General features: G+C 40.3%; 1 long non-coding RNA gene across 1 annotated transcript; it reads left to right on the forward strand.

Moving 5' to 3' along the window:
* The first annotated feature begins 2809 nt into the window (after window positions 1–2809).
* LOC146895101 (uncharacterized) lies at window positions 2810–19272 on the forward strand. Its single transcript, XR_015000855.2, has 3 exons — window positions 2810–3092; window positions 10300–10439; window positions 18616–19272. It is a non-coding gene; the product is annotated as an uncharacterized LOC146895101 (long non-coding RNA).
* The last annotated feature ends 52817 nt before the right edge of the window (window positions 19273–72089 follow it).

Genomic DNA, 72089 nt, shown 5'->3' on the forward strand with positions numbered 1-72089 from the left:
GACGTAAGAGAAATCTTTACGCTCTTGTCGTGGTCTACTGTTTCACCCCCCGTCTCGAGTCCATTTCATAATATGGGCTCATCTGGAGCACTCAGACTCTCTGTCACAAGAAGAAAGAATCCATTCTTGTCTGGAGGCAAAGGGATCCCAGAGTGGCCTTGGGAATCCTGTTAGATTAACTCATTCACTTGTTTTGAGTTACCTCTCTATTCGATCTGAGTGCTTGCGCTTCTGAGCCAAACTCAGAGAGAGGGACTGCGTAAGGGCTACCAGCATCTGCACATCTTGCCTTCTCCCTCGTAGCCTTCCATTATTTACACGATTTCACAGAGCTAACCTGGAATGGTCGTCTTTAGATGAACTGCCTACTTTACAAGTTTCCATTTGGGTCAGGGCTATACCACTTGAAAATGTCCACTTATGACTCCCAGCTGCAGATTCTGTTCTCGTCATAATCACAAGTGCCCATAGGAACACTCACAGACACGTGTGACTGTGGGCATGCACAAGGGCTGCCATACACCCCTCAAGATATGTACGCCAGCATCCAGAAAGAACAATGCATTGTCGAAACTGTCCTGTTGAGTTTGCAATCGAGAGTGAGTTACTGAGTGCTGATAAGTAAAGGAAGTGCAACCAGACAGCTTAATCCTCCAATTTCCTGTCTTCTAATCAGCCCCTGATTCTCTTGGTTTTAAATTAGAAACACTCCTGACAATATTCAGGACAGGTGAAGGAAAATCAACTAGAAAATAAGGAAGGACAAAGCGTTTACTTCACTGTCTAAAGTTCACAGGAGAAATATGACCGTAACAACCGGAAATCAAGATTTTTAAGAAAGATAGCAGAAGAGCCCAGGCTAGCTTACACAGCCAATCACATTTCCGAATGAAGCAGATTTGGACCATAATTAGATTTAAGGAGGAAAAAAAGAGGAACTAGCCTAATGTATTTGCTTCTCTCTAAGAATAGTGAATTGTGTTTGAAAAGCAGTTGTACAGGGCTGACCTCAAAGAAAACGATAAGAATAAATTCTTAATGTATGTGGAAGAAATAAAGTCAACCCTACCGCATTCAGATTTTTTCTTAGAACCTATTACTTCCCGTGCTGAGAGAAAAAGGAATGTTTTGAGGACATAGAAACATCCGAGGGCGGTAGATATTCTTAGACATAATATGGTTACACAATGGTGGCCTCTGTTTAAAGTTGCTTAATTAATAATTAGCTCAGATCATAAAAATATTTTTTAAAAGGCATGCAAATCTGTTAAATTCAAAGCATATAAATATGTTTAGCATGGGCTCTTCTAAAAATAGACCAGATACTGAGACGATGTTATGCTTTATTTTTTCCTGGTTCTTCTCCTTTTGAGTCTTTTCATGTATTACCGTTTTAGCAGTTTCCAAGTTATTTCAATCCTTATCTTGAAAGGGCTGGTGCCAATTCCTAGGAAAACCTTCCTTAGGCATTATCTTCAAAGGCATGCAGAAAGTGGTCATTCGGAAAAGTTGTTCAGTTGACAACATTTAAAATGGGAAATGTGCTCATGACGTGAACTCAGGCAACCAGCAGTAAGAGGTTTCCACGCCAGTCATTGCGGAAGTAGACTCCAGGTGATGGCTTTTAATTGGCAGACAGAGTAAGACAGTATTTCACAGAAACATGATTTTTACATGCGTATTTTTTTAAAAAGACAGGTATTTATACCACAAGGTATGGCAGATCCTTCTTGCCCAAACATCTTCCTGGTATACCAAGTTTGAGTTGCAAACAATTAGACTATAACAATTATCGATTGGCAATTAATGTGTCAATTTTTAAAGAAATTGTCAAAAATAATTGGTTCAGAGTTTGGCCCGGGTATCAACAGCTAATTGCACAATCATCCAGTAGTTTTTGCTTCAATCATCATAAATTTTAAATTTGAGTGATAGAAGAGAGACAAGTGTATTTTGGAATTCACAGACAAATTTTCCCATAACAACCCTTCTCGCTGAGTTAGTCTGACGGGGAGAAGGATTAGCCTGCCCATTTTAAAGAGCTGTGGGGAGAATGGAGGTGTTCTGGTGGGTGAAAGCCTCTCTTGTAGCAGACATGTGCATTCCGGGCATTTCCAATTTGTTTAGAGCTGGGAAAAATTTTGTGAGCACTTTCTTTAGCTTTCTGTCGGAAAGTTTCAACTAGAGATGTCACAACACAGTGAGATGAAGTTGATACGCAATATCTATTTCTTGATTTACATGATTAAAGCATCAGAGAAGTGGCTCGGATATCAAAAGATTCCCCCTAAGAGGCCGTGCCAAAGGTAATTACTGTTAAAATGTGCATGCTTGAACCCGGGTGCCTCTCAGCCTCCCAGTTGTTTACAACTTAGTGGCTTTGGATAAAGTTTTCATTAGACTTTGGAATATCCCACATACTTTTTTGATCCATTTTGATATACAAATACATTTTAATTTATTATATGCAATGCCCCCAAGAAAGCATTAACTTTTAACCTAAAGAAGATGTAGCCAGAGATGTTCCTTCTCAGCAATTTACACCTCAAAATAACTGTCTTTTAAGTGGAAGTCGTCTTTTAAAGATGAAGCTAAAACTTATATTAAAAAAGAACAGTAATTCCTTCATCCAGCCGATTTCCAGTTTGTTATCAGAAAGAGCAGTACACTCCACTGTAAGCCAGAGCAGTTATGGGGGGCAGGGAGGAAAGGAGAGGGGAGAGGGGGAGTTCTTCTCAATCTTTCATTGATCGGTTTCTTTCATCCTAGTCTGTCTTTATTATTTAAGGAAAAAAAAAACAATTCAAAAGTGATGCAAGCTCCACCCATTTGCACCTAAATCCTGGAAGAGGTGATGATCCCCCATAACCTGGCCCAGGACATGCCCCCAAACTAAAACAAACAAACTCATTTGCCATACAAATTGTTTACGATTCATTAAAAAGCAAAATTGCATATCCCGGTGCTGGCAGCTGAGGCCGAGTCTCCACGGGCGGAGGGGGCATTCACTGACTTGCCTTTGTATGCTGGAAGGACCAAGCCGGAGGTTCCCACTAGGAGCCCGGAGTCTGAGCAGCCAGATGACACAGGAGGTAATTTTAAAGTTTTATTTGCCTTTAATGTGAAATTCAGATCTTGAACTGTCCTTTGCTTGAAGTACCTTGTAAACCAGGAGAAGTTTATTTACTTATTTATTTTTTCAGTTTGGAAAAATTGTTTGGGTTAGTAAGGTGGTGATAATGAGGGAGAAGGACTGAGGGCTATTCAAAGAAGAAGTTCTAAAAAATACATGAATTTTTTTATTCTTTTAATTAGTTATTTCCCCCTTCATCAAAGCTTTTCTTTAGTTGACTACCAATAATGGAAATTTACATCAGAATAATTTGTAACTCGTAGGTCTCAAATGCTATGGTGTGCAATATTCCTAAGGGAACTAGAATTTCGATTTATTCCCTACGGTAATTCCTACAACTTCCCTAAAGAGCCTGTAGATTTCTCACCCCTTATTCAAAGCAAAAATCAAGAAGCACTGAAGATACTTCTTTGCAGTGTGCAGCCTAAACAGCAGCGTGCAAGCTTCCAGCTTTGTTTATCTTCAGTCAAACGCATTGCTAAATGTTCCCACCACTTTTATACATTATATTCCCTGCGGTAAAACATCTGTAAAATAATTTTAAATGAAAAGCAACTTCCAAGTAAACTTCACAGCAAAGAATTTACAGTTTTCCAAATTTTAAAAAAAAAGAAAAAGAAAGAAAAGAAGAGCATTTGGTGATCTTTGCAAGAAGTAATCATAATAATAAAGACACAATTTGCCATAAAAAGTAACAGTCTATAAAATTTAGGACCTCTTGAAATACAGTAAGGAAAAGAAGTGTTTTACCCAGAACATGGCATCAGCACAATTTTTTTTTCAAGCTTACAACTTAGCCTAGAAAATAATTACCAGACTAATCAGTAAATTCATTTGTAGTGCTTAACAAGCTGTGTGAATTGAAGCAATATCACCATCTCATGCAAGCAAACCTTGCTCTTGCTGGCAGAAAGTCTAATGGGAAAATAAATGCCTTGAACAAAAGTTCAGGGTCGTAATAGATAGGCGGTTGCAAGTCTCATTAGCCAAAAGCCGTCTGTAATATTGTCCTGCAGCCACTGGTAAAGTTTCTGATGTCTAGTTAAGAAATCGCCAGAGAAAACAGACATGTACGCACATACCCACAACTACTTTTGCTCAAGTCCTTGGAATGGACATACTGAATCCCAGGCAGCAGCCGAACAGAATCCTGCAGTAGTTCACTTTAATAGTCTCAGTCTTCCGATTTCCTACATCTCGCCACAATGATAGCACCATTTGTCCAGCAAGGGAGAGTACTTTTTCTGTAGATCGCACAGTGAACCATGCCCTGTTTTGTAATTCCATTCGCCAGGCTCCCCCTTCTACATCACACACTCTCCTTTTCTTAAACTGATATCTATGTGAAATGAGCTGAAGTTCACGGTCCAGTTAGGAACGGATAATACATTCATTGTCCTGGGAGCAAACTTTTTTTTTTCACTCCCTGGAAGAATTCACGCTTGCTGCAAGAATAATAATTACGGAAAACTCGGAATGCGGTGCTAACGAATTAATCCTTAACGGACACCACCCTAACGAGGACAGCAATGATTCTGGGACTCTCTTCCTCACAGGACGAGCGTCTCCTGTGACAATGAGCTATTGTACATCCTCCCCCTCCACTCTAGCTCTTATAGATCCCAGAAGTCAAAGGTTGTCTGGCCTGGTTGACCATGACATGGGAGTTAACTCATTCCGCAGCTACAAGTAGAAGTTCCTGAAACTTTCTTTTGCCCAAGGTAAGAGAAAGAAAGCGTGTGTGTGGACGTGTTCCACGCAGAGTTGGCAGTTCTAAGGGATGGAAGATCTGCTCCTCTGACATAATAAACAAACTTGGAAAAGTTAGATGTGAGAGCTATGGTCCCCTGATGAAGGATGAGGAACAGAGCAGTCTCACAGGTGACTTGAGGCATTCCAATTACTGGGGCATGGAAGGATTCACACGGGGCTTGTTTTTCTCCCATGCTCAATATGCACCCCAAGAAGATTTCACAGCCAAGGAGAACCCTGCACCCCATAGTTCTCAAAAACAAAAGTAAAGAGGATGTGAAGCTAGGGAGAGGGCACAAAACCCAAGGGGCAGTACAAACTTCTCCTTTGCTATCTGCAGACGTCTGTGGCTAGAACACAGAATTCTATCTTAAAACTTTCGATACTCTTAAAATATTTGTTAGTAATAACAACCATAATATGAAAACCCCCAAACACCAAATACTGTCCCATAGAAAACAAGGGCAAGCAATCCTGGGAACTCAAGTTTGCAGAGTGGCAGGGAGAGGGAGGGTGGCAAGAGGAAGCAGTGTGAGGCAGCCCCACTGAAGAGTGTGAAAAAAATCAAATGTGAGTTTGATGAATGTGAGGTCTGGGACATTTTGTCAAAGAGGGAGGGAAAGTAGAAAAGGGGGGGAAAAGGAAAAAAAAAAAAGGCAGTCCCGGCTGCCAACTCACCATCCACCAAGTTCTGGCCGAGATGTCGTAGCAAAGCTGCCATTTGATGGAGCCGTCGGAAGCTTTCCCTGCCATTACGCTGTCAGCAAGCTTCATCTGATGCTAACTCACGGGAGATAAGACACCTAATTGAGAAAACATTTGCAGTGGCATGTGGGGCAACATGTAGTCCGGTCCATACCATATGGAATCATGGGTAAAAAAAAAAAATCTCCTTGACAATGAACCAATCTCTCCCAGACCCAGTGGCAAGGTGAAGTGGAGATGAGGATTCTGCTGCGCGTACTGTCTTGCCTTCTCCCTCTTTAAAACAAGAGCCCACTGCTACACATCAAAGGGAGGTGGTTAAAATTAGGGCTTCATCACTCGGATGATTTTGGTCTGCAAGGTTTTTCCTTTCCTTCCAACAACCAATCTCCCCCCCCCCCTCTTTTTTTTTTTTAAGGAGAATAAAGAGATTTAATAGGACAAAGGCAGGTAGTGGGCTGCAGAGGGAGATCGCCACAGGCTATTAGCCTAAAATTTCTGCCTGACAGATGGAACTGCTTAGAGACTATCATGCAATGTTTGGGGCGTTTTTTTCCCCTCTTCCCCCCCCCCCAACTCAGACTTTAAGTCTGATTCAGTATCTGTTTTTCACAGTCACTCTCCTCAAGAACGTGAGCTGTGCGTTTTAGAAAGTGTTTGGTTTGGTTTTGCTGTGCTGCACAGCTCCATTGGAAGCAAAGCAAAGAGTCAAAAGCTAAATCTGGGAATAACTGAACAGGTTTTCCAAGAAAGAAAAAAATTCCAGGGGCAAAATATTGCTCTTTCTATACTTTGTTTGGGTTTTTTTTTGATTTTTAATTAATTCATTAGTTAATTTGGTTATGAAAGAACCTAAGTACAAGATGCCAGTGCCGGAGTCTCTTGCTTTCTGGTTCAGTTGGCATTGTGTTTGGTTGTGTTTGTACGTGAGCAAATGACTGTATTCCTGATGTGGTGTTCATTCTGGCCAGCACTAGGCTGTATGTCTATATTTTTGATGTTGTTAAAATGAATTCTGGACATCTTCGTTCTTTAAAAAATAAAGCAAGTACTTGTCAATTCATTTTTACACAATTCAGGCTAAATTTGATATGAGAGGGCTCTTAGTCTGGAAGAATTCACTCTGATTTTCTTACTATGACTTAGCTATCATTTTTTGGTAGGAATTTCAAGTTAAGCCTTTTTTTTTATCTCATAAAAAAACCCAAGAACATGCACCTAGCAATAAGAAGTCCTGAAAAATGACCAGTTTTAAGGGGGAAAACTTCTAGACAGCTGCTGAATTCAAACCACTTATTCAGGACTAATAGGGAAAAGGAAGAGATCAGTCTTGTATTTGGTCACTTGCATTTGATAGCTGTCGTTCCTGTGAGCTGAGCTGTGCTGGGGCTGCAGACAGCACCTGTGCAACAGCAGCACTGCGCATGCATCCTGAGTGCTGTTTGGAAGATGAGCAACCCTGGGCTCCCCAGATTTCCACCAGTGATGGCCTATAGTTCCATGCCTAGAGGCCTTCTGTGTGGGCACATCAGAGCCCGGGAGAATTGAATGCTACTTCTCAAAATGATCCAACAGTGGTCCTTGAAGAGTTGTGTTTTTCAGTCCACCTATCTAATGGATTTTTTTATAGCCATATTTTCAACCTAATTATGTTTTGGTAGCTTCGTTCAGGTCTTTAAGTTGCTAAGAGGTCAGATTATTTTTTTATTTATGGCCTACTCCTTAATAGTTGTAGGGGGTATTATTATTATTATTATTAACTATTTAGCCTTATTATAGCACAGTAGATATCTCTTTTTGACCAAAATCATTTCAGTAAAGTCATTTTTAGTCTTTAGAAATAGAGGCGTTTTCTCATTTCGGGCATGGCTCACGGGCTGCATTTAGGGACAAACAGCACATACAGTAAATTGGGCATTTATTCTCTTTCTCGTATCCCACTGTACTCTTCTAATAACACGGGGCTAGGAGAATTATTCTCACTGCTTGGAAGGTTCTTTGTGTTTGCATGTCCCCGGTCTCAGATCTCTTTGAAGAATCTGTGATAGCCCAGCAAATGTTAGATTGGTCTGCCGAAGGACACATGCTCCTTCCAGAAATGCACCCCATCATTCCTGGTCAGAACCCCCACAGTTTTGTGCAATTTCCATCTGGAGAAAGACAAGGAAAGGGTTTGTAAATTCTATGTAAAATGTAAAACAGTAACTGGGCCCTCCCATACCCCACCCAAGGAATAGAAAAATGAAGCTGTACTCTGTCTTTGAATCTCCCTCCCTCCTACCCGTTCACTTCTCTCAGGCTCTCTTTCCCACTCTGTCTTCTCCAGCTTCCTGTCCTGCATAAAGGTGCACGGCCATGTCTCCTTATGAGGCTGCTGCGTTTCCATGTCTATGTGTGTCTGTCAGAAGCCTCAGAAGTTGGAGGTGTTTGTCCTCGGAGACACAGCTTTTCCAGGATTCAGAACAGTTTGTGCTTGCCCATTATTTATGAATGAATGGGTACTGCCTAAACTGGCATCCAGATTTCATTTTGTGAATGACGGAATTACCTGAGAGGACGCTGCAGCAGATAACACAGGAGTCTTGAACAAAGAAACGTTAGATATTTTTTTGGATAATAGTTTTAAATCCACAACAATTAGATACAGTTAGCGTGATCATTTCCAACGTAAAGCCGGATGGAAGCTGCCCTTCCTTGTACAGCAGCCTTTTCACAGTGTGGCACGTTGTTAATAGCCTTAAAACAAGATTAAATAAAACATGCTAAATATTGCAATTATTGTGGGAAATAAAATTATTTGGTGAGCATAATGGGGAGCAATTCAAGCATTTAACATGATCCAGGAAATGCTACTCCAAACAATTGCATTGCTTTATGCATTTTCCCCTCTTTGATTGCTGACAGATGCCTTTTCTGGAAACAAACATCTAAATGGTTTGCCTTCAGTCAGGAAAAAAAAATATAACAGAAAGCAGCTACATGGTTTGAATTTAGCTCTTGTCATTTGAACACTCCATGCATGTGAGTGGATCTAAGGTGACGGCAGCATTCCCATCAGGAAAGAAGTCCACAGAGTCTTATTGTTTTTATTTTTTTTAACTTTCCTAGAGTATGTATTATAAGGAGTGGGATCCCCTAGTTGTACAATCAGGAGACAGAATAAGGTCCAGGTGATAAGGGGAAGTCCCAGTAATAACATGGACCATCACGAGAAGTCTTAGGCCAAGTGTCAATGACTTTCTAACCTTGCTCTGGCCGTCACAAAGTCCCCCAACTGAAACATCCACTTTATAGAATGATAAAGCAGAACAAAGCAAAACGACAACAACAACAAACACTGATTCCAGAGCATAAGATTTCTCGTTGGGTCTTTCCTCCAGTGCGGTGGGGTAGAGAACTCCAAGACTGCTCTCAACAGGTGGACAATACCGACAAACAGTTCAGACTCCACTTCTGGGTTGCTAAAGGGCCATGTGTAATGGGATAGTCATGTTTTGGGGGACCTTGGGGAGTAGCGTGCTTGAGAGAACTGTTTGTGAAGTCTCATACCCTGCTCTGGAGGTTACTGATGGTGTGGCCTCTCCCATTTTAATTAACCTCTCTGATTTTCTGTGTCCTATACTAACCAGGAAATCAAAGAAAATAACATGTATTTTGTAGGCATGTGTGTATGTGTAGTTATAAGTTAAAATAGGCATCAAGTGCATATTTCTTAATATGTAACAAATGTTGCGCTGTGACCACTGCTCTGTTTATGCTGTTCCCCTCTTGATAAATGCCCTGTGTGTCTCTCTTCTGGTCCTGTGCTGTGAGGCTGAATCATCTCTGTTTTGTTCTCCCCTAACAACCTGTGCCTGGTTCCAGCACAGCTTGGATACTCGCACTCATGCCCAAAGTCATGTCTTCCAGCCTGTGTGCCCACCTACCCCTGAGATGCCAACCAGCCTGCCTTCCCACCTACCCCTCAGATTCCCAACCAGCATGCCTGCCCACTTACACCTAAGACTCCTAACCAGCCTGCCTTCCCATCTACACCTGCGAGTCCCAAGCAGCCTGCCTGCCCTTGCCCACCTACCCCTGCGATTCCCAACCAGCCTACCTGTCCCTACCCACCTACCCCTGTGATTCCCAACCAGCCTGCCTGCCCACCTACCCCTCAGTTTCCCAACCAGCCTGCCTGCCCCTACCCACCTACCCCTGCGATTCCCAACCAGCCTGCCTGCCCACCTACCCCTCAGATTCCCAACCAGCCTTCCCATCTACACCTGCGATTCCCAACCAGCCTGCCTGCCCCTGCCCACCTACACCGGGGTCTCCCGAGGCAGGGCTGTGTTTCCCTTTGTTACAAGGGCTATGAGAATGGCAGGAGGTTCCCCAGCGGCTAGGTCAGGATGAGAAGACGACCCAGCAGCCTGCCCACCAGGAGAGCCAGTGGCAGGCTCACAGCCCTGTGGCCTCTTTCCTTTCTGTTCATGCTGTTTCCCCTTTGAGTACGTAGCCTGGGTCAGAGTCCTGCTCCTCAGGGATCTGCGGCTCTTTGGCTTCCCGTTGCCTCCCTTATCGGTGTCACCCTTCTGTGTCTACTTCAGATAGACTGGCTGTATTACTACCTGTCTTTGATGAACATATGTCTTTTATCCATCCATCCATCCATTAAATAGCATTTCTGTAGTGCCAGCAATTAAATGCATTTTCCCTCTCCTTTTAAGCTTTGTTTCCAGAACCCTTGGAAATGTGAAACTCTACAAGAGCACGTGATCTGAACACAGCATGTAATGACAGCTAACGTTTATCCAGCATTTCCTCTCAGCCAGGCAATGTTCCAAGAGCCTTAAGTATTTTTTTCCAGGTAGGTTCCTGTGAGGTAGAATTTTTATTAACCATACTTTACAATCAGAAAAAGATGCCCTATTTAGGGTTACTAAGTTAGAAACAGAATGAGGATGAAGCCCAGGAGTCGTCCAGCCCTTTCATCCCCGGTATTACCTCTGAAGTCACTGATAGGATTTAGCACCTGCTGAATGGCCAGGCATCTCTGAAGATGCTTTTCGGTGATGCACGTGAAACATGGACAACAGTCCTAGTAGGTCCGAGTCCAAAAGGTAAGAGTCTTACCAAAAGATTCATGGTAAGGAAGATCAAAGACCATCCTGGTGTGTTGATGTGCGCCTGCAATCCTAGGAGGGTAGGCTAGAGAAATGCACATAAAAGGCCAGTCTGAACTACAAACAATTTTGTTTTAAAAATAAAAAACGGGACTGATTTAGCCTCATCTGCTTGACTGAAAAATATCCCACCCCGTGCTTTTTCTGTTCTAAGAAAGTAGACACATTGTATTTGTTTTGGAGAATTAGGTGTTGGACTTAACAAACACTGGCTTGAATCGCCAGTGTTTCTGAAATCCTTGAAATTAGAAAGTTACCCTATTGCTGAGTCTGCAGAGCACAGTTTATGGCAAGTGGGCATGTAAGATTAAAAAGGAAAGAAAAGAGAAACCTAGGTCTTTCCCCCAACTGTTGTCAGGTGGAAAAATCCGTAACCGGGGCTCAGTACACTGCGGTGCAGTGCTTCAAGGGAGTGTGCTCTCGGTCACTGTCAGCTTTGACATAGGCGGAAGAGCCAGCGGAGAAAGGTAGGAAGTTCTGTTCTTCCACAGTCAGAAAAATGCCCACCCCACCCTTTATGGAGGGGCTTTCTTCCTTCCTTCCTTCCTTCCTTCCTTCCTTCCTTCCTTCCTTCCTTCCTTCAATCAAAGTGACAAAGCTCTCTGTACAGGTCCATATCATTTCCAGGTATAAGTGTCCTAACTTAAATACACTGGGTGTCCCAAGTCACCTTGCAGTGTAGCAAAACCAAATTCTTCAAACAAAAATAAGGCATTATTGAAAATGCAGGGGGTCCAGACAGGCCATTCCATTTGAATGATATGCCGTGGGACTGGTCATGTTTTTGCCTGTCTGTGTGCATGCAAACATGTAGATTTTGTCCCGATGCTTTTTCCAGCAGGAGCTCACCCACCACGTCCTGCAAAGAATTAATTTCCCCCTTAGTGGCAGCTCTCGCGCCTCGCTTCTATTTAGAAGTTCCTTGACTTTTAATCTCTCTCTGCATTCCCTGTTAGCCAGCTGCCACCCAAGACTGGGCTAAACCCTCTGCCCCTTGTTAAAAAGGGAAAAAAAGAAAAGGAAAAAAAAAAAAAGAAACAGAGAACGCACACAACAGGAGCTTCTAATAAGTATATTCACAACTTCCACACAAGGCGCTTAAGAAAACTAAAAGGTTAATATATTCTAACTAGATGTTAGGTATAGAATGTCAGATCTGTCAAATTTCATTATAACTCGCTGCTCATTGGGAACGATTTGATTTCGTTTGCCACGTCCTACTATGTTCAAGTCACAGACTGCCAGCAGCAGCCCACTGAAGACCACAGGCTGGCAGTGAGCGGGCTCGAGCGGGAAAGCAGCCGCAAGGACCATCTGTTTCCGATTTCTAGCCGAGCCAAGATGTGCAGTGAAGTGCATTCCATTCACCAGGCCAGCTTCTCCCCTGCTCAAGTTATTAGTGTTACAAGTGAGATGATCTTTTCCAAACAGCGGGGGAGCCATAATCCTTATGGAGCAGGATTCTAACACACACACACATACAGTCACTAAACATACGCACACACCACCACTTAGACATCTTTTGTTAAAGTTGTGAGAAAGGCTGCTTATAAATTTAATCACAGCCTACACGGGGCTTATAAAGCATATTTTATTAAAGCAGTGATCTCCTCAGAGGCAGTAGTACGTACATTGGCCTCACTGAATCTCATTGAATGACCCAGTATCTTTAGGATGGTTTTTTATAGGTATACTAAGATATATGTTAAAGCGTCTTTCCAAAGTACCTTGGGTTTAGGGCTAACCAGTGGGACCCTAGCTTATTGGGACAGGTGGAGTAATCTTGCAAATAGCACAGGACTGAACTCACTATGAAGGGGAGATCAGCTGGTTTTCTTGTATTTTGTTCTTCCTTTTGAAGACTGAGTATTTTAAAGTTTGGAGGGGATGTAAGAAGGCTGATTGTATGATAATGCGACGGAAAGGCCACTCTGAGAATTTGAGATCTTAAGTAATAAATGTCATAAATGTGTGTTTAGTAACAGGTGATTGACACCATGCCAGGTGCTCAGGATTCCAAGGGGAAAGCCACACGGCTTGGCCTCCAGGTGCTCGCTAGCTCTCACTGAGGATGCAGGCACTGGAGTAGGCATGTACTTTGCAGTTCAGTCAAGCCAGAGAGAGTAGCCTTGGCTCCTATGCATACATGATGGTATTCTGTGACTTCATGTATAAAATGGGGATGGTGCTGGCCAATTACAGGGAGTGCTGTGAGGGCTAAATGGACTATTTACCTACGTAAAAGAACAAGAATACTGGGTACACATTTAGCAGTCATTCTGCCTGGTTGGTTTCTGTTTCTCCTACATATTCTTAGAATCCCAGAGCCCCTAATTGATTTCTTTTGTGAATGAGAGGTTGCCTTGTGACTTCTTCTGGTCTGGAGGGTTCTGTGACATACTCTCCACTCAGGTACTTTCCTGAGAGCATCCTAGGCAGTATCTTCCAGTTGAGCTTTCCTCTTCTGGGAGGGCGAGGTTGTCTGTGCTTGCTGTCCAGTCTGAAGGATCTTCTCAGGGGCAGGCTCTGGATTACACCTCAGAACAAGGTCTGTTGAGTCATATCCAGTCGTTAATAACCAAGACCCTCACGAACGCTTCCCTGGTCAATGATTTTTACAAAAATGATTTCTGTTGTTGGAACCAGAGATCACATAAAATCCACTTAAAGTGAGAAGCTGTGTAGATAAACCAGGTTCTTCCTTTGCATGTTGTGAAAATGAGGCCCAGAACTGATGACTGCTTAGAGTCATGGACCAAATTAATGGCAGGGGTGGAGCTCCTTCCCAAGAAAGAAACAGAGAGAACAAGACTTTGGACACACCTAGGCAAGTTTATTGTAGCTGTTAGGATCAACACCTGTAGAGAGGTGAAGGGAGAGGGGTTGGGCAAGCAAGGCTTAGAAATTACTTGGCCATAGTAAAGGGCCAACAAAAGCCAGAAGCTGGGATGCTCTTACAGAGTTATTCCAAACGAAAGCAAAGGCATCGGGATATTGTACTTATTGAGAGTGTGTCTCTAGGTCCTAGGAGAAAGGAGAACCTTCAGACTAGACAATAAGCCAAGAATCCAGGAGGGAGGGGCTGGGAGGGAGCTGCCATCTGGGGGAATGTCTGGATGTTTAGACCTCAGGACCTCCCAGAACTGGAGATTTCTATTGGCTTACCCATTCCTTCAATAGAGGATCCCAGTAGACTCATTTCCCAAGAGTCAGGAGCAGTCTTCCTCCTCGACTTTTAACACAGTCAACCCAGTGAGCTCAGAAGGATCCCCTCTCCTAGAAACCACAGGGGGCAGGGAAGTATAGACAGAGCAAGGAGAGCACTGTTGAACAACATTTCCTACCTTTCTAGTTGTCCAAAACAGAGGCTTTCACATTCAATATAAAAATACCTGAAGCTTATTGTTTCTGGCCGGCTAGTGAGTCCCTGAGATCTGCCTAATTTCTGTTCCTGTAGTTGCAGGTGCCAGCTGCCATTCTCGGCTTTGAGGTGGGCCCTGGGGATTTGAACTCTGATCTTCATACTGTATGAAAATCACTTTACTCACCGAGTGGTCTTCCCAGCCCCGGAAGTATCATTTTTGACATAGGACTATGCTCACAAATGATTAGATTAAGAACTATAAATTGTTATAGACCTACATACAATGGTCTTAAATTAGTAATTATATATAAGTGAGTATATATAATGTATGTATTTTCAAATGATGGTGAAAGAATGTAAAGGCACACTTTATGTATGAAACACTGACTATAATATCAGCCTCCAGACAGAAGGGTAATAATGGTGACTACCTTTACCTCTATTTTTAGAATTTTAAAGCATTTATGTAATTGCATATAAGTGAAATATGAAAGTATTTGACAAGATTGTGAAAATGCTTAGAACTCATTGACTTCACATTTTCTCCTCAGATGTATCATTAAGAAGGTGGTTGTTGGGGAATATTATTTAAGGTGTGTGACTTTTGTTTAGGCTGCATTTAGTTAACTCTGTGAAGCTGATTTCTTGCTAGTCTAAAATACCTGGTGGTCCTAATAAAGAGCTGAATGGCCAATAATGAGGCGGGAGCAGGGATAGGTGGGGCTGGCAGACAGAGTATAAATAGAAGGAGAACAGAGAAAGAAGAAGAGCAAGAAACAAGAGGGGGAGGATATCAGGGACCTGCCACCCAGCCACCCAGCCACCCAGCCACCCAGCCACCCAGCCACCCAGCCACCCAGCCACCCAGCCACCCAGCCACCCAGTCACCCAGCCAGCCATGGAGGAAGAGTGAAAGCAAGATATACAGAAGTGAGAAAAGGAAAAAGCCCAGAGGCAAAAGGTAGTTGGGATAATTTAAGAACTGCCGGCAAGAAACAAGCCAAGCTAAGGTCAGGCTTAATAACTAAGAATAAGCCTTCCTCTGTGATTTATTTGGGAACTGGGTGTCAGGTCAATCCCCCCAAGAGTAAAACAAACAATAGGTGGGTGGTTCCACTGCTGAATATACATGCCCATTGGAACATTATTCAAAGTGGTAAAGAAAAAAAAAACAGAAAGAAATATTCCATACAGTACAACCACTTCCAAGCATAATGTGAAGCCATGAAAGAAAATGTTGTTTACAAATGGAAAATGCTTGTGCGGCAGCAGTGTGAAGAAAGCAGAATGCAAGACTGAACACTCAGAATGATCCCAGTTCAGCAAAAACCCAACAATCTACTCATTAAAAGACAGAAAACATTCACATCTGAATGGTTGTGTACATAACTGATGGGATTATATGTTTTTCTTTTCTGCTCTTATGCAATTTCAGAAGTTCTTTCAACGAAAGGCTGTTGTTTCTATGAGGGAAACAAGTAGATGCTAAGTCCTACTGAAGTTGGAACTGTGGGCTGACTGTGGTTAGTCTAATTTCTTTCACAACCCGTCATCACCTGTCGGTGGTCAGCTTTGATGGTTGGATAGATGTTCTGGGTACTCCAGCATGAGGACATCTCTCCCCAAACCTAGACTTCTAGGCCAATGAAGTCATCCCTGATTAGACCAGGGGTTCCTGGGGGATCTAGAGTTTATCCTGTACTGTCCGGCATCTGGGTTCCTCCTTAAATACTCAACAAAACACAAGCAGTTCGACTTTTATGATTTCCATTTACAGGAATCTAATAAATGAAGAATGATCTCACTGTTTCAGAACCATTGGGTTAGATGACTGAGACCAAGCTTATTATCCCAGGGGTCATGAGCCCATGTGAAATTGTATAATTGTGTGTGTGTGTTCAAAATAGTTGGCAACAGTGAATGGTTTCTTGGATCTCCAGTTATGAGCCTAGCCTTTAACGGCAGATCCATCTCTCCTGCCTCAGTGAAAGGTTTCTGAATCTGTAACAGGCAAAAACAAATTCCAAGCTTGATGTGCAGTGATTCGGAGGTGCTTTGGGCAGTGCCCACCTGTGCTGCATCATGGGACCTCACTGCAGCCTTGGTTTTGAGAGCACAGTCTGCACTGCTGCTTGCTGTCATGCTGTGCTAAGCCTATGAATGCTGTTTGAAACACATAGCTCCTATTGGAGACTAGTTTGTATTATAAATTGCAGTGTTTGTAATACAAAAAGGGAGCTTGCGCTGTGAGCTCTTTGACTCACGTTGTAAGGAGAAATTTAAAAATCCGTGCCGAACAGGGCAAAGTAAGCTGGCAGAGACTGTCCGGACCTGTGTATCCTGGGAGGCCGAGCTGGGGGTGGGGGGATGGGGCGGTTCTTAAACCAAATGTTGGGCGTCAATTATTGGCGAATCAATCCCACACCAGTTATGTTTTAAGGGGTTATTTTTTTTTGGGGGTAAAACTTACATACACCATAAACCGTCAGGAAGGGAGCCTAGTCGCAGGAGCCGGGAGCAGGAGCCAGGAGCAAGCACCGGAACCAAGAGCCGAAACCAAGAGAGCCTGATCCGGATCTGTTTCTCTTTTTAAAAGAGAAATACACCACGCCCCAGTGGGCTGGTATTTCAGCAGCTATTGGCTGACGGAGCGGAAGTCGCTCCCCGCTGCACTATGGGCTCGTATTTCAGCAACTATTGGTTGAGGCAGTGGAAGTTACTCCCACAACACCATACAAAAATAATCTCTGCTCTTCTACAGTATTTTAGTGTGTGTGTGTGTGTGTGTGTGTGTGTGTGTGTGTGTGTGTGGTAGAAGTATCTATTCCTCAGCATTCAAGGTCAAATTAGTGTATATTTGTGTTACATTGCTTTAGATTATTTGATTTTAAAAATACTGTCTGATTTGCTGAGTTGAGTTTCTTTATAAAAAAAAAGTATTCAGTGAGTTCAAAAACTACCTTTGCTGGGTAAGTAGAAAAGAGTATATTGAGTGAGGTAACCCAGACCCAGAAAGGCAAATACTGTGTTCTTTTTTATGTGCAGTTTCTAGTTCCAAATCTTCAGATCTGAGTAGAGAACATGGAATATCCATAGAAGCCGGGAAAGTATAAAAGGGCCATAGCAAGGCAGGGGGATCTGAGAGGAGAATAGTAGGGATGTAGGTGGTGTGAAGCAGGAAAGAGGAAAATGTGGGGTAGTCTGGTGAGCAAAAAAAGTCAATACAGAAGGAGAAGGAGGAGGTGGGAGAAATAGCACCAAGGTTATTTGATGAAGCTTCAATGTCTTATTTTTATATTAACACATGACCATATAAGATAAACACACATACATACACACACAGACAGATAGGAGGAGGTGGGAGAAATAACACCAAGGTTATTTTATAAAGCATCAATGTCTTATTTTATATTAACCTATAAACATATAAGATACACACACAGGTATATTTATGGGTGTGTATGTATGTATATACCTTACAGGATGTTACACCATTGGGGCCAACAATGCCCCCCCCCCACAAGAAGCAAACCCCCCAGGAACAGGCATGGGACATCTCCTTTTGAATGACTGGTCAGGGTAATTCAAGAGACTCCCCAAACCATATGATCTACTGCTGTTACCCTTAGTTGCCTCTCAGAGACTGAAGCAACACTCCCCCTCCTTATTGCTGTTTCCATATACTGCACATCTAGGACGCAATACTCAAATTATTTGTGCTGGATCTGACTTGAAAGCCACTTTCCTGTGGTCTAGCTTCCAGGGTACCAGAAAATACTTAGCAAACTGCCAAGGCGAGGGTGGGGATTGGAGGCAATTAATAGTCCTACCCAGATGTGATGCCTACCAACCATGGCAATGACCAGAAGTGTGGTGATATTTTGTTTGTGCTCTCACAAATAAAGCTTGCCTTAGGATCAGAGGGTGGAGTTAGCCACTAGTTCACCATAGCAGCCAGACAGTGGTGGCACACACCTTTGGTCATAGCACTTGGGATCTCATGTCTTTGATCCCAGCACTTGGGAGACACACTAGGGAGGTGGAGGCAGGAATGTAAGGCAGGTGGAGACAGAATGTCTGACCCATTCAGTCTGAGGGTTCTTAGAGACAGGATCGCCCCCTTCAGTCTGAGGATTCGGTAGAGGTAAGAAGTCTCCCTAGTGGCTGGCTCCTTTACTTCTCTGATCTTTCGGCGTCTACCCTGATACCTGACTCCTGGATTTTGTTATTAAGATCAATTAGAATTCACTATACACAGCATGGCAAGATATCCATAAAGGCAACGAACGGGTGAGGTAAGTGGTGCTCACATGTCGGTGGTAATGAATGACTGTCTAATTGCACTTATGCCCATTCAATGGGAGGAAAACTATGCATGGTACTAGAAACCTATCCAGCTTTACCTGGCTAGCGAGGTCGTAGATCTTAGACGAGACACTAGCCACTCTGCTAGACCAGCTTATTTCCTGACTACATTCTCAATCTTATCCCCACAGGTAAATGTAACTGTCACCCTCTATCAACAAGCTTCTCTTTCCAAGCATGGAGACCATCATAGACATCCCCAACTGGACACTAAGCAGATGTTACCAGATCCTGTGGAGCCCAGCCCCAGTGGATACATCGGCACCACAACTTCTGGTTCTACAAACATCGCAGAAGAGGGAATGGGGAAATTATCAGAACTAAGTCTTCTCTGAAACAGTTTCTCCTAGAAATGTCTGTGTAAACAAGGTCTGAACAATGGCATTATCAACAGACATGTGGATATGTAAGAGAAAAATTTTACAGGGTTACATCCCTGGATGAAGAACTACAGGCAACTGATGGCTGCTGAGAATGGGAGCATTATTATCTATCGGGTATAAGCCCAATAATTAGTTATTTAATCCAAACACTGTCTCAGAAACCATATATATAAACCAAACCACTGTTTCAGAAACCATATATATGTAAACCAAACAACAGAATGGACTCAACAAGTTGTATTTATATAGTTGTGCATATATACATGTAACAATAATAATTAATAATGGAACAAGAAGAGACTACCAATTTGAGATTTTGGGGAACTTGGGAGTAGCCAGAGGGAGAAAAGAAAAAGTGATATAATTATATTTTAATTAAAATATATAAAAAATTACAAAGAAAAACATTCAATGACTTTTGCCTGAGTTTCTCATAATTTCTGAAATGGATCTAAACACACTCCATGGTTTTGTAAGAATTGATGATTATACAGATAAATATTCATTACTTGGATGAACATTCAAGATATTCTATATCATGCAATATCCAGTAATCAGTCAAGATTCAGTTCTTTATGTGAATATTAACAAGCATGTCCATTTTATTAATAAGCAAATTTGATTTAGTTTTTAACAAATGACAACACTGTATGCATATCAAACAATTGCTTTAAGATATTCTTTTTGTAATTTGTTACCAGTAAATATATACTAATTTTATTTACTTGTTCATCAATGGTCAGGTAAAAATTTCTGAGGTGCAAAGGGGTCATGAGTAGAAAGTTTAGGAAGCCTTGTTCTTGACTGTCTATATCTGAATAATACTTTTTGTAGTATAGTTGCTGTTTATTTCTCATTTAACAAGTTCTAAGTTTGTTTTTAGTCATGATAAAAGAATATACAACTTTAAATTAACATTAAAGTCAAAACATTTTCAATTTATTTTTTGATTTACTCTTTGGCTCATTGACTGTACAAGAGTAAATAATTTATTTACATGTGTCTGAGAATTTCTCTGATTTTTACTTTCATTTTGTTTGAAATGAAAATGATGTTTGATATGAATTAAGCCTTATTTAATTTGTTAAAACCTGTTTTGTGATCTAACATTCTGTCTATCCGGTAGAATGTTCCATTATAGTTGGGAATGGTGAGCTCTGGGTCTACTAGACAGAATATTCTTCGAATGTGGGTTTAGTTTGTCTGGCCCACCCATTTCTTCTTTTCAATCTTATGGTCTATTTACTGAGCTCTGTCTGAATATTCTCTCTATTATTGGCAGTGCATATTGTAATCTCTCACTGTTTCTGTGTATTTCTCCAGTCCTGTCAATGTTTGTTTCATAGATTTGGATGCTCTGAGTACAAATTCTAGCGAAATGAATTTTTTTTATCATTACTTATGTTTTTCTTTATATTTCATACCTTTTTTTAAATTTAAAGTATCTTTGCCTGGTGTATGTACAACAGCCTCTGTTCTGCTTTTATTATAGTTTGTAAGACATATCATTCATTGTCTATATCTTACTTTTATTCTGTGCATGTCTTTAAATTTCAAGCGTATCTTGCAGACAGCAAATAATTGGATTTTATTTTTTGTTTTCTGCTTTATTTTCTTTGTTGTTTTAAAAAAAATTCATTCAGATCAACAGTTCTCAATCTATGTGTCACGACCCCATTAACAAACCCCCCTCTTTGAAAATATCTACATTATGATTCACAACAGGAGCAAAATTACAGTTATGAAGTAGCAACGAAAATAATTTTATTGTTGCAGAGATCACCACAACACGAGGAACTGTATTAAAGGGTTGCAGCTTTAGGAAGGATGAGAAACCCTGCTTCAGGTATTCTTATGACCAGGAGTTTAATCAATGTATTCAAAATAATTTATTATAGAGAACTTATGAATGCCCTTTAGTAATTGTTTTCTGTGTGTCTTACAGTTCTTGGGGGTCTTTCTTTTCCTCTCTGTGTTTTTCTAACTTATTTTTGCAGTGGAACATTGCTATTTTATTTTCCTCTGTGCATAATCTACAGGTATTGTGTTAGTGTTAGCCATAGGGTTTGCATAGCATAACTTATATTTATAACTCTGACTTCAAGCTGACTGCAGCTAATCTTTAACAGTACATACAATTTTTATGTTTTATTAATTGCTTCATTCTTTTGGGGAGGCTTGCGATTGAGCCCAGACTTTGTGTATAATCAGTAAATGTTTTGACTCTGGGCCACATCTTCAGGTCTCTATCCCTACATGGTTCCATTAATATCACAAATTATATTTTTAGGGCTATATTTATTTTCATTTATGTCTGTTACCATAAATAAAATTAATTTACATGCTTTAAATTGTGATATTTTAATAGACTGTATTTGACTATGTATTTACTTTTACCATTGAGATTTCTACCTTCATATGCTTTTGTAAGACCCTTCATTATATTTTCATTTCATTTAAAAATTCTCCTTGGCCCTTCTTGTTTTAATAAATGCAGAGGCAATGACTTCCCTCAATTCTTATTTATCTGGAAGGTATTTCTGCTTTATTTTTGGAGCGACTTTGTTCAGATATAGTATTCTTGATTGACATTATTTTTCTGCAGCACTTGACTTTGTCATTGCGTATGCCCCTGCCTGGCAAGACTGCAATGAGAAATCTCTTGGTCACCTTACCAAGTCTTTCTTGTATATGATACATCACTTTTACTGCAGAGCTTCCAAAATCCCCTATCTCTGATTTTGACAACCTGAATATAATTTCTCTTAGTATGTGCTTTTTTGGATTCATATCCACTAGGGCCTTTTGGACGTTTGGATGTCCATTTCCTTCCACAGGTTTGGGAATAGTTGGACACATTTATTTAGACAATCTTGTATTATCTGATTCCTTTCTGTTCTCTTTCTCTCATCTTTAGTTTTTATTTATTGTTTTAGTTCTGGGATTTTAACCAAGAGCCTAGCAAGCACTCTCACAAATAACTCACCTCTTTCTTTCCTAACCTCTATACTCTACGGTGTCCCCAAATTTCTGTAGGCTCTTTCCTCTTTTTATGTTCATTTTTACTACCCTTCTGACTGGATAATGTCAGTGACCCATCTTTGTGTCTGTCAATTCCCTTTGGTGATGAAGTTACTAATGCCCTTACTCTCTTGCGAATTTTCAATTCTATTGTTTCCTTTGGCTTTAAAATCACTGTTGGTTATCTAATTTTTTTTTTCAAGAGAATGGATACTGCCATTGTGTTCATTAATTTTTTGGTGAGTTGATTGACTATATATAATATGGTTATTTTGAATTCTTGGTTTGGTAATTCATTTAACTCCATTGCTTGAAGTCAGGTTTTAGAGATTCATTTTGTTCCTATGACTGGCCCATTCTTGCTCATTGTTTTTTATGCCCTGTACCTTTGTATTTGGAGTTGTATATTTGAAAAACACCTGTTTCTATATCTTTATACCTCTCTGTACAAGGAAAAACTTTTATGGTCATCTGAGGTGAAGATTCTGGAACCCTCTCAAGTTTTCCCAGGGATACATTTTCCATCCTTGTCATATGGAAGCCTGTCAGAATTTTGCTAGTTTATTTCTAAGTTTGTAGTCTCCTTCTCCCTCTACTGTCTATCCACAGTAGTACAAGTTCCTCAGTGCTGACCTATGTGCCTCTCCCCGTGGCCCCAGGCCAACAGGTACTACATCTCTATCAGGAACTTTTGTTGGCTGAGCCAGAAACCAGTCTCTCTGAAGCGCGCTGAAGAGCTGGGACTTTTCTGATGCGTGTTCCTTTCATACCTTCCACTCCCAAAGCCACGGGCTGGCCTCTCACTCCCTATTGTGCTGGGCTGTACCAGTCTCTGTTTGTGGCATCAGAAGTTCTCTGGCAGTGACACAGTCTGCTGAGCTCACTTTTGTTCATGTAGCCCCTAGGCATGAAGACTGTGAAGTATGTGAGACAGAAATTAGTTCCTGGAAAGAAAAGACTTTGAGTGTAAATTTTACTTTTCTCTTTACCTCCCAAGGACGAAACTGCGAATTGGGCTTTTGTCCTCAGGGATGTGGGTTCTTGGCTCCAGGGAAAGTGACATATTTGAAACAGAATTGCTTCTTTCACTGTTCTATCAACCCTCCATTTTACCCCTTCCTTCCTTTCCTCTCTCCCTCTCTCTGTTCCTCCTTCCCTCCCTCCCTTCCTTCCTTTGTCTGTTTCTTTCAAGATTGATCAGTATTACTCAGGCTGCCCTTGAAATTATGATATTCCTATCTCAGCTTCCTAAGCAGCTGAGATTAAGGATGTGTATCCTTGTGCCTGACTTACCATTCTCAATGTGACTATTCTTGGCTTTGAATTTAAAGTATTGAAATTTCCCCCACTGATTGCTGGGGCTCTCATAAATGCATTTCCCACTCATATGTGCTACATTTTAGTCAACCTTTCTATGAGGGTAATGAGATTTGGTGTTCCCAGTTCTGCCATCTTGCTGATATCACTCTCCTATATCTCTTAAATAATGAGAAATGAAAGCATACTTCACACTCCTGTACAAAATACAAAATTTCCTTCCCCATGTGCTGCTTGCTACCTCTTCTTGCCTCTTTTACAAAGATGTCATAACAAAGTACCTCACTCAACATTGCTCACCCAGCAGCTCTGGGTTGCTATGAACAGATGTGATACTACATTTTATTCAAGGCCTTGCATTTTGGAGAGCCATGTATTTTATAAATATAAAAAAATTGAAGACCACATGGGTGCCTCTGTTCTAATCAGGTTCTAGTGTCGAGAGCTGGCGTATGCAACTGTCCTAGTCTGTTTTGACTATCAACTTGACACAGCCTAGCATCACGGAGAAGGAAGTCTCAATTGTGGGATTGCAGAGATCAGGTGGGCTTGTTGCATCATCATCATCATCATCATCATCTTCTCTCTCTCTCTCTCTCTCTCTCTCTCTCTGTGTGTGTGTGTGTGTGTGTGGTTGATTGTCAACTGATAATAGGAGGGCCTAGCCCACTGTGAATGACACCATTCCCTAGGTCAGTGATTCTCAACCTTCCTAATGCTGTGACCCTTTTATACAGTTCTTCATGTTCTGGTGACCCAGAAATTATTTTTGTTGCTACTTCATATTTGTAATTTTGCTACATTTATGAATTAAAATGTACATATCTGTGTTTTCTGATGGTCTTAGGTGACCCTTGTGGAAGGGCCATTTGACCCCCCAAAAGTCAAAACCAACAGATTGAGAACCACTGCCCTAGGCAGATACATGGTTGTGGGCTACATAAGAAGCTAGCTAAACACAGGCCTGCCAAAAAGCCAGTAAGGTAAAATTTCTTCATGATTTTTGCTTTCAAGTTCATACTTTAATTCATTCCCTGTCTTTCATTGTTGATGATCTATGACTTGAAAGTATTAAAAGAAAAGAGAAAAAAGGAAAAAAGATGCACTCTTCTCCTAAGATGTTTTTGTCTTGGGGCTTTGACCCAGCGATGGAATGATGGAGCTATACAAGCAACTAAACATCTCTTCTCAGGAACAATTCCTTGCAGAACTCTAAGAAAACCTTTTTAAAAAATATTCACTTCTCTTACTGAATATATTTATCACTTGCATTAAAGATTTATGGTTTACATAATTACAACATTAAAGATAGTCTCCACCTCAGAATGTGCGGAACATTAGGACGATAGAAGCCCTTAGGTAAAAGCAAAGGCAGATTAGTTACTTACCAAGTCTGTCTTTTTCAGAAGGCTTGAATATGATTGATTTCTGATCAATAAGGAATTACTTTGTAGTGTGGAGAATCCTTTCATTGCTTATGCTTTCTAATTTATATGAAATATCCATCAATTTATGTCATATCTGTTTTAACAGTTAGAAAACACAGAAGAAAAACATTTTGAAACATTCAAAAATTCATGTGAATATTAAATTTGGGCAAAAGTATCAGAAATTTGGATATGAATAGTGATACCAGACTTTCTTTTTACCATATGAATCAATATAAATAAATGATAATTTATATAAGAAAATAAAATTGATTTGTAGCTTTTTAAAAATAAAAAAATACTATTACCTGTTGTGTTAGATCACATAATTCTGGTACAGCATTTAAATATTGTATATGACATATACAATCTTTATAAATATAATTTTAGTTTTATAATTTATATTTATTATTCTAATTTTCTCTGACTCTGATGATTGAGTTTTCTTTAAAGTTAATAAAAACTTAAGTGCAAAATGACTAAGAAATCACTGTAATGACAAATTACTACTGAATAAATAAAAGTCATGGTGTAATAATTTTGATTATCATTATAGAAATCTATGGCTCGTGAAAATACAGAGAACAATTAGCCAAGTCCCCAAATCAATGGCTACATCTGCAATGTATCTTCTACACCTAAGGCTCAGGGAACATTATTGAAGAAGGGGACAGAAAGATTATAAGAGTCAGGGACCAATATGTCTATTGTGAAATTATGTCCTTTATATACAATAAAGAAACTGAGCCAATGAAATATAAAAAATATTCATCCATAAACTAGACCCAAATAATAGCAACACCAGTTGCTATGCCAGGGTGGATGGGGAAAATCTCGCAAGACCTTATTCTCAAATGAAGAGCTAAAGGCAACTAATGGTTGCGGAGAGGGGATAAATCAGTGCCTTTAGGGAAAAGGCATCCCTGATAGTTTAACCAATCCCAAGTGGTCAGCCCTTAACAAATACACATATGAGCAACACCAAACGAACATAGTAGGTTATATTTATATACACACAAATACACACACGCACACACACACACATACACACACCAATTTAGGAAGATGAGGTCATGGATTTGAGAGGAGTGTATGTGTAGAACACAAGAGGAGTTGGATTTAGGAGAAAGAGGCACGGGAATGATGTAAATATGGATTCATGTGATGAGTTCTTGTGTAACTTTTAGGGATTTTCCTGGCTAAGGGTGATGAAGGACTGAAGAAATGATTGGCACACAGAGAGACACACAAAAACTGGGACTGGGTGGAATGGGCTCTCTGATGGAGAAACTGCAGCGCCCTGAAAACTCTGCATGTTTATTATATGCAGTTGAACACACAGGAGATGCTATTGCATATAGATAAAGAGGCAAGGTTATTATTATAGACAGCTAAAAAGGAAGCAGGTTCAGTCAATCTCTGTAGGAGACACTTCTTTGGTGGGTACTCTGCAGACCTTACACAGCCAGCAGGAGAAAGCTATGGTGGATGTTTTTTTTGCACACACTATCAATATTCATAAACAGACAAGAAGAAGGCTTAGCCATCCTCCTGAACTTCACTATGTGAGTGTGTCTGTGTGGGTTTTTTTTTGCCATTTTCTCATGAGTCTAAGGATATGGTCCCTGAAATGGACATGCTCATGTCAACAGCACACATTCACCGAGGACTCCATTCATGCAGGGCTTCTTCCAGTCCCCACACTTACAAATATCAAATCCTAAATCAAATTAAAACAAAATAAAATAAAAAACCTTAAAATTTAAAAAGATTTGCCCATATGTAGAAAAAAAGGAAACTTTGCAGTTAGGTTATAATATTTATATCTTTAGCACATGAGTAACATCAACTGCCAATTGTAGAACACATTCACAATTATAATGTGAAGTCCTATTATCTTACAATCAGTGAGATAAAAGCTATGGATTGAGAAATGGGGATACATGGGAAGATTTGGAGGGAAGAAAGGGAATTTGGAAACAGTGTAATTATATTATGCTCAAAAAATAAAAAGAAAAGACCAAAATTCTGTTATCTTTGAAGTCTTGCTTACTTCATTCATATAAAAACACCTTTACATATATTTTTAGATTTTTATTTCTATCAAAGACTATTTGTCAATATATGAATATAGAATAAATAACACATATCTTTTTATATAATGTGAACCTTCCCTCATTGCTCACATGCTGTGTGAGACTCTGTTAGCTCCTTTCCAGGACTCCTGCCATATTCAGGGTGGCAGAAATGTTTGTGTTGTGGCAGTCAGCACTCACTCACTGATCTGTGGGATCACTTAGAATAAAGAGTGGCCCTTGAAAACCCTCCTGGTCTCCTATGTGTAGTTGTTTGAGGAATGTGCTAGATTATTCTCATTTCAGGAGGGAAAGAAATACGTCTGAAGGTCTTCTGTGACATTGTCTGGCTGTAGGGACTTTGTTTTCAGCTCTTCCTGCTTCTTTGGTTGCTAAGTGGCTGCTATCTTCTGAGGGGCACCACACATATTGCAGAATGGCCCATTAGGTCAGTCTGCATGTCGGTTCATCACTGATTAAAACATTGCATTTGGGATAATTTGATATCCATACCAGGACTCATTCAAACTTTTGAAACGAATTCCAATATTACCATTGTTGAAAGAATCCTTCTTTGCTGCTCAATGAAAATCAACTCAAAATTGACCAAAGACTGAAGGATAAGACCTGAAACTTTGAGACAGGTAGAAAGAAACGTGTGGGAAGGCTTCAGGACAGTGGATGGTCAAGATTTCTTGGAAAAGATCCAAAACCACACAGAAACCAATGCAGATAAAAGAGTTACACTTAAATAAAAAGCTTTTGCCAAGCAAACAACACAGTATGGACACAATCTACAAATGAAAGAAAAATAGCTCGTGCATTGTGAATCTGACAAGAGCCAGACACCCAGAATTTATAAAGAACTCTCAAAACTCAAGAGGAAAGATTAAACAATAAGGTTGGGAAAAATAGACAGAAGATCTACAAATAGACAAAGAAGATATACAAATAGTCAAAGCACGCATGAAAACGTGCTCAAAATCAACCAAATTAAAGCTACCATGGGATCCTACTTAGTCTAGTGAGAATGGTTACCAAGAGGAGGGAAGAGAATCAGGGCCTAGCAAAGATGTGGAGAGACGCGAGCCGTTCACACTGCTGCTAGGAATGCAAGCCCATATAGCCACCCTTCATTGAAAAGCAATAGTTGTCATTTTTAGCTGTGATTTTAAATTATTCTACTTTTAAATAACTCTAAAATTTTATTATTTTCTTATGTATTTATTATTTATATTTTATTAACATGTATGAATTGTAGGAAACAAAACATAATAGTTCCAAGAGGAACTTGGGGTTTTGATCTCATTGTTTGTAAATGTCTACTTTTCCTTCATAATGATTCTTAAAAATAAGAAGAGATTGCTAAAAATTTCTTGGTCAAAAGCTGCCTATCTTGGACAGCCATGCTACAATCCACAGGCTCAAAGAGGCTAGGTGACAAGGAGGACCCAAGAAGGAAAATACAGATCTTTTAGGGAAAGGGAAACAAAAGAAATCCCCTTGGCGGACTAGGGGCAGGAGGAGATAGGAACATGAGGGATTAGTTGGAGGGTGGAAAGAGGGGGAAGAGTATTGTAAGAGATGACTGGAAAGAGGAGGCATTTCAGGGTCAGGCAGAAACCTGGGGCAAGGGAAACTCCTTGGCATCTACAAGGATGACCCCAGCTAGGACTGAGAGCAAGGGTGCGTGCTTAGCTTGAAACTGGCCATCTCCTGTGCCTAGGTAGGACTTTCTGTGGAGGGATCAAGACACCAGCCCAACCATACTACCTTTGACCTACAGTCTATCCTGCCTATGGGAAGTGTGGTAGATTGCTGACTACCCCAATTGTCACCAGAGAGTCTTCACCCAGTAATTGATGGAAACAGATAAAGAGACCACAGCCAAGCATTGGGTTGATCTCAGGGAATCCTTCTGAAGAGAGGGAGGAAGGATTCTATAAGCCAATGGGGTCAAGGTCATCACAAGGGAAACCACAGAAACAACTAACCTGGGCTTCAGAAGCTCACAAAATCTGAACTGACAACCATGAAACCTGTATGGAACAATGGTGTAGGAAGTCCCTCTGTATATGTGCTGCTTTTATTGGTTAATGAATAAAGAAGCCGCTTTTAGCAAATGGCTTGACAAAATATAGCCAGACTGAAAAAGATATATAGAGAGAGTAGGAAGAGTCAGAGAGAAGCCATGTAGCCACCACCAGGGACAGACGCTTCTATTGGAGTCTGCTGAAAATTTTCCGGTAGGCCACAACCTTTTGCTAATGCACAGATAAATGGAGATGGGTTAGTTTAGGATGTAAGAGCTAGCTAGCAATATCCTTAAGCTATTGGTCAAAAAGTATTGAAAATAATATAGTTTCTGTGTGATTATTTCTGGTCTAAGCAGCTGGGAACAAAGAAGCAGGCTCCCCTCACAGGACCAACCTCGGCCCTCAACATATTTGTAGCAGTTGTGTAGCTTGGTCTGTTTGTGAGACTCTTAGTAGTGGAAGCGGGTACTGTCCCTAACATTTTGACTGGTTTTTGCAAACCAATTCCTCATACTGGGTTGCCTAGCCCAGCCAAATACAAAGGAAGGAGCTTAATCCTATCTTAACTTGATGTGCCATACTTCATTGATTCCCATGGGAGGCCTGCTTCTTTCTAAACAGAAACAGAAGAGACATGGATGAGTGGAAGGGGAGGGGAAGTAGAGGAGAGATTGGGAGGAGAGGAAGGAGGGGAAATTGGTTGGGAGGTAAAATAAATGAATAAGTTTACTTAGTAAAAGCAGCCTTTATTTTAAACATAAAATTCTGATAATGATTCTGTATTATAGTTTGTGAAAACATTTGTTTTTTATATTCCAATTTTATAATCATCTCTAAAATAAACATTTAAAATGCATAATGACATATTAATGAAAAATGTGTTTTATAAACAAAATCCGTACTCCCATAAAATATTGTTGAAGAAGTCACTTCTGAAAGTTGTCCCCTGACATCATGATCCATGCCCCATCAAGGAGTTTTCAAATCACTCAGCCTATTGTGCAACAAGAAATTCTGATTTAACTGGTCTGCCTTAGAGTGGGAAACTTTTGTTATTGGCGTGGTCTAACTATTACAGTAGCCAAGAGAGTTTGGATAATGCCTGAACTCTAGACCACATGTTTTGTGTAACATATTTTATTTGTAAAGAGAACCACTGTTCAAGGCAATATCCTGCTTACCCTTTCCATACTGCAACAAGAATCACTGCTTAGCTTTCTATGTAGAAGACTCTAGAGCATGCAGAATTGAATGGTACTGCTTAAGGTTTGTAAAGCATAACCTCTCAAGCATAGTGACTTGAAATCTGACTGTAAAACTGCTGACATTTGGGATCCTTCTTAACACGATGCCCTCTGCTTTGCACTGGTAGACTGCGGTGGCAGGAACAATGGTTTTAATCCTGAATCTTTGCTATGTATGGTTGTCTAAACAGTTGACAAAAGAAAAACACATACCAAGGAAACGCCTCAGTTATGGTTGTGCTTTATCTAAGCGTGGTGCATGAGAATCTCGGGAGGTGGACGGTATCTACAGTCTTTAAAAAACGCCTGCAACTTTGAAGAGTAGTTAGAATCGGGAACAATTGGTTTAAAGAGAAGGGTCAGCTCTTGATTTCCAGTTGCTGCTGTCCATTTGTCTGGTTCCATTGGCTCCTCAGTGTCGGGTGTCTTTCCCAGTCCCTAACTCAAACCGTGTGGCTCTCATCAATGCACGTGCCCTGCTCTTCCACCCGCTCCACAGGAACAACCTTAACGCTCAGTGAATGAAGTCTTGCTTGCAAAATCTCTCTTGTTGCTCCAGCTTTAAGTGGATGCCTTTTTTGTATCTTCCTCCCAGTGTGTGTGTGTGTGTGTGTGTGTGTGTGTGTGTGTTCTTTCCTGTAAGGGAAATGCCTGCCTACAGAAGGGTTTTGGAAATTTCATGCCTCCACTGTTAATTGTGCTTTTGCTGAAGAAGTCAAAGATTCTCTTTGTGGAGGGGAATGAAGACACCGAGTAACCAAAGCTCCCCTTCTCCATTTTCTGCTTTCCATTTAGGACATTTCCAGAGTGTAGATGGCAGGCAGACTCTTGGTGAGGGATCGCTAGAGGTAGATTTTCTATTTTATTGTTTTTTTCTACTCTTAGACTGTGTATAAGGAGGTATTCAATGGGGCAAAATGTTTCTCACTCTGGTAAATATCCTTTTGGATAACTTATGAAAGAATTCATAAGTTGAAAATAGCACTGTTTCCTCGTCCTTCTTTGGCATAAGTTAAGTATTTCTTAATGCTTTCCTCCTTGAAAAATGAACTTTAGTTATAGTGAAAGGTTCATCTTAGCCATTTTCTTACGGTCGGCCATCCGTCACCTTCCCTTGTTGAGAACATTGTGTGCCAAGGCCGATGTGGGTCCTGCGAAAACCCTGAAGATTCTCTGTGCTGCCTGAGTGTGTGCAATTTCCAGAGTCAGGGTTGACACAGTCACAGAACTGAGGTCCCTTACAAAGTTTCCCCCACTTTATCTTAGACTCAGTTCCATTTATTAGTGAAACCTCTTAGAAAACAGTGTATGCGAAACACATTTTGAAAAACGATTCTTTTACCTTAAAAACAAAAAACAAAAAAATCCCACCCCCTTCCAAAATTCCCAAACTTGAAATCTCTGTAAATCTTTATGACTACAAGGTAAACAAATCCATATTCATGCAAACACAGATCTGTTTTTATAAATACCATGCAAATGCACACATGATGTGTGTAGCTAATGCATATGCAGACCCTGTAACATGTCCATTTCAATGCTAAATATTTAAATTTTCCTTAAAGATGCCAACAAGTTGCTAATTTGTGGCAATAGTAATCTAATTCTGCTCTAAAACCAAGTATAACTGGTATATAATTTCCAGTTCTGATATTGGATTCTCAGGTTAGGAACTGGATAATTACTGTGTAATTATGTGACTTTGGGTAGCGATGCACACTGATCCTGGTTGGAGGAGCACTCGATTCATTTGGTATACTTATAAATTATTCACCCGTTCTGCTGGAGTTCTTGAATTTGCATTCACATATTTTAATACTATTTTATTGTATGAGCATTTGCCCTTGGCTGAAAAATAATAGAGTCTAATGAAAACAAAACTAAGTCATTGGTCTTTGCTTTACAATGTTCCTGAGAAGTGAATCTTATTTTAAAACCACCACCTCTAATATCCAGATCTCTTGGTCACCTGTTCATTTCCTTTGGCTTTTGGAAGCTGATCATTTGTTTGGTTGCTGTTGTTCCGAGGCTATGTTAGGCACACAGAGATCTATGAACATGGTAGAAGGAATATGCACAGAGATCTATTGAAATATATGCAAAGCAAATGGTACCCAGCTTGTGATTCGGTCACCTGCATAGAGTGCATTGGCAATCCGGTGTGTTCATTACCCTCTCTACCTTTAGTGAACCATTATTCTTCTATGGCTCGCTGCCCTGGTGGTAATGCCAGCCAAGTGCTGTGCCAGCTGCAGCTAGAAAATAGGGAGGTAGCCCTGCTGATCCATTTTAGCATATCTTTTGAGAATCCAGATGATGAGTGAGACAGCAGAGGAATGGAAGACAAGCCGATCCTTCAGGAGACAGTGCTATTCAGGACTGCCCAACTGGATTTTTCCTAAAAGGCTACACTTTTAGCCATTTCCAAAGTTGTAGTCTTAGTTTTGCTCTAGAGTCTATGTTTTTAAATTGTTTTACATATATTCACTCCCAAGGGAGATGAAAGCTTAGTTTGATATGATATTTACACTATGAAAACCCTCACCAGCATTTTGAACTTGAGTTAAACATAGATTAATTATTTTAAAAAATCTGCAACATACCCAAGAGAGCATTTAGCTCACACTTTATTTTTCAGATAAAGAGAAAGGCCCTGAAGGTTTGCTAACTTGCTCAAGGTCTTAGTGATTCTCAATGACCTGAGAGGGAGACAGACAAATTTTGTCAAATTAAATCCACAGATTCTAAAACTCCCAGAGGATTGGAATGAGAACTCGGTCTGTTTACCCAATTTAGAGACACAATGTTAGCATCCTAGGGATGAACGGAGACTGCACACTTCTGTGATTTATAGGTACAGGCAGTTTTGAATTATGGGCCAAACTATTCCAGCTTGCCTTGAGAGAATTCTCTCCCAAACTGAGTCCACATGGATTTAGTGAGATTGACCCCATCTCCAGGGATGATACTTAAACTAGATTTGGCCAATCAAAGCACTCGATCTCCCTGACTACAGTCAGTAGTGGAGATCAGAAAAAAGCTATGCCATGAAATCCAATGCACAGAACTCTGAAGTTTTATCAGAGTCAAGTGGAAGAAGAATTTCTCTTCCTATTGATTCATAAGTCTCTGTCCCACCAGAAGAGATGGCACATTCAAATTAGAGGTGTAAAGGAACTCATCTTAGCGTCTTTGTTCAAAAGGACTATATGAGATAACTCAATGCCCTACAGAGTTTAAAAGGGAAGATGAACTGTCACTCTCTGGCCATCACCAGTAGATAGATTAAGAGTCATGCAGAAAGGCCACCTTTGTTATAGTAGGCAATGTGACCTTGTAGTGAGCCAACCAGATCAATGGACAGCTTGGTCTCATTTTCCTTTCCCTCTCCTCATTTGGCTTGTTTTTGATCAAGCACAGCCAGGAGCTAGAAGACACGGAGATCTCTTCATGTAGACCACTAAAGACAGCCTCCTAAGGTTCAGAGAAGGATGAATAGGCCATGGAATGCACAGAAAGGACAAAGCAGGATTACCAGTTTAATTTGAGATGCTAGTCTATTAGCCTGCATTTCTGTGGCCACCTCGCTTTTGTGTAGGGAATCAATGACTGGTACCACTTCCAAAGAGTATAATTATTAGATGTGAGTTCAGCTACTCATGACATCTAGTAAGTGGTAAGATTTTCTTGATCAAAAGATCACGAGCTGGGTCCTGTCCATGGACCAATAAATATCATTCATGTGTAAAGCAGTTAAAGTTGAGATTAAATCACTTGCAACCTATACACAGAGATGCCATGATCACTAGATGCATTAAAAAGGCTTGGGGGCCATGCCAATTCCCATTGGGAAGCATTGTTTAAATTTTCATCCATCCCAGGATTGAGTTCCTTGGCTATCAGTTTTGCTGAGACACTCTGAGGAACAAGGAATTTGGATTCACCTGCGAGCAGTCTTTTCTGTCTCACACAAAAGATGGAAAGACTGATAGAAAGTTCTTCCTTAAAAAGAGTGAAAATCTATGTGCAATGGTATTTCCAAATTCTTCAAAAGTATTATTTTTAGAGACGTGAGAAGAAAAAAAATTGGAATTTCTTGGAATTCTCAGAATGTTAGGTTACTTCCAGTGTTATTTTTGTTCTTATTTCTGTAGTTATTAAAAGGTACTAGTAAAATAATATTAATTTTTTTCCTTTTGTTTTGAGACAGGGTTTCTCTGCATAGCTCTGGTTATCCTGGAACTGCCTCTGTAGAACAGGCTGTCCTTTAACTCAGAGATCTGCCTACTTCTGCCTCCCAAGTCCTGGAATTAAAGGTGTGCACCACCATTGCCCCGCTACAAACATTGATTTTTAAGGGTGCATGAAAAAAGCACAAAGTCTATACTAAGTATTCAAATACTCAGAACCAGCAAAAATGACCAGGTAATTGAAATGTCACCACATTAATATCTTCCTACAAGGATAGTGGCACCACGCTAACTTATGTGTCATAACCACCAATGCAGGAAATTGTTTTGCTACCAAAATTTTTATTCCTTAATATATCTATTATATGATTTGTATGAAGTTTATATAAGATGCATATTAAGTTGTTCAACACTTATTTTATACACACATGCATACATACAGATATATATGACTCACAATTAGTAGCAGAAATAGTCACAGATAAGATAATATAAAATAACAAATAAATTCATAAAATCGGTATGGAAGTTCAATGATGCTTTTCTTGCTCAGTGGTTTTAAAGAAATTGAGTAGTTCCAGTGTGAGTTTTTTCATTTCTAAATTGCAATCTTATGCCTACATAAAGGCATGCCTCTATATATTGGCTATTACAGTGTATCGAAAAGTGAGATGCTTCTTTAACCATGTACAACCCAAAATGTTGATGTTTTGTATGGATCACAAGTGCAGCACTCTCTAATTCTTTCTGCTGTTTGTCACAATTGTTATTTCAAGTATGTATTGCATCAAAACATGACCTTTTCCTTAGCTTAAATAAACTCCAAGGTAATTGGACTTCTAAAGTACCTTTCTGTTCTAGTTGGTATCTATCATTTTTTACAACCTTATGACTCAACAAAGCAAATAAAAGTATATATTTACCACTGTTAAAAAAATAAGTTCTTAGAGTATTCCCCTATAATACTATGAATTTCTTTGGCATCTGTTGTGATATTTCCCTGTTCAGTTTTGATTCTAATTGTTTGGATCTTCTCTTTCTTTTAGATAGTTGGGGGGTTAAGGGTCTGTCAATCTTGTTTATATTATCAAAGAACCAGATTTGTTGATTCTTTGTATCATTTTCTTTGTTTCTATTTCATTAATGTCTCCCTTGTTTTTATGATTTATTCCCATCCACTGGATTTGGGTATGGTTTGCTCTTGGTTCTCCAAAGTCATGAGTTGCATTAATAAGTCATTTGTTTGCAGTCTTCCTGATTTTCAACGTAGGCACATTTCCTTAGAGCTATATATTTTCCATATTGGACTGATTTTATTGTGTTGTATCGATTTTGTTACATTGTGCTTCTATTTCTATTATGTTTCAGGAATATTTTTCTTTCTTCCTTTACCTATTCATCATTCAATTTTTAAAAATCTCTATGAGTTTGTGTAATTACTAGAGATTTGTTTGCTATTGATTTTAGGCTTTATTACATTATGGTCAGATAGAATACATGGAGTTATTTTAATTTTTCTGATTTTGTTAAGATTTGTTTTGTGTCTCAATATTCAGTCCGATTTAGAGAACCTAAGATGGACTGCTGAGTAGAATATATATTCTTTAGTGTTTGGGTGAAACATTCTGTAGATATCTGTTAGGTTCATTTCATATATGTTATTATTTAATTATAGTGTTTCTCTGTTTATATTTTGTACAGATAAACCTATGTATTGGAGAAAGTAGGGTATTTAAGTCAACTATGATTGCTAAATTTGAGTTAATCTGGGTCATATAGTCCAGTAGAACACTTTTATGAAATTGGGTATGCCAAAGTTTGGTGTATATATATAATAGTCATGTCTTCTTGATAAATTGTTCCCTTGGTTAGAATGAAGTGGCTCTCTTTATCTCTTTTGGTTTGTTTTACTTTAAAATGTATTTTGTCAGACATTAGGATCACTATACCTGTTTGCTTACTGGTTCCATTTGCTTAGCTTGCTTTTTCTAGCCTTTAACTTTAAGGTGGTATTTATAGTTGAAAGTATTACAAGCTTTTTATAAACAGAAAAATCCATTTTGTTTCTTTAAAAACATTTAAAAAAATCTTATATGTATTTTTTTTCTGCCTGAACGTATTTCTGTGTGCTATGTACAAGCATTGTGCTCACGGAGACTAGAAGAGGCCGTAACATCTCTAGGAACTGGAGTTAGAGATGGTTGAGAATTTGACTCTGTGTGCTGGGACCTCTGGAAGATCAGCCAGCATTCTTTTATTTTTTGTTAGTTCTGTAATATCTTTTTCATATGTCATAGCATATAATTCATAAAGCCTGGAGCTGTGATTTCCTTACGTAGTGCATAGAATAATGACATTTGCATAACTTTGCATTTTAGCTAGAGGAGTCTCCCTTATGATTCCAATGTATAAAGTAGCAGGCTCATGTTCATTTTCTAAATTCACTTGTTAAGATTTTTGTTCCTTTCCTTTTCTATAAAGTCATTTCAATAGCGCAGGAATTACGTGTTTCTTCGTGATACAGAGTAATTTTTCTGTATCCAGAACCTTTAGTAACCAATCTTCGACTGTATTTTTACATTTCCTGTAGGCCCTCTGAATGTAGGTGACAATTGTATGGCTGGGGCAGACTGTAGCCACTGGTAATGGGACCAGGATTTATCCTTACTGCTTATACTGGCTTTTTGGAGCTCATTCTCTTTGGAAAGATACCTTGCTTAGCCTAGATATAGTAGGGAGGGCCTTGGTCCTTCCCCAAAGCAATGTGCTAGACTTTGTTGACTCCCCATGGGAAGCCTTACTCTGTCTGAGGAGTGGATGGGGGGTGGAGTGGGGAGGAAGGTGGAGGGAATGGGAGGAGGGGGAGATAGTGAGAACTGGGGTTGGTATGTAAAATGAGAAGAGATAGTTTTTGTAAGAAAATAAATAAAAAATTTTGAAAAAGATGTTGAGTAGAGAGAACAGCCAGCCCTCTGAACCTTTGAGAAATATCCCCAGTCCTGGATCTTGTTTCTTAATCCATGCAACTAACCTGTGTTGTTTGTTTGGGGACATTAAGAGTTCAAATTATTGTTGAAAGGTATATGTTGAGTACTGTCATTTCCTTCCTTCCTTCCTTCCTTCCTTCCTTCCTTCCTTCCTTCCTTCCTTCCTCCCTCCTTCCCTCCCTCCCTCCCTCCCTCTCTCTCTCTTTCTTTTTTTCTTATTTCTTCTTTCTTTTGTTGTTTGTTTTCTTAGTCTTATTTTATGTTCTAACTATTGTAGTTTTATTTATTTTCTTTTTATAATCTCTTGGCTATTCACATTCCTCTCCTCACAATGAAGTATTGCTTCTAGTATTCTCTGGAGGACTGGTTTGGTGGTAGTAGACATGGATTCATTTAGCCTGTTTATATCATGGATTTCTTACCCCTCCCTCAACTATGGAAGATTATTTGGCTGAATTGCCATCCATAGGCTTTTAGAACCCAGGGTTCAGTATTCTAGGCTCTTTAGGCCTTTAAAAATTTCATTGAGGAATCAGTTGTTGTTCGAATAGGTTTTCCATTCTATAAATTTGTGATTTTTTTCTCTTATAGAATTCAATACATGTTCCTTCTTCTGTATATTTAGTGTTTTAAGTATAATATTAATGAGGAATTTCTTTTCTGCTTCTGTGTGTTTGATATTTTATGTGTTTTTGTATCTGTATGGGTGCATTTTTCCTTAATTTGGGGAAGTTTTCTTCTAAGAGCCTCATGGAGATCTGGTCTACACTATTGGTCTGTCATTCTTCCTCTTTATTTATCCTTATGTCTCAATGATTTATGCTGTTCCAAAGTTTCTGGACTTTTTTGTTTGTTTGTTTGTTTTTGTTTTGTGTGTGTCTTAAAATTCCCCTATACCTTTTGCTTGACTGGCTCATTATTTTACATTATCTTCAAGACCCAATATCTTCTACTTGGTCCACCCTACTAGTAAGGCTTTCCCTGAACTTTCCCATTGGGTTATTGAATCTTGCAATTTCATCCTCAGTTCAGCTTGAGTTCTCGTCAACATTTTCGTCTCTCTATTGAATCGTTTTTGTCAGTTCATCCGATTACGTGTTTGTCTTTTCTTGAACATTGATAAAGTACTTACTGTTTGTAAGTTCACTGAACTATTTATTTATGTCTTCTTTAATCCCTTGAATTCTTTGATTAAGTTTATGAGTGCTCTTTTTAAGCTCTGTATCCGGGACTTCATGCAGATAATTTTCAGTAAAGAACGCCTCTAGTGCTTCCTTTTTTGGAGGGCTGGGGATGTTATAATATCTTAGCTTTTCACGTCGTGTTTTTGCAACATGGTCTGGGCATATGGAGTTTTTTCATTAGTTGTATGTCTGATGTAAGAGTCTAGTCTGCTTCAGGCTGAGCCAGTGAGGGAATTTTGGTCTGGAGTCTGGCCTGGGAGTGGAGGGATGGAGGTGGTGATCAGGGTTTGGGGGAATTCACAGGCTAAGCCAGTGTGTGGAGTTAGGCCTGGGACATAGGCTTGGTTCTTGGAGAACTTATCAGGGATAACTGGCGCAGGATCTGTGCTTCAGGTTTCAGGGCTGGGTGTGCAGACTGGGGACTGGGTTTGGTTCTTTGGTTGTTGTCTTAAAATATTGGATTTCTTGTTAAAAAAATGTTAGAGCATACAGTTAACTTTGATGTTTATTCCAGGGCTGTTTCTTAATCTAGAAGTTTTGTTTGGCTGGAGAAACTGGAAAGAGTCTCATTTTCCAATTCACAATCTCTAAAAAGATATGTGTGCACACATGCCTCTTTGTGTATGTGTATGTGCACAAGTCACACACTCATGCAAGTATTGTTGTAATAACACAATTTGCACATATATTGAAAAACAGTTTTGCTCAAAATTGATCACTTATCTCCTTAGTTTATATATCTCTTAATGTGCAATTTGCAGATAAAGATACCAATCAGGACTTTGAAAGAATATAAAGCAGATCTATAAGCTTATAAACCATGAGGTGTATATTCTTTCTTCCAAATTACTACAACAGATAACTTTGCTAGTGATTTTGCCATTTACAAAATAGATTTTCCCCCCTTATCTGGCCTATAAAAATAATTTTATCCTTGATTTTGTAATTTTTTTAACCAACAATGTCCTAATTACTCATTCTGCCTGCTTTGTTGCCCAGTGTTAAAGGCAGTGCTGAGTATTTTAGGTTTGATGTTATGGCAGCTTTTGTGTTTTCTACTGAATTTTCTATCTGTGCCAAAGATCAGTCGAGGAGGCAGAGCTGGTGGGCTGCTTGTTTAGCTGTGAGGACCAAACCTTACATAACTGTGGAATGTGCTGGTGAGGTGAGTATCACAAAGATGATTAAAGTTCGGTGACATACATCATCAACCCCTTTTTCAAGGACTTTGATTCAGATGGATAAGATGGGACACCACAGAATCCAGGCATGTCTACACCCTGAAGTAAACAGAAGGAGCTGCTTCTAGTAAGGTCAGTGAGAGTGTGACCTCTGTGTGGGGACTGCCTGTAGGGGTCTGCTCTCAGGAGTCTGCTGGCCAACCTAGAGCAGCTCACTGTTCAGAGGAGCTGGTGCGATAGCAGAAAAGCTAGGTGTGGGCTGAAAGTGAGGATCAGTTGAAAACCAGGGAGACCTGTGTCGGCTTGCCATTGCGACCTCCAGAGACTAATGGACCCTGTTGCAGGGTTGCTCAGACCAAATACAAGCTCTTTGCTGACTCTCACTGAGAATCATTCACAAAGTCGAACTCTGGGAAACAGAGCTCCCAGCTTAATGAGCTGACAGTAAATGTTCCAGCATAATCCATTCACGTCCTGCGCCATTCATAGTTAGATGTAAACACAAATGGGGAAGCGTGGTGCTCTTCCGCCTGTCAATTACTCCCAATTTCAAGCCTTTCTCTCCTTTTCATTATCTAGACATGAATTTAATGTGGCTCATCCTTTTCACTGGAGAAAAATTAAAACCCCTTCTAACAGCCCCGTTTAAGCAGCCCATCAATTTTAGTAGCACTAAATGTGAATTTCTGTATATTATGCACTATCTGTTGGTAGCTACGAGTTCTGAGTTTATAAGTAGGAATGTCATAAGGAACACGATACTCTTTCTTAGTTGAGAATTAAGCTGTTGTACAGCGCCTTTCTTTCCTGATTCTCTGAGGAAAACCTGCACTGGCTTTGTTGTAACTGTTCCCTGTTTAATCAAAAGGATAACCCACGGATTTGATGCTTTTCCCATCTTTTTTTTTTTTTTTTTTTGTAGTGAAGTTCCAGTCTTTGCTGAATCATTTTCCCCTGGAGTGACTTCAGGGAAAAATGGGGCTTGAACAACATCAGGGAGCATTGAATATAAAAACTAGGTTGTTAGGGATGAGGAAATGGTGTACTATATAGCACATCAATCCCTTTACCCAGGTAATTGTTATTCCATTTACCAACAAGGAAAGGCAGGATATTAAAAATTAAACAAACCTCACAACCAGGTGCTAGTGAGTTTGGGCAGGCACTCAGATGCACTTGCTTTCAGTGGACTTTTAACGAATCGTTTAACTTGAATGGCTGGGCCTTCATTTCCCCTCCTAACATGTCTGAGGTGTATATGGTGTAGCACAAGGGATTTGTCCGTGAACCCTAAACTTAGGGCTGACAAGGGTAAGGCTGTCATTCCGGAAATGCTCATCCGCCTTGGTTAAGCTCTTCCTAGTCACCCCTGAATAGGAAACCATGTCTGGCTGCTTTTTAATGTCATGCTAGATACTGTAGTTGGTGCTTGGGCTCCTTTCTAGCTCTTCTTTGAATGTGTTTGATGGTGTGGTATATTCATTTCCTTTTTTTTGCTTTTGTGCCTATATCAGGGTGCATTTTTTCTTAAGTTCTGAGGCCACTTGGATGCTAATATCAGTTCAGCAGTTCCTAAAGACAGTTGTTATGGATTCCATAGTTTGAAATAACGGCCCCTGTGCTAAGTTCAGGACTCTTCACCTCTCATTGTACAATTTGTTTTCTGTCTTTGGCTCAGATCACGAATTCCTTTGTGGAAGAGATTATATTTATCATTCTTGACCTCCCTATCAAAAGACAGTGCTTGACTCCAGAGTGTTCTGATCAATATTTGTCAGTGTGAATAGACATGAGGTGCATGCTCCATTGGAGTATCTCGTCCGTATATAACCGCACACATTGTTAGGATCGCATCATTTTACAGATGAGGGTGCTAAGGCAAGAGTTGAATGAGTCAGAATCACACAGCTCTGTGTTATCAGGATGGGAACTAGATTTTTAGATGGATCCTTAACCCCCAAGAGAATTTGTTGACTGAGGTTTCTGTCCTGCACAGTCCTGTAGCCGTTCAGTTCCAAAGAAATACACAGAAAACTACATTAATTATAAACTGGTTGGCCTATTAGCTCAGGCTTCTTATTAACTAATTCTTACATTTCGTATTAGCCCATATTCTTGTCTGTGTTAACCACATGGCTTGCTTGGTATCTTTTATCAGTGAGACAGTCTCATTTTGCTTTCTCTGTGTCTTGATGATGACTGAAAACTGACCCTTTCCTTTTCCCAGAATTCTCCTGTTCTCATTGCCCCACCTATACTTCTTGCCTGGCTACTGGCCAATCAGCGTTTTATTAAAATACAAGTGACAAATCTTGGCAAGGTACAAAACCATTGTCCCACAGCAGGAACTGGCGTATCAAAACTCTTTAAAGCTAATCAAGTCTTTGTTTGAATGAAATGCTATCAACTCTGCCATATCAAATTGTTTGAACTCCTTTGATTGATGAAGCTGGCAAAGGCCAGGAGGCAGATAGAAGGGCGCAGGGACAAACTTAGTGCTTTCACCCAATCCATCGTCTCCCTCCAGTTGCAGGAGCTTCCAATCTTTGGACAGGTTCCACAGAAGACAGTTTGGAAAACACTGGGCTCTACTGGCCTTCCTTGCTGTCTTCTTTGGCTCTAAAAATAGCTAGACAAATTTACAAAAGAACAACAACAAAAAACCCCAGATAGACACACACACTCACAGACACAGACACACAGGCACACAGACACACAGGCACACACACACACATACACACAAACACATGTGCGCACACACACACTCACACAGAACACACCCCCACACATGCGCACACACCCTCATACACCCCCCCACAGGCACACACACGAGCACACACACACTCACACAGAACACACCCACCAACCCACCCACCCACACAAACACCCCCCTACACACACAGGCACATACACACACACACACACTCAGACCCTCTTCTGAGCAGGAAGTTTTACCCACTTGGTAACCCCAGCAGGGCTCAGAGGAGTCAGTGTCATCTTCCGCCAGCAGGACAAAGTGACCATTCTTGCACTTGTGACTGGAGACAGAGGAGTGGGGCGGGTCTCCCAGGACACATCTGCAGGGCTCTATCTCACAGGAAGTGGTGCAGCTCTTCAGAGATAAGTTTCACTGGGGAACAAAGAGGGATTTTGTTCACTGCTCTAAGAATGGCACATTGAACCTGGACTGGGCTTCTCAGTCCCTGCAGCTGAAAACAGGGCAAAAGCGACCTGACCTGCTCCTTTCTCTCTTAACATAGGGAGAGCCGTTTCCGGATTTCCCTCCCCTTCTCTTCCAGAGGTCTAGATAGCTCCCCCTACACTTTCTTATAACAGTTCTGCTCCTTCTCCATATTCTTAGAATTAAGCTTGGACATTTATATTTGTGTTTATTTGACACATTTTCATCCTCTATGGAAATCTGTATCATTCAGCCTCTTGAGAATAAGAGGCCCCAAATCATAAACGCCATCGTCAAGGGTTTGCTTGAGCCTCATTTGTGTCGACCAAAACACCAGAGCAGCAGAAACACAGACAGGGCTTTTTTGTTTGGGAGGAAAGAATGCTAGAGTCAAGACAGATTTCGACTTGCAGTCCAGACCTTTGACTATAGATTTGATTTGACCTTGAATGATTTGCTAAGATCTCTGTACCTTCTAATTTGCAAAGCAGCAACACTCCTATTTTCTGTTTGTCAGACCCAAAGCAGAGTGATCAAGTATTTTGTCTGATGTCCCATAGCGAGGGAATGCTAAGGATGCCTGCACAAGGTTCCTTCCGTGCACTCAGGAAGCTGGGCTGCTGGTACAGCAAGCACATGACTCTCAGCCAGGCATCTCTGTCCCAGCTTCAGAGGCGCAGGTCAAAGCACATTTGACTTTGCAGAAGCTATCCATTTCCTGAAAGATAATGAGGTGTGGTAGGGAGGCAGGCGGGATTTATATGGCAGTTAAATGTGGTTTGGTATCAAACGTATGATTGCATTATTCACCGTGCCATAGCAAGGTTCACCTCTGCCCCCTCACTTTTGGCTGGATCAGCAGATGTGAACCACGATTAAGGAAGCACTGTCAGATATTTCTTTATAGTCTAATTTTCCTACTCTCCATCTCCTGCAATGCCCTTGCCTCCGGGAAAAGTGACAAAACAAACAGGCCTTTTCAAACTAGCTTTTAGGGAGTGATTTAGGAGTGCAGATTGGCCCCGGGGGAGAATTATCATCCTTGGCACAATGCTTGTGGGGATGGGTTTCCTAAACAGTTTGAGAGGTAAAGTCTTAGGTCTCAGATAAGAAACTGGTAGCCTATGATATAATTTTTGTAACCAGCAATAACAGCAGAAGATTAAGGCATACTGATATGCTTATATAAGGTACTCATGGGTTTTTATAAGAGCAGCAAGAACAAGGAGATAGATATACGGATGTGGTAAATCTTAGCTTCCTGTTCCATACATGGGCAGTTACACACACTTTGATGCACAATTATTAATTCGATTTTACAAGTGTATTAGGTAGGTGTTTGCTTTGACATTTGCCGGCACAGTATTGAAGTTTAGAACTGAGGCATCATTTGGGTTCCCACACTAGTAGAAAGAAGCTGGCCCTGAAATGTGGCATCAGTCTGAAGTCCCATGTCTCTGCTTAGCACCATACTGCTTCTGAGCTCCATTGAGCCTGGCATTGGGGTCTGGATGATAGCCTATGGGCACCTTAAGAGGTCCCTGAATGAAGAAAGACACAGTGTTACCATTTCAACATGACTGAACTGCAGATGAAGTGGGAGGTGACATCTTCCCACTGCTTGAGAAGAACTTTTCTTTTCTTCATCTAGAGTTCTCAAAGAGTGTCCTATGGGTCACTGTCCAATTACCAACTGTTATTATTTTGTAAACACGAAAAGATCTCGAGGCTAACAGCAAGTTTTGTAACTAAGCATCATATTTCCCCTGAGAGACTGTATAGCGAGATGGTGAAGGTGAAGGAAGCAATCCATGAACTTTATTTGCAGGCAAATTAAGACCAGCATTTAGTAGATTGGTTACTTTGCACAACACTTCTCTAGAACCATTCCCTTCCATGGACACGTCTTGCAGCCATACTTAAGGACTTCCCAGGGTCTCTGCCTTCTCTCTGTGTTGAGTGGACTCACCCTGGGAAGAGTTCAGATCACCTATGGATTGAGCCAGGGGCTGGAGGTGTCAAGTTTTTATTAAATAGGTGAGTAAATACAATTTAACACTGCAAAATGAATGATTTTAAGACATAGGATTTCCTTGGGCAGTCTTTACATAGTTTCTCAAGCCAACTTCCTTCCTGAGTAAACCTGACAGACCATGGCTTATTCCATCCCACCCCTCCCCATTATCATCCACTATTTCTAAAGCAAAAAAGAATATAAGATATCTGGGAAAGCCATTTCTTGCAGAAATGAATTCTGAGGAGGTCAAACTTCGAAAGAGTGCCCAGGGGTAAAAACATGCTTTATCCTTAAAGCAAAAAACAAAAACTCTGTAAGAGGGTTGTGGCCAAGACAGATGCTTGGATGAAAACATGGAAGAATCATACACCTCATTTCCAGGGCATGAAAAGGTAGGAGTTCAAAGAGTTCTGTGGCGAAGAGCAAGTTCTAAATTCAATGTGCTTTTGTACACAGGATTAAGGGATTAAGGAACTTAGTGAGATGACATTCTAGAAGAAAAGCACTCCAAGTTTTGAACAGAGAATAACCAAATGCATTTATATTTTGTGGAATTGCTTTACCTCAGCTTTAATATCCAATACCCTTCTTTTTAGATATTTATAACTTTGCTTCAAGAGTTTATCTTCTCTGCAAAGTCTTCTGCTTTCTCAGGGAGAATGCCTAGCCTTATTGCCTTGGAGTCCCTGGATTACAACTCCATCATCTAGAACAATGGTTTGCATCGATTGTCAACTGGACAGGATCTAGAATCACCAAGGAGACTGCCTATGAGGTACCCCTAGATTAGGTTAAACTCACCCTAATTCTGGGCAGTACCATTCTAGGATCTGGGGTCCTCCACTATGCACACAAAGAGAAGAAAACTAGCTGAGCACCAGGATTCTTTTTTCTTAGTTTCTGAATGGCAATGCAGTGTGACTAGCTGCCTCGTACTTCGGCTGCCTTGCCTTACCCATCACGATGGATGAAACCACTTGAACTGTAAACCAGAAAGACCCTGTCCTTCCTTAAACTGATTTTTTGTCTTAATTTTTCTCAGTAGCAATGAGAAAAGCAGTCAATACACTAGATAAGTTTTATTCCGAACTACAAGGTTCCTACCGGTATGTGAACGCCATGAAACAGGGACAATGGTATGCTCCTCTAGCCCTTTACACAATGCTTAGCCAAGATGACTGTGTGTAGCTGCTTGGCAGGTTAAAAGTGTAATTGATCAGCTCTACATTCTAGATCTGCTGCTATTTACCTGTGAGTGACTTGGTCATCTAGTCTTGTTATGCTACAGTTTCCTTATCAGTATGTGGAGACAACAATGGCATGGTTAGTTCCTGAGGACACAGTGTGACAAACAGTAGGCATAAAATAGCAAGTACATGTCTGAAAAATGACAGTAGCCTAATAAAGGGGAGTGGCGACATTGTTATTGACAGAGAACAGAATCAGGAAAATGGTTAACAGTAACAGGTACTTTATTTAAAAATCTAAGGAACAGGAGCTGGAGAGATGGCTCAGAGGTTAAGAGCATTGCCTGCTCTTCCAAAGGTCCTGAGTTCAATTCCCAGCAACCACATGGTGGCTCACTACCATCTGTAATGGGGTCTGGTGCCCTCTTCTGACCTGCAGGCATACACACAGACAGAATATTGTATACATAATAAATAAATAAATATTTTTTAAAAAATAAAAATCTAAGGAACAATTTTCAGATAAGAGAGAGTGAGCAGGGGTATCTAAAGACTGAAGAGGATCCCTATGAAAGCAGCAAGTCCTAATGGCTACAGGGGAGCCGTGACTGTGTAAAGAGTAATGTAGACTAGCCAGTTAGAGCAGACAGCGGGACCAATCCTCATCTGATTCTGAGGTTCCTTAAAAAAACCTTCCTCATCTAATTTCTCTTCAAATCACCAAGAAGTGTTCTGGAGGCTGTGGGGGAGCGGTGGAACCCTGCTCCAGAAACAAACTGCTCCTCCCTGACAGTCTGCAGATATTTCCCAAAGTCATACAAGATGCATTCTCTGGCCCTGGGGTAGTTCTGTTCCGTGCCCGGTCACATCTGTTTCCTCTATGGTCTGGCTCTGAAAGGGAAGGAAAGCTGTACCAAGTCGGCATCAGACCTCTGAGAAGACCTTGTTAGTTCTCCCACAAACAGCCTTTGGAGAGAGGCTCTTCATCTAATAGCTGACATTGTGGGCCATGACCTCCCTGTGCTGTGGCGTCACCGTTTCTTCAAAACTTTAGTTCTTATGACTGTGATTTCTCAAATTAATTATTCCCCCAAAGGATTTCCAAGGCTAGGTTCTCATTTTCATAGGCCTGCGGCATGTCCAAAGAGTTCACACTATGCATTTACTGGACACATGCAACAGAAATTCAAAACACAGGCATGTCTCGGCTTTCTGAGCACCCTGCCTACAAGGGGCCAACAGCCAAGAGCCTTGAGTGTCTGTTCTAAGTTAGTCAGAGATCTGGGCAAATTCTTCATCTGGGGGCCTTGCAAAAAGACAAAAGTTTCAACGCTTTGATTTCTTCTCCTCCATTTTGTGAAGTTGACAGCTGCAGATTTTGTGAGGAGGACTGGGGGGAGTGGGTAGCAATTTGTTGGTGAGGACCCTGCATCTCCAGTGCTATTGTGGGATAGTACTGTGGGAAAGAGCCTGGAATTTGGAGGTGGGAGGGTCATAGATGGATTACAAATTCCTCCCTACCTTTTAAAAATTCTCCTTTCATAACTGTGTTTCATTGGGAAAATAGTTCAATCTCTATAGACTTCAGTTTGGCCTTCTAAAGATGGAAGGTGAACATTGTCTGAGAGGTCACGGGAAAAATTAAATAAGATGAATGAGGAACATAACACTGCCAGTAGCTTATGTGCCTGGAGCGGTTGTGCTTATTTTGACATAGTAATTTATTTGCTCGCAGTAATGTTAAAGGCAAGCTTTTAGCCCGCGCTACTATAGATATGGAAGCTAGGCCCCAGAACAAAGAAAGAATCTGGCCTTGGAGCTGGGCCTCACACCTGTAGCTGGTCCTGGCTCCTCTGCTCTGAGTACAAAGCAGTCCGCTTTCTTAAACTCTCTTTTCCCGAGTCGGAGGCCGACTTCCCACTGCTTCAAGGCTTCCGGAGGAGTTGTCAAGAGAGTGGAGGATGTCTCCCACGTTTTGCGAACACCCGGACCTTGCCTTAGTGTTATCTCTGAAAATACCATGGCTTTTCTTGATTTTGGGGGGCTCTACAAAGATTCTCGCTTGGTGCAACAAGGGTTGCTCTGGGGAAACTCACTGTCTGTCTCAGAGAATAGCTTCACATAGGACGTTCTTCACAAACCCTTACCAAGGCCCTCTTCCTTCTCATTGAAAGACAGTGTGTTTAACATCTCTTTTGCATTCGTTTCTAAAATGGGTGGCATTAGATGCAGAGGGGAAGTGGAAAACAGTCTTTGGTTTTCTTTTCTGAAAGCAGAAAACAGTGCAATTAGTGGGAAATTTACTCATAATCTTGATCTTCAAAATCTTCTGCCCTTTCATCCCATTAGGAGTGCCTTTTCTTCTTAAAGGACATGGGTGGGGGTAGGGAAAAAACTCTATAAAAATAGCCATGCTACAAAATTCTCTTTAATGATGGAAGCTAATAAGAAATGGATCTGGTATTCCATCCAGTCTCTCAAATAATGGCTCTGTTGTTTTGATCTCCAAGTGTAAAGGAAGCTTTATATTCAGGGATGGGCGTCTCTGTCTTGAGCACCTGAGAGACTGCATTATATATTTGAAACCATTTTAACAATGTCCCTTCCCAGAGTGTGAGGCCATTGGAGCTTTGATGTGGTTAGGCAATTTAGTACAATCACGTAATAGATTAAATTAGATTTCAGCTTCCTCAAAAGATTTGAAGAGCAACGTTAAATGAGTGCACCCATAATCTTGCAGCATTGGGAGTGCTTTCTGTTTCCCTATTTTACTTTAGTAAAGGGCTCCAGAGCAGGGAGCATTCTCTCTTCCCATAACCTGAGCAGAGGCATAGGAAGAGTTGCTGGGTTTGCTTCTGATGTGTCCACACACAAGGAAAGAACCAGCTCCAAAGAAGAAAAGAGATAGTGAGCTCCAAAATAGAGCAGAAGGAGCTGCTTCACTTCCCTAAAATAAATGTCACATGGTTAGTGGTGGAAGTGGTCTTTGAACGAAGAGTTTGCAAGGAATTTAGAAATAGGCTGATGTGAGCTTTAATCTTGATTTACGGTTTCTTCATTGCTAACCTCCTTCAGTCTGTTCCTTTCTCCGTAAAGCTAAAATCACAGTGCTAAAGTTGAATTGCCTCTCAGAATCAATATTTAATAAATGTCTGCTCGCTTTCCTGCATGCAAGATTTGCCCGTTGACAAACAAGCTATGACTATGTATCTGTAGACACATCCGTTGTCCTGGTTGCTGTACACTGAATAAGTTGCAACTAAACACTTACCTAATACCTGCAGTTAGACAGTTTGAGTCACCCAAGTGTAAAATGTTTCCATCGGGCTCCTGATGCTCATTTCCACCACCCTCTTAGCTCAGCAAATAGCCCTCTGTTTGCCTGGCTGTCCACAGAAGGAAGGTCAGAAGCGCAAATGAATGCTCTCTCTTCATCCCTTAGAACCCATTTACCACGAAGTCCTGTGGAGATTCATGAAGGAATCTCAGCTGTATTAATTTCAGAAAAATTCATTTTGTCTGATTCTTAGCAGATACATGAAACAATGCTGAATCATGGCTCCAGTCCTTACCTCTCCTTATTACTTTCATTATCATCTGTCTCTAACCTATTCTTTTTTTTTATAAATTTCTTTTCCTATATTTTATTAATTCTTGAACAGTTTTTTATATTTTAGTTGTAAGCATAGTCTTTAGCGGCTGAGCCATCTCTCCAGCCTTCCTTGATAATTTTTTACATACACACAATGCACCCTATTCCTCCCTCTAAAGCCTCCCAGATACATAGCTCATCCCTTAGTCCTTGTCTCCTGACTTGGCAGCCTTAAGAAAATAATGAAATAGCATAGTCAACAATTGATTCCAGTTGATGCCGCACACACAGGCATGGTTGTGGGACCATTCTTTAGCGCATGGTTGACCTTCCAGGGAGCAAAGCTTTAAAGAAAACTGACTTCCCTTCTCCTAGCAGCACCAATGGTCAGTTTCTTAGTGGTGAGGACCTGTGAGCCCCTCACCACTCCACAATAGAATGCTTAACTAGCTTGATCTTAAGCAGGTCCTGTGCAGGTAACTGCAGCGGCTATGAATTCATGTGTACAATAGCCATGCCATATCCAGAGGACAGCATTGCCTAGCACACCTCATCCTTCCGCTCTGACGTTCTTTCTGCTCCCTTTTCTATGATGTTCTCTGAAGTTTGGATTAGAGTTTTAGGGATACACACACACACACACACACACACACACACACACACACACGCACACACACACACGTCAGTCACCTCTGTGGCCGAGTACTCAATGTCACTCAGTCTCAGTAGAGGAAACTGACCATGGAGTGAAGAGGCACCCTACAAATAGGAAAGCATCTTTGCCAGCTATTATATCTGACAGTTTGGTTAAAGAGACGAGTCATACAACTGAACAGAAAGTTTTAAAAAGAAGTATAAATAGCCCCAAACAAGTTAAAATGGCTAAAACTCTTAGCCATCAGGGAAATGGAGATATACATTACCTAAGGTTCTATCTCACCGCAGTCAAATGGCTATCATCAGGAATACAACTGATAGCGAATGATGGTATGAAAGGAGCCCTTATATGCTTTAGGTAGGAGTGTGAACTGGAGCAGCTGTTCTGGAAATAAAAAAAAAGAACCAGAGCTACTATATGAGCCAGCTCTGCCACTCCCTGTACGGACCAAAAGAAAATCTGCTAAAGAGATACTTCTCCAGTCATGTTCCATTTAGGGGATTTTTACTTTAAGAGTGATCATCTGAGTTTTCTCAGTGTCTATTATAAAGTCTTGCTTTTTACCTATGATTTTATTAATCTCATTTTCTCTTTCTTTTGATTAATTTGGCTAAGGATTTGTCACTTTTCTTTATCATTTCAATTATCCAGCTCTTTGTTCTATTTGTTTTTCTTACTATTTAGAATACTTTTCATTACATTTTGCCCAAATCTTCATTATTTCTCTTCATCTACCAACTGCCCTTGGGATTGATGCCATAGCGTTCACCATCAGGCTGTTACCCGAGATCCCTTTGATTTTTTGGTGTAGACATTTAGAGCTATGGATTCCCTCTTAGGTCTGCCTTCACTGTATCTCACAGATTTGCATATGTTGTGTTTGGACTTCCTTTCAATTCAAGTAATTTATTATTGCCCTCTATTTTTTCTAAAATTCATTGTTCAGTGGTGCTCTGTCTAATCTCTGTGAGTTTGTTTTTTGTAGTTGTTCTTGACATTAATTTCTAGCTTTATATTATTGTGTCCAGGTAAAATCCAAGATCCTGTTTCCATATTCTTATATTGCCGAGAGTTGCTTTGTCGTGATCTTTGATCTGTTTTAGAGAAGGCTCCACAGGCTGCTTACAATTGTGCATTCTTTCGGTGCTTCAGTAGAGTATTCTGTAGACATCTGTTAGGTCCACATGATATACGATGTCATTTCATTCTAGTGTTTCTTTATTGGATTTGTGTGTGTGTGTGTGTGTGTGTGTGTGTGTGTGTGTGTTTGTGCAGTTGACCTACCTAATGTTGGAAGTGGGATAACAAAGTCACCCACTACTACTGTTTTGGGGTTAATCTGTGATTTCAAATTGAGTAGCATGTGCTTTATGGAATTCGCCGAGCTTCCATTTCATGAATGCACATTTACGTGTAATTTCCTCTTGACAGATTAGTCCTGTGATCAGTATGAGCTAACATTCTTTTCTTTTTCTTCTTTTTTTTCTGAAAAGATTTAGTTTGGAGTTATTTTTTACCGGATATCAGAATAGAAATACATACTCCCTGGTGCTGGTTGCTTGGATTACTGCCTTAGAATCTTTCACTTTATTGAAAGCTACATAGAGCTCCTTGTCTTCTTGTTGCTCTCACGGTATCTACAAATTTCTTGGTCTTCTTTTGCTTAAGGAAGACCTTAGTCTCACTGATTTTTTTCTTTCTGGAGTCTCAGTTGTGCTTATTTTTCTCTCCAGAATGAAGTACCCTCCAGTTTCTTCTGTAGAGCTGGCGTTCTGGTCACAAATTCTTTTAGCCAGCTTTTATCAAAGGAAATTTTATTTTCAACTTCAAACAAGATAAATAGTTTTTATTCGGTCTATGTTTGTCTGGGTTGGAAGCTGTGGCCTTTCAGCTTGAATGACATGAGTCCAAGCCCCTTTCTCTCATATAGTCTGGGTTGAAGTCAGCAGTTCCTCTGATAGGCCTGTCTTGCTATGTGAATAGGCCATTTTCTTCTACAGATTTCAACAGATTTTCTTTGTATATATTTCATGTTCCTTCATTATTAAAATTGCTCCTGTCCTTTTAGTGTTTTGTGTTCCAATTGTATCTGGTAGGCTTCTCTTTCCCTAAATTTGAGATATTTTCTTCCATGATTTTGTTAAAAATATTTTCTATGCCCTTTGTATGAAATTCTTATTATAACTCTATAATTCATAGATTTTGCTTTTTTCATACTATCCCAAGATTATTGCACAGTCCCTTTATACACTAAAAAAGTCATTAATTTTAACTGAACTAGTATCATCTTTCTAGTGGGTTGCTATGGAGATTACAATATATGTTTTAACATTTGTTACTAAAAATATTTTACCACTTCATGCTAAATGTAAAGATTACAACTTTATAAATCCATCCCACTGATTTTGTTATAGTTTCATATTTTTTATAAACTCCATAAGTAATATATAATATATATACATATATATATATTATATATTACTTTGCATGTGAAAGATGACAGAAACAAGAGTACATCTCATCTTTTATATTTATCCATGAATTTAACACTTCGGTAACTCTTCTTCTTTCTGAATTTTCATATAGTTTAAAAAGACTTATATGTATTAATGCTTACCTGCATGTATGTACGTGTACCACAGACCTGCCTGATGACCTCAGAGGCTCCAGCAGGGTATTGGATTCCCTGGAACTGGAGGTACATTTGGACGAGAGCCTCCATGTGGATGCTGACAGTTGCCCTGAGTACTTTGGAGGAAGGGAGCATTGTACATATTCAACTCTGAGCCTTTTCTCCAGGCCCCACTTTCATGTTCTTGGTCCCCCCCACCTTTTTTTGAGAATTTTCTCATAAAGTGAAAAGTTCTTAGCTTTTCTTCTCTAAAGATGCCTTCTCCTCACTTATATTCTTGAGGGGTAACTTGACATGTCACAGTCAATGGACTTATAATTATTTTCTTTCAGTGTGTTAGGGACACTCCTGCACTGGCTTCTGTTTGTGGGTATTTCAGGTGATGAGTCAGTGATGGCATGAATCTTTAGTGTGCCATTTTCTTCTGGCTGCTGGTTAGGCTCTTTAATTTTCAGTAGTTTATGAGATATCAAGGTGAGATTTTCTTCATATTTTTTTGTGTTAAGTTCACTGAGGTTCTCAACTATATAAGTTCATATATACATTCAGGAAATGTGGGGAACCCCTTTTTTTCCTTTCAAATATTTTGTCTGTGTCTTCCTTTTTATAAGGCTAATTACATGTATGGTATACAATCTGATATTACCTCTTTGCTTTTCCATGTCTACCTCTGAATGAATATTTCTCAATTAAATAAAAAGATAAATAAATGAAAAAAAAACCAGGCTATGTTGGCATGCTAACTGATGTTGTCATTTTGCATGTCTTGTTGAGATTTGAAGGGTGCAGCTTCTCTGATGCATCTAGAAGGAATTATCTAGAGGCAAGCCTCGTGATCCTCTGGCTCCTAGTGTTTTCCTGTTCTCTTTGCTGTGATTTCCTCTGGGCCTTAGGTATAAGAGTTGTGTTATAGGGCCTAGGTACTCCACATTAACTTAGTCTCTGCATTTTGACCCGGAGTAGATATGTCTAATAGTCTCAATCCATTGCAAAAGAAACTTCTTTGATGAGGGATACTAATTCTAACTTCTAATCCATTTGTGTTTGGACTCTGTTGATTATCTTGTCTTAGGGGAATGGTTCATTTTTCCCATTTTTTTGTATGTTATGAATTGTGTCTTCGTCATTGTTATTATATTGTGTAGACTCATGTTTCTATATATTCTTATGATATACATTGGATTTTGATCTGAAAGCATTTCAACTTCCTTGGAAGCTCTTCAAGATTCTGTTCAGTCCTCTTATTCTAAGGACTTAATGATTTGCCCCCTGTGTACATGATGTAGGTGTTAGGCCAGGATTGGGATAGAGTCTATGCAGAATCTGTGACTTCCGACACTTGCCACTTAGTATTTCTTTTTGATACTCATCTACATAGAAGGTATGGTTATAGTGAACTTTATTTTTCCAGGTTGGTTTTTTCTAGGAAAGAAAAGGTTGTAGTCTTTTCTTTTTTAGGACAGAAAAGATTGGAATCTACCTATAGAAGTCTTGGATGTTTTGTTTCCTCAGCTGCGACCTAGTCTTTGAGTTAAATCAGTTAAAACAATGACAGTGATGCTTACTGTACTTTTCCCACGTTTACAGGATCTCTTTTCTGTTTTTCCTTTATAGCAACCAGCTAGTTATTTTATCAAGCATTGTCTAGATAGCTCTGGTTCAGTGCACTCATATAACTGCACTTACCAGATCCCATTATATCATACTTCAGTGGTTCACATTCACAGGCAACACCAATAAAATATTTACATACATTTAAAAAGATGTGATTGCGTATATACTAATTTTTCAAGGAAGTACAAGTGATTTATCTTTAAATTATAATATATACATACCACATTTTAGTGAAGACCAGCAAAATCAGAATACACATCTATGCATTATTAAATCCCTAATGAGTAATGACAATATCAACGATAAGTTAAACTAATGTTATAACTATTAATATCAGTAAACGGTAATTATAGAGCAAGACAGCAGAGTAAACCCATGATCAACCCAAGGCAATAGGAATAATGCAATTCAATGCAAACTTTTAAGTTCAAGTGTGCTAATTATCTTTCTGAACCATGGTAGACACTATGTAACATAGAGCCTTCTTAGAAATGGAATTAATATCCTAGGCAGATTCTACAATTGCCAAGTTTATCATGTTTCGATTAAAATTAAGTCAGGCCGTAGTGGTGCACACCTTTAATCCCAGTACTCAGGAGGCAGAGACCAATGGATCTCGAATGAGTTCCAGGACAGCCAGGGTTACACAGAGAAATCCTGTCTCAGAAAAAAAATTTTAAAAATTAAAAGTTACATGGTAGACATTTATTGGTAAACTGGTAAGCAGGGCACACTTTCACAGGGGGGAAATCATAGATGGGCTCTGAAATCAGTTGTACATTTGAGTCCAATATCACATGCAACTGTGTGAAATCAACTAATTACCAAAGCTTGTTTAGTCTACTCTTCATCTGGGACACGGGGCTATTACTAAGCTTACCTATATCAGGAGTTGTCTCCAAGACTGAATGGAACAATGTGTAGCTCCATCAGATGGATGCAAGAGGCAACCTCAGTCTTGCTCACTTGCAGGGATGTTGCAGGCATTTAGTGTGACATGTAGTAAGTCCTGGATAAGCATTTTCTACTTAAGTCAATTGAATGGGCTAATATCTGAGACGTACAATTTGCAACACAAGGCAGTTCTTTCTTTTTCCTACGTCACTGGCTGGTGCATTCTTGGAAAGGCACCAGTATGACTCTCTTGTTAGACACTGAAAGAAGCTGTCGAGCGCTCAAAATTTAGGCCAGAAAACAGCTGGCAATCACCAACAGAAAGAAGACAATTCTAGATCTATGAGGCTGGCTCCAGGTAACATTGAGATAAATGTCTATTATTATTATTAGTAGTAGTAGTAGTAGTATAGTATATTGTATGGGTATATTTTACATCTCTTAAAGCTTGTTGCAAAGTTATGGTCTTGCTTGTATTTTTAGGATGGGATAAAAAAGCTATAGTCATTTCATGTACACTAATAATATATTCACATTGTGTATTTCTGTCTGTGGATATGAATTTGTTTCTGTTTGGCTGCTAGTCCTATGAATTATGCAAAGAGCTAAAGTCAAGAGAACTTGAAATTGTTTGGCTCAATGTTTTTGAGACTCAGTTGTCTTGTCTTGAATCCTAGTGCTCACTATGGACTGTAAAATTTTGAAGAAAACAGTTTCCCAGTGCCTTAATTTCTTTATCTGCAAACTTTGAATGGTGCTATATATTTTTGAGTTATTTATTAACTTACGATGTATTTATTTTTACTGTATATAAGCCAGATTATATTCTGGAATATGAGGTGGAAACTGTTGTAAGGTTGAAAAAAGTTAATGACTATGAAACATTTTTATTAGTACCTGTCATAAAAAGCAACCAATAAGAGGTTTTGACCTTAAAAATGAACAATAGTATTTTTTTGTGGTTTAACTTAGTCTAGATATCAACATGCAAAAATGGAGTTATTATAATTCAGAAAAAGCTATTTTTTTCTCCCCAGCCTTGGTTTTTGAGACTATGATTTTGCCAAAGACTCCAATGAACTGATTTCCAGTTAATGAAAGATCAGTTTGAGTCAGCAAAATTCCATCTTTCAGCTTTGACTTTTCTTACTTATAAATGGTGAAAATCTGTCAGAGAATGTGATTTCCAAGGTTATGGGATATGTAAGAGAGTGGGACAAATACATGCTTAATAGCATCCCTATTATTTCATATACAGCAAATTTTGATGACCTGTAATGATTTTCCCGAGGTATTCCTAAAAATAAAATGATAGGTCTCAAGACTTACTTGGTGGAGGGTCTTTTAGCAATAGAGCTTTTTGAAGATGGAGATTATAGAGAGCTGTACATATCTGTAAATATTCATGGAAACCCATTAAATATACCATGCTAGGCAAATAGAAATGTACCCAGTCTTGAAAACACTCATCATTCCTCGTTGAAGAATGTGGTGAATTGAGCAGGAAAGTGCTAGAAAGGCCGGGATGCCACAAACCTGGTGACTTTTTCAACAAATTGATCTACCTGCCTGTTATTCAAGGCATTCCCACAAAGCAGGAATAAAATCAACATTTTCAGTTTCTGATTCAGTACAAACACTGAAGATTCTTTTAAAAATTACTATGCAAAAACAAAGAAGCATTTGCTAGTTTACTGCTAGATTGGGGATTTATAGGTTTATTCTAGAATCCATCAATGACCTTCAGTGTGTTTCTGAAAGCCTCTGTAATCTCTCCATGGCATGCATTCTACTGAAATGTCATCAAATTGTCTACTCTGATAGCCCAAAAGACTAGAGTTGGTATGGTTGGGAGGGTTTGGAATTGTGGGATATTTCTACTCAAAGCTGGAAATCTTGGTACTTTAACCCATGTGCATAAGCTGTGTGCAAGAAATCGAGTGTGATAAGTCAAAGAGGGCCCAGTATCCTTGGCAACTAGAGACTGGCTTCAGGTCTGGGAGAACTGTGGAGAGCAATGGCTATCAGCAGTTTATGAGAGGGATAGTCACAGCCAGTTTGATACAACAGACATGTGCTTCATGGCTCTACTTGAATTTGGTGTGTCGGAGGAGAGCCACATAAAGTGGACACAGTGATGCTCATTTAAGGAACATCCCAAGAACTATTCTTCTACATTCCCTAAAAGCCAAGATGGGATCTGTGAGTCCTCTGGTGCCCTTTTTTTTAAAAAAATAATAATTTCCCTATTATGAGATGAGTACATTTCCAGGTAAGAACTTGCTGTCATCTGTCTTCTGTGTTTTACGACTGACTACGGAGAACAGAGTTGTGGTAGACACCAGTGAGGAATGCCTTAGCACGAAAACCTAAGGTTTGCCTGCTAGATTGTAAAGTCCTTTCACTCTTGCAGGAAAAGCAGTATCCACATCCTGTACTGGGTGGCTTTGGATGATTGCATGCAACCTGGTCCCTGAAGTCAGAATGAATGAAAATGACTGTAGCACAACCAATAAAAACCTAGAGACAGAAATTGGGGTTTAACCTGAAGGTCCGTAACAAAACAGCCAGTCACTGGCTCTTACCTCTACCTTTCTCTGAAATGGTGATCCTGCCTCCAGGAATCCTCAGAATGAGACTGTTTGAGAGCTGTCTCCTCCCATCTTTATTTCTCTCTAGGGCTGGGATTAAAGGCATACCACTACTGCCCAGTTTCTAGGGCAAACTAGTGTGGCTACTGGGATTAAAGGTGTCTGTAAGACTACCTAGTCTGTAAGACTGACTGACTGATGAGGGGAGCTGTTTTACTCTCTGGTCTTCAGGCAAGCTTTGTTTGTTAAAATACAAACAAACACTACAAATGATAGCCTTGCAGGACATAAGAGTAGCTTCTAATTCTGTGTAGGTATTAGAAAGACCAGTGCTTGAACATAAATGCCCCACACCTCTCAATGAGTTACTTTCTTTTGAAGTAAAGGACCTCTAAATTTGTAGTTTCTTTCTTCCTTGCTTTATTCTGAAGCTCAGAAAAAGTTTGGCATTTCTGAGAGACAGTACATTAATACAGTTTCTCCATTTGGGTTTTTCTAAGTGAAGTCTCTAGACCAGTCACAGGGAAGAGAGAGAGAGAAAGGCTGTGTTGAAATGAAGACTTCTGGACCTCATTCTCATTTGGCTGGAGCTGAAATTCTAACAAATGGTCAGGTTATTATTATGTCAAAATAATTTGAGACTATCTCTGCTCTATGAATAGAAGAGAGTGATGTGTTGAATTGATAATAAATAGGGAAGGAGGAAATGTGGAAGCTTGACATGGGGCTCAGAAATTTGCAATTTATATATGTTATTGTAATATATATATGTAATATATAGTATATTAATATGCTTTCCTTAATAGCCAAATAATGAAGTAGGCATCAGAATATTTATTATAGTACCTTATTACATTATTTGCAGTCCTAGAGTTTGAAGGAGTGGAATTATGGTAGAAATGCTAATATGGTTGATACCAAACACTTATGCTTGCTTAGGTTATGTAAATTTCCTGTGACTAGATACTGGCCCATGAACACATGAGAACTAAGCCCTAACTTGTCACTGTGTTGTGTCTTTCCTACAGAGGTGGCAATGTTTCTAGAATTCAGTTCCTTCATTCTTTATAGCCCAGGTGTTGTATAAAGCTATCGGCCTACTTCTAACAGTGCTGTTTCTTTTTAAATAGCCAGCAAAAGACATTGGCTAACATAAAAACACTACTGGTCAATGAGCCCGGCATTTGTTGAGTCATGCTAGTCTACTCTATGCCAAGTTAGTTTTTGAAGATATTTTAAATAATAATAATAATCCTCACAAGTGCTAGCAACATGAAAAGAAGTCCACTGAGCTGAAGATGTATTGGCATTATTTATAATTTTATAATTTAGAATGATTTCAGTTACCTGCCCTTCAAGTTTGATATATATTTATATACATACATTATACACACACACACATATAAATATATAATCACCAACAGAATCACAAGACTATTCAACAAAACTTTTTAGATAAAAAATACTTTCACATTTGCTGTGACTTTTGCCCTCTACATTTCTGCATAAATGATGTTCAACTTCTGGTATCTTCCGCACACAAGGAAAGGCAGATGGCCCTTTCCTAGATGGCTGCTCTATTTATAATGAAAAGCACTGTATTCTAGAATCAATAGGCCTCTGGGAAGTACCGATTATTGCCTTTCGAGAGCCTGAAGCTTTTCCCCACGGCTCCTTAACCTGTTTGGAGCCCAGAAGTCAGTGACGACAAGAACTGCGGCCTAGTACTCGGCCCACACGTCCTTCAGCCCGGACCTTTGTCCTTGCTCAGTTGTGTGGTGCCACTCAGCTTGGCCTCTGAAATTTTCTTATGAACTTTGACTTGTTTACTTTTTCATCTCTTGTGTATTAGTTTCTGCATGGCACAACACAATGCTGCCCATGGCCATGGCCAATGCTGAGCACTTCACATTCATTTAGCGACTGGCTTTTGTAGTTTTCCTCTGTTTCCCCCTATTCTTGGCCGGGGGAAAGACAAGAAAGGAGAAGACAGAAAAGGCTTTGATGAAGACGAGGGTGACCCTCCTTTGATTTTCTAGGAACAATTCTCTTCTTTCATAACAAAGTGTAATTATTAATAATACAATGTTCACCTTCCAGATGGAGCTATTTGAATCAGTAAATTATGTTCTGTACCGTGGAAATAGGTTTACACTATCCAACTACTCCAGAGTTCAAAGATACAGAATTACACGGCAAGCATAAAGCTGCCTTTGGAACTGGAGGCTCTGCTTGGTGGGTATTATGCTTGTCATGCAGACATGAAGATCCGAATCTAAATCCCTAGAACCTAAATAAACCCAGCACAGTAATGTATTTGTAATTCCAATGCTCTTGTGGTAAGATAGGAGATAGAGACGAAAGAATCCTGGATGCGCATGAGTCAGCTAGGCTGACGTGAACGACGGTGAACAGCAAAGAGACCCTTTTTCAAACAAGGTGGGTGAAAAGTGAGGATGGACAGCCGAAGTTTCCCTGGGCTCTCCACAGACATGCTGTGGCCTATGTTCCTACTTACTATACTTACATAACCTCCCCCCCCACACACACACATCGCATACACATACACACCTACTGCATGTACATACCTTCCTTTGATTAATTTTCATGTATTATGAAGCTTTAAAAAAACAGAGTTGTTTATAGCATAGTTTCTGGTGAACTGCTAGAGAAGAGGTTAAAAGAATCATTGTTCTGTAATTGTCTGGTCATTTTCCTTGTTACGTGGCAAATGTGGGTTGTAAGCTCACAGTGGGCCACACCAATCTATTTCTGTGTCTGCAAATGGCTTTACCCATTCCCAATGTCACATGTGGCACTGTATGTCAAGGGGGATCCATACACAGAGCTTCTATTTTCAAAGTTAAGGATGAAAGTCCTCTGGCTTTCATTTCTATGATTTGATCACTTTATCAATTCATTTTTCATTTCTTAAATAAAGAAAGCTAAGTTATCATACAGAAAATGCTGCCGAAGAATGGGAAGAACTGAGAATGTGGATATAATAAATATTTAGTATGGGAGACAAGCTGAGGTACAGGAGGGCAGTGCCTCGGAAGGATGACTACTGGAATTCTACAGGTCTGAGTGGCTTTGTTCAAAAAATGCGATGGGGGTAGGAAAGAGTGAGGACAGCTCTACCAGGCCTTTTGAGTTATCATTTATTTTGAGGTGATTTTGGTCCCAGCAAAGGCCTCTGTTCAAAGACTCTAAAGAAAGGCACTTCCACCTTTCGTCCGCAGAACGTGTGTTCTCTCTAAGGCTGCCAGAGTCTAGGCCTGGGAACGAATGGTGAGCCTTGGGGCAACCACGTGTCCTCAACTAGAGCTGCATTCCTAGAGATTTGTGGTCTCTCCATCTGGGCTGCAGGTGATGGATTAGATCAGGGATGAAGAAAAGGCCCAAGAGGGGATCTGAGCCTCTGGGCTCGGCAGGGGATCTCGCTAGATTAGTATCAAGACTGCACTCAGGACCAGGCAGGGGAGTTCTAGTTTTCCCTGCAGCACACATGGGTCAAGTACGGGGAGCAGGTGATGGGTGACAGACTGTGCAACATTGAAGGGGCACTTGTGCTTTTGAAAAAAAAAGAAGTATAATAAAGTTTTCTTAAGCAGAAACCATGCAACCATGCAAAACCACACAGGCGAGAGCAAAAATGAGGGAAGAGGATGCAAGGGAAGAGCATAAAGAAAGATAGAAACTTCTCGTTACATTAGCTGTGAAATGCTCGCAGGGAATATCAGCCCTGACTCTGTTAACTGTGAGCTGATGTTAAATCGAAGGCTGCGTATTTTATATCCTGAGTAATCATTGACAGTCTTCTAATTCTTTGGGGGTGAACACTGGGATAGTACATAGAACACTTTTGTGGAATACAATGCTATAATACATCACATCATTCATTTGCCCCTTTCCCTTGTAATATTTAATAACTGTTTATGTTGTGCTGTTCCTATTCTAGTTGGAGATAATGAATTAATGAAAATCAAGGTGTCTGGAGTAGACCTAGACTGGGATAGAAACGTGGGGACCATACTGGAGGTGAAAGCCAGGAATAGAATTAGAAGAACCTCTGGCAAAGTAGAATCTAGCCATGTCTATTATATGTTAAGCCTGATACAAACTCCTGCCTCTCTTAAGTGATTGGTGAATGGACAAAATCTTTCAAATGTGTAACGGCATGTTACATGATTCCTACATGAAAACAGACATTCAGCTGGACCTCCTTTTCTTACTGGAACAAGTTGAGCATTTTCTCTTTGCTTTTTATGGGGCTATTTATTTTAAAACTTTGACCTATTGATTCCAGAGGACCCTGAGTTAGAACATGACCTGAAAGCCTCCTCCCTAATGACTGGTTTTCATGGTATCAAAAGGTGTTATGCAAGCTTCTAAAAGAGGGAAGCAGCCAACAGTTCTACCTGGTTATGCTATGTCACCTCTTATAACGATGAGCAGCATGACATAACTCTAAGGATACAGTAGTGGCATATATACCTTGGTGGTAACCAATAGATCGCTATTGGAACTTAAGACCAGCTCAACCAAAGGAAAGTCATACCTGGTACTGGAAACCGAACCAATTACCTAGTGTAGAAAAGCTATAGATCTTGGAGGGAGAACCTACAACTGCCACTTTACTAAACCAGCATAATCTCAACCCACATTCTAAATATTTATCCTCATACCCACAGAGAAGTGTATCCTTCATCCCTCATCAAAGAAACTCAATTATTGAAGGCTACAATCAATCAAAATGCAGATTTCTGGAGCCCAGTCCCGATGGAAACGTCTATGAAACTACTGCACTTGAGGCTCAGGGATTATTACAGATGGAAGGAATGGGATAGTGCAAGAGCCAGGGGGTCAGGGAGTTTGCTGTGAGGTTGTGTCTCCTAGTGGTGACGTCAGAAGGTATACTCACAAAGTTTCAATAGCATGAGCTAAACAAGGAAACAATAGACATACTGACACAGAAAGCCTCAACTCTATACAAACAGTTACAGGCAATGGAGAAATACTGGGAGCAGGAGACAGTTTTCTCCAAAAAAGGGCACATCAATTAGTTATCCAATACCAAATTGTCAGCCCTGAAAACATGTATATCAGTGACATTATACAGACTGAGCAGATTGTACTTATGATCTAGGATATCTATCTATCTGTCTATCTATCTATCTATCTATCTATCTATCTATCTATCTATCTATCTATCTAGGATACACACATGTACATATATGTAACAACAATGAAAAAAGAGAACATAATTTTGATAGAGTAAGGAACGGTATATGGAAGAGTTTGGAGAGAGGCAAGGAAAGGGAGAATTGAAATGAATTATAATCTCAAAAATATAGAATAAATGATTCTTAAAAAGATTGTTTTCTTTATACAAGATTCACCGAGGGAATAAGCAAACAGGAAACCAGAGCTCTGACATCCCCAGTTACAAAGGTGACTTCATTTTCAGGCTTCTCTAAGCCTTCACTGTACTTCACAAGCAGGAGCTGGGCTGCTTTTTCTGACTTGGTTTTACCAAGTGGGAATAACCCCACCTCCTCATACCCTGCCACATCAAAGGAGCCCTGGGAGCAGGGAGGAGTGTTATTGTGGCTTCTCACTTCAGGAAACAAGTATAATGATCCTATTCATGGCATTAACTGCAAAAAAAAAATATCATTAAGTCTTCGAATGCCTTATAATCACGGGGTACGAAACGTATACTTTGGAGCTGTGGGTATGCCAGGCACTTTGCAACCCCTGTCTCTTTTAATCTCCTCAAAGTGCTGTGAGAACATTAACTTGGATCTCTATACTGTGGATGCAGATCCTCTCAAGGAGATAAAATCATGTGCTCCGAAAGTGCTGGTTCGGGGCTTGTAAGTAGGACCAGCCTTTCCTGCAAATGTGTTCTTTTCATGATGTCAAGGGGTCTTCGTTATCAGAGAACTTTGTAACACACAGAGGTATTTATATGGCTTCCTAAAACTATCTCCCTTGGCCTCAGAAATGATGATGTGAGTATGGGCATGGGAGTTTTGATTGTATGTTGCAGAGGAGTAACAGAGTGTTAACACCATGAATCAGTTGCCCTGCCTATACTGCACAGCTATGCAGTAAGTGCAGACCTGGGTCACTAAGTTGGGCTCTTTTGTCCTGACCAGAGCACTTTATGATGAGGCTCAGTAGTTGATATAAGCAGAGAGAAGAAGGTGATTCTGTAGAGACACCAAATCTCTTCATAAAGAACTCCAAAGAAGGTGACCAACTAACTCATCCCTACTTTCCCAGACTCTCTTGACTCTTTTGGATGGTATTGAAAGTCCTGTGCTTGGAATTCTCCTCAGGCTTGTATAAACTTGCCCATTCTTGCCTACAACCGGTAAAATTTTCAGAATAGCATAGAATCCAGAGATTTGTTTTCATGGTGTCATGGCATTGTAAGACTAGATTTCTTAGGAATAGTGCAGTCACCATTGATTTAAAGTTGTCTACTAGAAACACTGGATTTCAGTGAGTAATTCCAGTATCTCAGAGTTGAGTTTACTCTCAGCTCAGCTTTGTATTTTGTTTGTTTCAGCCCCCTTAATTATTGTTTTAGATTCAAATATGCCTTTTCCTCTAGTAGAGGTAGGTGCCAGTAGGTCTCAGTTCCTTGTTCATAGACTCACACAGAGAACTCTCTAAAACATTAACTGTTCTTGTCTCAAGACTCCTATTTGATTGGTCTAGGTAGAGGCCAAGAGATTGTTCCATTAACAACTTCTCAGGTGATATGTACGTTGCTAGTTAGGGTACCATAGGTTGGACAGTCCCTGGTCACTCCCATAACCAAAACAATTCGCTGCAGTGTAGAAAGAAAACAGAAATTGTAGATACATTGTTATAAGGTCAATTTCTGTATTTATAAATAACATGCATAACAAATACATGGGGCAGAATATGTAGCCCGGCGGTAGAGCCCTTGCCTAATGCGTACAAAACTGGGTTTGATTCTTAACTGGAAAAAAGTCTACAACTTTACTTAAATCTATACTACAAAAGTGTAGATACATAGTGTATGTAAATTGGGTTGTTTGTCAAAGGAGCTTGATGGAATTAAACAATCACCAATTTCCCTACCTGGCAGGGGTACCAGAGAATCACCTGTGTGTTTGAGTGAAGTGGTGGTCTTAACTTTATGTCAGTAGTTTTCAAAGTATAATTTTACATTATCAGCATTAGCAGTATCTAGAAACTTACGAGAACTGAAATTCTCAAGTCCCACTTGGTGCACTGAAGTCAAGGTTTTGGGATAGGATTAGCAATCTATACTTTCACAACCCACCTCAGAGATTCTGGTGCATGACACAATTAGACATGTGCTCTCTGAGCGCAAAGGTGGATGTCTGAATCTCCCTGGAAAGGGGAAATAGAATTTTGTGGAGGAGAGCGTAGGGATGACGGGAGCAGGAGGGACCAGGTGGGGGAGGATGGAGGGAGAGAGTACTGGGAGAGACAACTGGAAGTGGGGGACATCTTGGTGATGAGCTAGAAACCTAGCACAATGGAAATTCCCAGGAACCTATGAGGTTAACCCTAGCTATGACCCCTACCAATGGGTGATACAGAGCCTTAACTGGCCATATCCTATAGCCAGGCAAGACTTCCAGCGCAAGAGATTAGTATCTTGATACCAATCCAGCTGTAAACCTTCAACTTGCAATTCCTCCTCCCGACAAGATGTTCTGAGACATAGGCAGCATAGATACTATTGGAGTCATCAACCAATGACTGGTCCAGCTTGAGACCCATGCCATGAGAGAGAGCCCAACTCTGATACTGCCTGGAGAGCCAGGACTCTGGCCCAGAGACCTAGGATAGAACCAAAGACAACTGGCAAAAAATAAAACAATTCCTAATGATATTCTGCTATACTCATAGACTGGTATCTAGACCAACTGTCATCAGAGAGGCTTCATGGATGGAAACAGATGCAGGGACCCAGATTCAAATATTAGGTAGAAATAGGGGAATCCTATTTCTATATATATAGAGAGGAGGGTGAGGAAGGATTGTGGGAGCCAGAGGGGTCAAAGACACCACAAAAACCCCACAGATTCAACTATCCTGAGCTCACAGGGGCTCACAGAAACTGAATCAACAAACAGAAAGCCTTCATGGAACTGATCGAGGCCCTCTACATGTGTGTTACAATTGTATAGTTTGATCTTCTTATGGGACTCCTAACAGTGGGAGCAGGGATTGACTCTGATTCTTTTGTCAGCTTAGGGGACCCTTATCCTCATACTGGGTTGCTTTGCCCGGCCTTCAATTTGATACACTATGCCTACATGATATGTATGGGAGACCTGTCTTCTTATGAATAGTAGTGGAGGAGGAGTGGATGGGGGGACACAGGGAAGATGTGGGGAGGGACATGGAGGAGAGAAAGGAGGGAAAACAGCAGTTGGATTGTAAAATAAATAAATAAATGACAAATACATTTTTTTCTTTAAAAAAAAATGTGTTCTGTGAGGAGACTTTCGGTTGGTCACCCAGCAGTGGCTTGGTCTTGTACATCTCTGTGTTCTGTGACGAGACTTTAAGGAGACTTACGGTTGGTCACCCAGCAGTGGCTTGGTCTTGTACATCTCTGTGTTCTGTGAGGAGACTTTAAGGAGACTTATGGTTGGTCACACAGCAGTGGTTTGGTCTTATACATCTTTGGTTCTCATTTTCTGATTGCAGCTGTGCCTTTCTTGGAGCTTGGGTCCCCTGAGCAAACGCACTCCTGGGGACTTTCTTCTGTCATAATGTGCGACTTTCTTTGGACTGCAATTCCTTTTAGTTTGCAAAGTGTGTTGTTTCTCACTTCAACTTTAGGGTTTTGTCCAGTAAAGTTTAAAGTTTAGATGACCAGAGAATAATAGTCAGTCATATGATTCAGTATTTTGGATATACTTACACTCAGATTCACCCAGGCTAACACTAGCACCTATGCCATGTTTTGAACTTACAGAGGATATTGAAATTCTTTAATAATGTGGTGGCTTTTAGTGGAAAACTGAAACTTTCTCAGGAGGGGAATGGGTGTGTTACGGAATTCTGGTACCAGGGAAAGCAATGTGTAGGCATTCCAGGTTTTGCTAAGTAAACAAACACATATCCCTCTGTGAGCCTCAGGACATCCAGTCCCCAGGAGCAGTGCTGGCGGCATCTCTGACATTAATTCCTGTTGGGATACTGCTTGATGATCAGTGATTTGCTAGGGCAGAGGTGCCATACTGTGGGAGGGCAAGAGTTGATGGTGGGGCAGGAGTGGATTATCCTGTGTCCTCTGGACAGAATCTCAGATAAATGTACTTTTGATAGGTGAAAAGAGAATCCTGGTATATGATAATATGCTGGCCGTGAAGAGAACCATGGGGACAACAGGGAAGAATGGGGCTTTGTACATCATAAAGAACAAAGAAAAGACTTAACTTTTGACTGTGGATTCTGAATTTGTGATTCCCAGTTGGTTTATTCATTTCATCCCATACATTTCTAATTCATCCCCATTTTCTTCATTCCTTTGTTCCAACACTAGCAATAAACCCAGTTCTCTGTTCCAGACAATCTGTTATTGCTTTGCATATATTGCTTTTAATTTCTACCATTTAGGATGTTGCTGTGTTCCTGCATAGCTCCCTGGATGAATTTGATTAGGATGGTGAGGGAAAGAAGAACCAACAGACACAGACATGCAGACAGACAGACCAGAGGGAGTCAGGTGCACTGAGCTCTCTGATGAGGAAACCGCATCCTGGAAGTTTAGCATGTTTATTATATACAGCTGAATAGGGAAGATAGATTTTTGCATACAGCTAATCAAGGAGGCAGAGTTTATGGCAGACAGTTGATCAAGGAGACAGGTATAGCGAATCTTGGTAGAAGTGGTCTCTAGTGGTACAGTCCTTGGGCCATAAACATTTGGAGGAAGAAAGCTATGATGGACATTTTCTGCACACAGTATCGATCGGTGTCCACACTTGGAACAGAAGAAGGTTTTGTCATGCCTCTGAGCCTCCCTCTGGGTGATGGGAGCCTTTCCATTACCATGTGACTGAGGCTAGGCTCCTTGAAATGGACATGCTCATGTCAAAAATACACCTTCCCTTGAGACTTCTTTCACACAGAGTTTTTTCAGCTCCCCCAGGAGGTTCTCTTGTTTTGTAGACAAAGACAGCAATAACATTTGAACTCAAGGTTGCTTAGCCTCGGAACCTGTGCTTTTTCAACCACAGCACAACAAACCTTAAATATGGTCTAATGATATCAGAAATGGTCTTTGCTTGGCTATTCAGCAATATCCTGTCCCTTAGGGTGGACTGTCTCCGTTGGGCCTGAGCCTTGGTCTGGACATTGCAGCAAAGGAATAGATCTACTCTGTTGGAGTTGGTTGCCACCAGAGGCCCCCAAAGAGTCTGTGAATCCTACCACTCTATGTGAAAGCAGTCACATTTCTAGCTCTACCTTAAGTTCATCTCAAAGTTTAGCCTTATTGGCATTGTGGCTTTCCATCTGAGTTTAACACAGTTCCTATAAGGCTGTCTTAGGAGCTTTGCTGATGCAACCTGTGCTTGCTTTCCCCTCTTCTGCTCCTTAAGGGGTAGACTCTGCACTGTTGGTACAACAAGTTGCCAACCCAACAGCCTTCTCTGTGCTATACAAACTTGATTCAATTCAATTGCCTGTCTCTTTCCTAAGAAACTCAGAAGAAGCAACCACACCTCAACCCAAAGACTAAGTCACGGCTGTTGGTTACTGCTGCATCCCCCTTTCTACAGACGGGCTGAGGGATGGCATATGGCACAGTCATGATTAGTGGGCTAGGAGACATAGCTGAGAGCTTTTGAGAAGTTTGCCAATTGAGACCCGCAAGACATGGTGTTGTTTCCGCTGCATCTTCTTTGCCTTTTGAACTTTAGTAGAGTCTTGTTGTTGTCATTAAAGAAGTTATTAATTGAAATATTAATGTTCTGGAATTGGATAAAAATTTGCTTTTTATAACACACTGAGACACTGCACAAACCATTCTTTAAGGTCCCCTCTGCAGACAAGTCTTGTTTTCAAGTAGTGTTTGTATTTGTATTATTTACAACTGCTAAGAATTGTGACTGTCTACTTTCTTTTTCTTTCCAAACTCATCTTCGAGCTTCTGGACATATTGCCATACTATAATGAACACATACTTTATACTCATCATACATGTCTGTTGATTATAAACAAGAATATGGAAATTTAATATTCTTTCCTATGAGGTAGGTGAAATTAAAACATTAGGAGGTGTGTTTAGACCGGTGCATTAGTCAGCTTTCCATCACTATCGCCAAATATCTGAGATAATTAACTTATGAAAAGTTTATTGTGACTCACAGTTGTTCAGTTTCCAGTCCATGAAAAAGCCATTGCTTTGAAGTAGCTGGAGGTCTTGCCAGATGGCAATCATGGGAAGCGGATGAAAAACAAGCAGATCCCTTTATGGTCCACAACCTTCTAAGATGACACCCCCAGTTACCCCTTTAAGATTTTGCTGCCTTCAACTATGGGGACTAAGACTTTAGCACATGAACTTTGGGTAGATGTTCAGTACCCAGACAACCAGTAAGCTTCTGTTGGGTAATCATGACCCAGAATTGGAGTAGAATTCTTGAATACTAGAGCAAGAAGGGGGCTACAACACTAAACCAGCATTTTAAAAAGATAAGAAAACAAGTCCTAAAGAAAATAACTTGCCTAACGTATCTTTTGTATTACCCTGTTCTTCCAGCCCTTCATATCGTGTGCAACTGTGACTTAGCACACGTAACCTTAAGCCTTCTCGTACGTAAGCAATAGAAAGGCAAAGTTAGATGAGACAATAGAGGTGAAGAGTTCTAAGTTTCAAAATTCAAAGAAAAGTTGTTCCTTTTTTGCTACTAAATATTTGTGAATTAAGAGGAAATGATGGAATCAACTACAGCAAAGGTGCTGAAAGATCTTGGTAGTGGGTTTGCTGGTATCAGAGAAAAAGATGCAGACATTAAAAAAAGGGTTCAAAGAATTTTGGAAATCAAAATGGCTAGTTTTCGAAATTGTACTCTTTCCATCAGCACTGCATTGTCTTTGAGGAAAGCTGTTTTAATCTATGTCAGTGAAGAAGCTGAGGATGTGAAACTTATGGTGGTCGTAGAGCAGACAGCTGGACAGGACAGAAGTCATCCTCTTATGCCTGGTTCAGCATCCATTCGAGGCCACTCTAGAAATGTGAGGGTATCCATCTGAATGACCTAATACAAGTCCTTCTACTCCTGGATGGCCATGTTTCCCATCTTCCTACACGACCTGTCCTGACTACTCAGTGACATAAAGATGTTTCAGAGATCATCACGTGGATGTTCAGAGTACCCAACCATAACAGTGTCCTGCCTACCTGTCGCTTAGTCCATAAGCACAAAAGCATTAACAGTTGCTCTGCAATAATTTGAGGACTCGGGTGTATAATCTGTCTTCACTTTGACTGAGATCTATGATACGGACAACAGGGACTAGTTCATGCACACCACTTCAATTCAGATAGATCCGGCCCAAACTCCAGGTCTTCTGTTGCTCCTTTGGGAGATGTTTGCAGCCTTCTGCTGCGTTAGTTCATGTTCTATCACGATAGTGAAAGATACGAGACTGTGTTACTCATGAAAATATTTCTTAGCTCATGCTTTGGAGGCTGAAATTCTAAACACTATGCTACTGGTGCTGAAGATGCAGCAAATGGCATCATGGAGATGTGTTTATTAAAGGTAGAGATCAGTTGATGAGAGGCAGAGATGGTTGAGAGACTAACTGTGGTCCCGTGAGAAGTACCTTAACCGCTTCTGCCTGAGGGTGGCACCCCTAATGACCTAACCAATGATCTTCCTCTGGGCCCTACCTCTTAATGGTTCTCACATTTAACATATGAACCCTTGGTGGGAATTATCTCAGTGTTTAACATTTACTTACCTATAATACAGGGGATAATCTTCTATTTATAGCATTATTTATACAGGTTGATGTCGATTGTTCTTGCAGACCAGGTACTCAGAAATGAGAGCCATTCTTTAAATTTATTTGTAAAAGCAAAACCCAAACAGCTGATTGCTTAACCTTTTCAGTCTTTCTGTCGGAGCCCCTGGTTTTTAAAGCCCAGCTCCCGTCTCTTCCCCATCGTAACACTTTCTTTATTTGTCTTCAAATCAGTTTGTTTCCCACAATCATAAATCTAGAATGTCCTCTATATCTTCTCAGCTGCATGTCTTCCCCAAATGGATTATTTTGTTATTGCTGTCCTTTTCGCCTGTACCACACACCAGAGGCTTTCACCTCTGGCTCTTAGATGTGATCAGATGCAAATCTGTGTCTTCCTTGAGCTAGCTTCCAACTCCATTCGGCATCCAGCCTGCTCCAGGAATGTCTGAGGCCAGCACATTTGGCTGTGGCAACAACTTGCAGGGCATCACTGAAGTGCATCTGATTGTGCAGACAGCACTCTAGGCCTTCAAATATATATTTGCCCAACAAGGAGTTCAATTATCTATGTATGTTTTCACCAATTTCTTTCAATCTGTTAAAAACATTTAGGCTCTTAGGGTTCCATTTAGAATGGAAAACTATAACCACTTGGGAACCGTGATAGCAGAAACATTTGCTGGTTTCCCAGTGCTTGTGGAATGAATGCCAAAGCTCTTTGCAGGCAATCAGGGCTCCAAGTCCAGCCCATACCGAGTCTTTAATCAGAGGTTCTTTCTTAATCTGGGGTTGGTGCATCCCTTGAAGTTCCAGACAAAATCATTTGTATGTACTTTTTGTTTTTCTAGTTAGAAGATGCAAAGCTTTCATCAGTTTCTCAAAGGGTACCACCATCAAAACGATTAAGAACCCATTAATCCTTACCCTTGAGTCAAGCGAGGGGCAAATCTAACGCTTATTCTCCTAGCATTTGTTCCGAGACCCCGGGCCTGCTCAAGCCCACCCGTACTCCTTTCTCAGTCAATAGATCCCATGTGTTCTCAATGCCCATTCACTGCCTTGTCTTTCCCCATACTGATAGTCAAAGCTAGCCACTGGTTCAGTTTTGATAATATTTAGATATCTTGTTGGTAATGACAATGTCTTGACAGCATCTCTCTCTGGCTTCCCCACAGAAGCAAGCTCT

The sequence above is a fragment of the Myodes glareolus genome, chromosome 3, assembly GCF_982192425.1.
Source record: "Myodes glareolus chromosome 3, mMyoGla1.1, whole genome shotgun sequence".
NCBI lineage: Eukaryota > Metazoa > Chordata > Mammalia > Rodentia > Cricetidae > Myodes > Myodes glareolus.